General features: G+C 46.2%; 2 protein-coding genes across 4 annotated transcripts; both read left to right on the top strand.

Annotated features, from left to right (window-relative positions):
* Positions 1–7392: 7392 nt before the first annotated feature.
* Positions 7393–17521, top strand: NMS (neuromedin S). Its single transcript, XM_024743661.1, has 8 exons — positions 7393–7468; positions 10790–10845; positions 11140–11178; positions 12771–12794; positions 12893–12946; positions 14696–14770; positions 16441–16518; positions 17483–17521. Exons 1-8 carry the CDS (start codon positions 7393–7395, stop codon positions 17519–17521), a joined length of 441 nt encoding a protein of 146 aa, XP_024599429.1.
* Positions 17522–32079: 14558 nt separating this feature from the next.
* On the top strand, positions 32080–58370 carry PDCL3 (phosducin like 3). 3 transcript variants are annotated; one of them, XM_024743775.1, is made up of 7 exons: positions 32080–32180; positions 34713–34842; positions 37271–37361; positions 37571–37714; positions 38686–38894; positions 40973–41128; positions 58006–58370. In XM_024743775.1, exons 1-6 carry the CDS (start codon positions 32175–32177, stop codon positions 41113–41115), a joined length of 723 nt encoding a protein of 240 aa, XP_024599543.1. In that variant the 5' UTR covers positions 32080–32174; the 3' UTR covers positions 41116–41128; positions 58006–58370. The 3 variants fall into 3 exon arrangements, with proteins under 3 accessions (XP_024599543.1, XP_024599542.1, XP_024599541.1); XM_024743774.1 differs by lacking the exon at positions 58006–58370 and adding an exon at positions 50424–50770; XM_024743773.1 differs by lacking the exon at positions 58006–58370 and having other exon boundaries at positions 40973–41340.
* The last annotated feature ends 12746 nt before the right edge of the window (positions 58371–71116 follow it).

The following is a 71116-nucleotide window of genomic DNA, read 5'->3' on the forward strand; positions in this document are numbered from 1 at the left end:
TTAACCCGGGGCCCCTGAATCCATAGGTAGAGCTTCTCAAACTCAGAAGGCAGTGGAGCCCTCTGTGAAGTGTGTTTTCAGTGCATAGTCTCGTGTGCCACACCCAGCAATCCTGATTCTGGGAGTCTAGAAGGGGACCCATGAACCTGTATTTTTCATGCACACCCCAGGTGTTTCTCAAGCACATGGTCTGGGGGCTACATTCAGAGGAACCCTCTCCTGAGGGTGGGTGGTTTTTTGCGGTAGGGGTTCAAGAAAAAGGACTGTGGAAGACAGAGAAAACAAATTTATAATTACCAAAGGGAGAAGGTGGGGAGGGATAACTTGGGAACTGGGGATTAACAGATACAAAGTACTACATATAAAATAGGTAGACAAGGACCTACTGTATAGCACAGGGAACTATAATCAATACCTTGTAATAGGCTATAGTGGAAAAGAATCTGAAAAAGAATATATGTACATATATACACGTACAACTGAATCACTTTGCTGTACACCTGAAACATTGTAAATCAACTGTACTTCAATTAAAAATAATAATAAAATAGACACACACACACACACACACACGGTAAATGGATAAACAAACCGTGCTAGATCCACACAAAAGAATACTGTTCAGGAATAAAAAGGAATGAACCACTGGTACGTGCAACATGGATAATGCATAACAGAAAAAGCCAGACACAATAGCACCTAATGTACGATTCCATTTATATGAAATTCTAGATTAGGCAAAACTAACTACAGTGACTGACAGATCAGTGCTTGCCTAGGGCTGGGACTCAGTGTGGGAACCAACTGCAAAGTCACAAGAGGAGACTTTTGGGGGTGATGAAAATGTTCCAGAGTTTGATTTTTTTTTAACTTTTTTTTTTTTTTGGCCGTGCTGCGCAACATGTGGAATCTTAGTTCCGCGACCAGGGATCAAACCCGTGCCCCCTGCAGTGGAAATTTGGAGTCTTAACCACTGGACTGCCAGGGAAGTCCCCCAGATTTTGATTTTGACAGTGGCTATTTGGGTGTATATATTTATCAAAATTCCTTCAAGGATATACTGAATATGGGTGTATTTTATTATATGTAAATTATACTTTGACAACAATAGAAAAACAGGACTGTGGAAAGAACGATGTGCCTGAACTCCTGACATGGTATGAAAATTGGGCATCCAGATGTGCCCGTGAATTTTTCAGAGATGAGGATGTATGGTTTCCCTCACATACCCGGAGAGACCCATGTGCCCTCAGAAGTTACAAACCATGATAGCACTTAGTCCCCATGGAGCTAATGATCACATCTGGTTCCAAGGAGGGTGTTCAACTTCTCTCAACTATGGGAAAGTGACTCAAAAGGGACAACTTATCGAGGTGGATAGGCAGCTGGTCTCTGCAAGCAAAGGTGGCAGCAGTGCAGTCTGTGCACCAGGCAGCCTTGCTAAAGGCTCCCAAAGACAGTCAGGGGGGCAGGAATCTCCCCTGGTGTTGGTGTCCAGGAAATGGCTCTTGGAGGTGGCCTGACTCTCCAGCAAAGGTCTGAGGTCCTTCAGTTCCAGAGCCCCCTCATCTCCGTGAGTTTCCAGAACCTTCCTCTCCTGCTCCTTGGCCTGTGCAGAACCATGAAGAACAGCCCACAATCATGAAGACTGTCCACAATGACCATTCGAACCTTCCCTCTGACCATAGCCATTTTTGTTTCATTTCCTACCTGGCTTCTCAAGCATCTATTACCATTAACTTACATGAGTTATTCTTTCAAATTCTTTGTTTACGATAACAAAAAAAATCACAGGGTTTGGTTCATTGTTATTATTTTCCCTTCACGCAGATGGAAGATGAGCAAAGTGCCCCTGGCCCTCTTTTGACTTAAAGACTCACAAATATATATGCCTTTCAGAAAACAGATCTCAAATGGGGTGAAACAGAGCAACACATTTTTAAACAAGACCAATTAGGATCACCGCCTTCACAGAAGCTACAGTGCTTTGCGGAAGCCATAGCAACAATCTCCGGAGTTCCGATGTTTTATGATGCTTGTGTTAGAAACAACATGGACAAGCATGATTACATGATGTAGAAGAACATTTCTCTGAGTTTTTTCATCTTGTTTAGTTTGTTTCCGTTAGAGAGGGATACACTTTCTTCTTTAGCTGAGATTTCTCTTACGAGCAATTAGAAGGATCTATTACGTCAGGGCTTGGATTCCATTACTTAGCACTGTGAAGAATAAAGCAGGCCTGCCTTATGAAAATATTTAAAAATTTAAAATATAGAGCAGGAAAAAGTGGAAAGAGAATTTAACAAAGGGAATATGGACTGTGTGAGGTTTTGCCTCGAAATTGCCCGAACTTCCTTCTTCTTCCCACCAGCCTCCAGCTAGGTACCTTAGCCTCTTCTTTACATAACCTGGCTCAAATTCCTTCTCCAGCTCTGTGTGTGCCTTTATCTCCTTCCCTCCTGTTTCAGAGGCGAGAGACTGATCCCTCCTCCTGGCTTGTGACTCTGTCCCCTTGGACAACTCCATGACTTTGGCTTCTCAATTTCCTTTCATCTCCCTGTCTCTACCAATTCCTCTGCTCTGCCGACCTGCGTGTCCCCATCTCCTTCACCCTTCATTTATTACGGAGCTTCCCTTGTGCGCAGCCCTCTCACCTTCTGTGCTTGGAAGGCTGGTCTGCACGTGCTTCTCTGTGGTCTCTGCGTTTGCGCATGCTCACGGCCAGCCCCTGTCGGCACTGCTCACCCACGGCATCCTAGATGCTAAATCCACCGTCCCTCTCTCCCTGGCAGTTCCCTCTGGATCCCCTTTTGGCTTCTGTTCCGCCCCTGCCCTTGAGCCCTGATGTTCCCGATGTCTCGCCGCTGCTCTCAGGTTCCTTTACTCCATTCGTTCTCCGAAAGCGACGTCTTTTCTAGTGATTGCAGCCGCTACACCTGTGCTCCCGATGAGTAAATCCACACAGTTCAGTCTCTTTCTAAAGCACAAGGCACTCGTTTCCAGCTACATCCTGGACCCCTCTGTTTGTATCCTCTGCAGGCACGTAACCAACACAGCAACCCACCGCCCTCCCTCCAAGCCTGCATTTCCAAGCCTCAGTCAAGGTTGCCGCTCTGCTCTGCGTTGAACAGCTCACCCCTTGGAGGCCTCTCCAGCTCCTTCTTTTCCTTCAGCCTCCAATCATCCCCAACTCCTGCCAATTCTCCAGTTCAAACGTCTGAATCCACCCCCTCTTCTCTGTTCTCGCTAAGACTCTGGGGTCTGGCCCTCACTATTCTTCACCTGAGGATGCCTGCATCTTCAGATCCCACCATCCCTGCTTTCAAACCTTGAGGACGTCCTGATTCTGACACAATACATCCAACTCCTGATCGGCACAGCAGGCTCTTCAAGGGCAGCTTTCCGCGCCAGCCCAGCCGCTAACCAATGTGTTCCTCTCCCTTCTCACTTCCCTTCCCGCAGGAGGAGGCCAAGTTCTAACATCAGAGGATTGCCGTCTGTTGGTGGGCAGCTGCGTTTGCAGATGGGGAGAGTAAGCAGATAAAAATGACTCATTGACTACTCTCACTACAAGTCTGCAGACTGACAACCTGCTTCCATCGAGCCCTTCATTCTGCTTCCCCATCATCTTTGTGGTAGTCCCAGCAACCTCCCCAAAGATGCCACACCTATCTCTCCTCCCATTCCAGCTATCAGCCACACTTCTGTCCCCAATCTCTGGAAGCACCAAACTTCACTTTTCTCTGATACTTTCTCACCTTTGTACCTTTCATACTGCCCTTACCTACCTGCTCTGCTCCACAAACTCCACTTGTCTTTTAAATCCCAGACAAATTCAGCTCCACTGTACAGCCTCCCCTATTCTGGGTTTTGCTCAAGAGCAATTTCCAATCAATTATTTACTCTCTTTTTTTCCCTAATATAGCATTTTATATAAGTGTGTGTGCCTGTGCCTGTGTCTGTGTGTGTCTGTGTGTGTGTGTGTGCGTTAGATTTAATTCATTAATCCTCTGGAATTTATTTTAACGTATAGTGTGAAATAGGGAATTTTTTCCCAGATGGATAGCCAATTGTCCTAACCACCATTTATTGAGTAGTTCATTATTTTTGTACCGATTTGAAATACCACCTTGACTCTGTATTAAACTGGTCTGCTTCAAGACTCTATTCCTTTCCATTGACCTATTTGCCTGTTGGTGGATCAATAACAAAATGACTACTGCAACATAATTACTATTGCTTTATAGTACATTTTTACATTAACAAAGTATCATTCTTTTTTAAAGAAATTTCTTGTGTATTCTAGAATATTTTCTCTCCCAAATTAATTTCAGAATCAGTCTTAAAATTCTATGAGAAGTCATTTTGGAAGTTTAGTAAGGATTATTCTGACTTTATAGGTGAGTTTGCCATTAGTTGAAACTTTAACAACAGCGAATGTTGTCTAGATTCATGATGTACCTTTTCATTTATTCACATATTCTTTTATGTCCTTCGGTAAAGTTCTGTACTTTTATTTTTTAATATAGTCCATATTTATCGTTTGGTTTAGTTCTCAATATTTCATAGTTTTTTAAGCTATTTACATTTTCTAATAAACATTTTTCAATTTGTTTTTGCTCGTGTCTAAGAAAATTATTCCTGAAAATAGTTTTCTTTAAAGCCGGCTGTTGTGTAACTCTTATTCATTCTGATAATTTGTCAGTTGATTCCTTTGGATTTTGGGGGGGAGATAATTGTATCTTTTTTTTTTTTTTTTGCGGTATGCGGGCCTCTCACTGTTGTGGCCTCTCCCGCTGCAGAGCACAGGCTCCGGACGCGCAGGCTCAGCGGCCATGGCTCATGGGCCTAGCCGCTCCGCGGCATGTGGGATCTTCCCGGACCGGGGCATGAACCCGTGTCCCCTGCATCGGCAGAAGGACTCTCAACCACTGCGCCAGCAGAGAAGCCCGATAATTGTATCATTTTAAACAATGAGAGTTTCCACCTTTTACTTTGTATTTCTTTTTTTTTTTTGTATTGAACTAGCTAAGAATCCCTGTGTTTGTGTTAGTCTGGTTGGGCTGTCATAACAAAAGACCACAGGCTGGGTGGCTTGAACAACAGAAATTTCTCTTCTCCTAGTTTGGATTCTGGAAGTCTGAGACCAAGGTCCCAGTAAGATTGTTTCTGGTGAGACCTCTCCCCTCTGTTTGCAGACAGTACCTTCTTGCTGTGTCCTCTTCTGGTCTTTTCTCTGTGCGTGCATGGGGTGGGGGAGTGGGGAAGAACTGGTATCTCTACCTCTTCTTATAAAGACACCAGTCCTGTTGGCTTAGGGCCCCATCCTTATGCCATTTAACCTGAATAACCAGCTTAAAAGCTCTATTTCTGGGCTTCCCTGGTGGCACAGTGGTTGAGAGTCCACCTGCCGATGCAGGGGACATGGGTTCGTGGCCCGGTCCGGGAAGATCCCACATGCCACGGAGCGGCTGGGCCTGTGAGCCATGGCCGCTGAGCCTGCGCATCCGGAACCTGTGCTCCACAATGGGAGAGGCCATAACAGTGAGAGGCCCGTGTACTGCAAAAAAAAAAAAAAGCTCTATTTCCAAATACAGTCACATTGGGGGTCAGGGTTTCAGCACAATTCAGTCTACACCAATGTTGTTGAATAGTATCAATGCAGATTTTTTTTCTTGGATTTTCCTTTTCCCATTTCTGAATTATTATTAAAATTAATTAATATTTTTATCCTGAATATCTGAGAAATAATGAGCACAAAATATGCAAAGGAAACAAAATAAATTTGATACAAGTCAGTTATCCTATAGGTTTATTTGAAAAATGTATGTTTATGTATAGAGCACTAGTTCACTGGTAGACACAGACCAGATGTTCAAAAAGTACTTGTTGATTGACATTTTGTAGAACTGCCACAAATCTTTGCTATTATGTGTGTGTTTTGTGTCTAGAATGTCCATTTGTGTCCATAATGTCCATTCAATAAGACATAGATAAAACGTTTATGTTCAAAAAGCAATCATTCACTTTTTTTCTTTCATTCAGTAGAGACTTGCTGTTAGGCAGTGGGTGTATTTTAATACAAAAGACATCATCTCTCTGTGGTGTTTAAAGGCCTTGGTTATTCTCCTTGAACCAAAGTGGTAAATACTGTTATAAATAGAAATCTCTATTTCTTGCTGGCTCAAAGAAGTAGGCTAAAATTATGGCTATAGTTTATAATTCCTGCTCTGTTATGAATTAGAAATTTTTTGGCAAAATACCACATTTTAAGTCATAAATAAATAGCCCATTCTGAGCAACTTCCACCAAAAATTATTCTCCTAATCCTTAAAGGCAAAAATTAAAGATATGCATGGTGGAAAAAATCCTAAAGCTATTTTGCATATGCTGTATATGTTACACTTTTTGCAAGACAGCTCACTTCATTCTTTTTCCTTCTTCTTTCTATCTCATATCCAATCTTAAGGAGGCTCTTTTTAGAAAAAATTAACATATCAACTAAAATCCCACACTCCTACTGATGTGACCTTGGGTCCAAATCCCTTCTCTGCATCCTTGATGGCTTGGTGGCTTTGGCAAGTTCCTTAATCTCTCCCAGCCTCAATTTCTCCATTCATGGAATTAGGAAAGAAATACATTTCTTATAAGTTTTCTGCAAAATTACATGAAATAACCTATGTGAAATCCTAAATAGGACCTCAGTAGATGGAGTAATTTTGTTATTACTATTAAACACTGTCATATTTTCTTGAATACTGATTAAATTTGAAATATTTAACTTGTTCATAGAAATGAATCTGGAGAAACCATAAGAAGTATAATTCCTAACCATAATTAATTTTTTAAAAACCTTAACTGAACTTCTGAATTTCTTCTAATGTTATATTCAGGATTCCAAATTTCATTCTCAGATGCACCAAAGACTATAAAACATCCTTTGTTAATGGTGGAGAATAAACAGCTTATAAAACAAGACTTCATCATCCAAGAGTTTACAGATTTATATCCAGTGATTTGATTTAAAAAAGAAAAAAAGCCTTTTTTTGAGTCAAAAAATGCTTCTCAAACCACTATAGAATAACAATTATGACTCTCCAGTTTTTATTTTTATTGCTGGGTTGAAAAAGGTGACTCTACAATGCCTACACCAGAGGGATATAATTCTACAAATAAGGGCCCAGCACGACATTTACGAGAAAAGCCGAGTCCTCCTGCGCAAAGCTGGTTGGTGCTCAGCCAATGGGCTTCAGGGAGTTGCAAATAAAGGCACCTTCTCCACTGGGCTGGCCAGACGCAGTGTTGTCTCTGCCTGTGGAACTTCGGGAAATGCTCAACTCCTATCGCAGCAGAACACATCTGTGGTCAGCAAAGAGAAACCGCACTTTGAAGATGAAGCATCTTCTTGCCCAATTCCCATACATCTTGGCCATTTATTGCTTCTGCCTACTACAGATTCCCTCCTCAGGTAAGGTGACCCCTTCAACAGACCCCAGCTGGCCTGAGCTCTAAGGAAGACTGGGACAGACCTTGACCTTTCAGGGCACTTCTGGAGGGAGTCTAGCTTGGTTCCCTCACCTACTCTCATTTCTACCCTTTGGAAATGGCTTCCATCAGAGAGGATGGACAGAGCTAGATGCCACAGCCTTTTACCAAAGGAGGTTACTTTCCCCTGTGGAACTGCCTTTAAACAGCTCCTGTCCCAGGGCTGGCCCCGCTGAAATTGTGAGGAATATGAGTCGGGGGACGACTCCAACGTGTTAGCCATTTGTGCTCTTGGAATTCTGAAGAGATGAGAGCAGAGACGAGCTTAAAGTCCCAAAGAATGAGGATTGAGGAACAGTTGGAGAAGGGCGGTGTGGGAGCGAGCATAGGGAAAGGGAATCTTCTCCTAGCTTCTCCTGTGGGCCTGGCGGGGAAGGTGAGGGGGTTGGGCGGGGTGGGGGGGGGGCAGAGGCCCAGGGAGCGCAGCTGAGGCCCCATGTCTTCCAAGGCTTGGGCGCTGTCCGAGGTGCTGACCGGACGCGGGTGTCTCTTCACCAAATTCTGAGTACCAGTGCTTTTGTAGGGAACAGGGGTTCCCTGTAGGGAACAGGGGTTGGGTATGGGGTCCCTAGTCGAAATTTGTTACCCATCTCCAGGTAACTTGCTATATGATGCAGGATGTGGTGGAAGCTCCAGTTGGAAACACAGATTATTTCAAAATTTTAGAATTTTCCATTAGAATTTTGGTTTCAGGGAGTAGAAAATCTTTGAAAATATATTCAAACAGAAAATATATTTGAAATAGCATGCTTGTTTTGCCATGTCCTGTAGTGTAATCACAAAGCCTAGGCATTGCAAGGAACCATGGAGGTCATCTAGTTTAAACTCTCAGGAGAGCAGGGATCGCCTCTGTGATTTCCCTAGTTGATTACTTTCAGTGACACCCAACTCACAACCAGCCAAAGTCAGCCAGTAGCTGCCTCCCCTGGTTTCCAATAGAAACTTGTTTTGGAAATTTCTTACTACCTTTTATTTATCTGTCTATATATTTATATACACCTCCCTCTTTTTCTGATTTAATTTTCTGTTCCCTGAGGATAAGGTCCCTATGGTATTTATCATTATAGTGTTAGCACAGAACCTCTTAATAATTCCTTATAAGATTGGTTTGAATTTCTTTTCATTTTTGAATAGCTCCAATCATCACAAACTTCTTTACACTGAGCTGAAATCTGATCACATGCAACTTCTAACCACTAGCCCTAGTTCTGCTCTTTGGGGATATACAGAATAAGATTAATATTTCTTTTTTTTTTTTTTTTCCGGTACACGGGCCTCTCACCGTTGTGGCCTCTCCCGTTGTGGAGCACAGGCTCCGGACGCGCAGGCTCAGTGGCCATGGCTCACGGGCCCAGCCGCTCCGCAGCATGTGGGATCCTCCCGGACCGGGGCACGAACCCGTGTCCCCTGCATCGGCAGGCGGACTCTCAACCACTGCGCCACCAGGGAAGCCCAAGACTAATATTTCTTATGACAGTTCTCAAACCAGTTGATGGCAGTTAACACACACTTCCTAATTTTTCCCTTTGCCAAAGAAAACTGTGCTCAGTTCCTTTAACTCACAACAAATCCTATCATTTCAAGTAGGATTATTACCTTTCAAGGCTGGGACACTATCTTTTGGATCCAGCACAAGATTGCCTCAGCTTTTTCTTGGCTTATAGTGAGATGGCAGGGAGCAATATATCACTCGGTATTTTTTTTAAAAAAATACTACTCTTGAGCCAGATATTCCCTGTCTCAGATTTTTAAAACCTAAATTCAGGGTCTTATATTTATCCCATTTAATTTCCTCTTCTTAGTTTTGACATATCCCGTTGATTCTTTCAGTTGCAGCATTAGCTTTTCCTCCAAGTGTCGTGTTACATGCAAATGAGATGAAGACTTCATCTAGGTCAGATAGGGTTCAGCTGCAGTGCTTACTCAGCTCATTACCAGCAGCAACCTTCCCCATGTCCCTATTCCTGAAGCGTCTGATGAAGCAGAGAGACAGGTATCCGTATTTCTTAAAAGTTCCAAGAGTGACTCTGATGCACAAGCTTACTGACACCATCTCTTGACATCCTGTCCTTATATATTCCATCAAAATATTACCAAAAGTGGGGTCCAGCTGCTTGCCACTCAAAAGCCAATAAAGAGGCAAGGTTGGTGGAAAGGAAAGCTTCCTTTATGTCAGGTGCTGGCAATAAAGCGGGGTGGACAAAGGCCTGTCCAAAGGCCGACTCCCCAGCCACGACCCCCCCCCCAAAAATCAGTGGGCAAGAGCTTTTATAGATGGAGGGAGGGGGCTACTTGCAGAAACAGCACAGTCAGCTCTGACGGTAATCTTGAAATTGGCCATGTGGTGGTCTGACCAGCCTCATCTTGATTGTTTTAAGTATAGTTAATCTTCAGTTCTCGGGTTGGGTTGTTCCCATTTCCTTGAGGCCAGTTCTCAGAATTGTGGCAGCTTCTGTCATGGCTACAGCCTGGTCAGCGTGTAGTTAACTTCTTCCACCTGATGGAGGTTTTAGTATCTACAAGACCGCTCACAGGATATGGCTCAGAATATTATCTATAGCCCTTGAGAAGGAACTAAAGGTCCTTGACTTTGCTTACTGACTAAACTATTTTTATTTAGTCTTTTGGGAATGTTTTCTTTTGTTTCTGCATTTTCTCACTTCTTGGATTAAACTTATCTTTTGGCTAAAGTTTTTCTACAGACAAAAGGCAGGAGGAGGACATGAGGGGGCAAGGACCATAGGGCACTGCTCCATTTCAAAAATACAAATTAAGTTGTTAACTAGGTAATTTTTTCCCTCTCTCCTAACTTGCTAACTCTTGTGCTGCTAACTCCTGGTAAATAAAAAACCATGCAATTTTTAATTAACTTTGGTACAAATCTCAGATTTGCTAGTGGTAGGTAGAAGTGTGTTTTCTTTAACAATCCTTTTAACAAGATGGTATTAATAGAATCGCTGTGTGCTCTTCATGGTAAAGATTTAAAAGTTAATGCTGGACTTTCCTGGTGGTCCAGTGGTTAAGAATCCATCTTGCAATGCAGGGGACACCGGTTTGATCCCTGGTCGGGGAACTAAGATCCCACCTGCTGCAGGGCAACTAAGCCCACGCACCACAACTAGAGAGGAGCCCATGTGCTGCAACTAAGACCCGATACAGCCAATAAATAAATAAATATTTTTTAAAAAGTTAATGCTACAACCTCTTTTCTCCTAATAGAGATTTTTATGATTTCTCACAATAGGATTTCCTCGACCTTTAGCTGATCCTCCAGATGGCTTGGATATTGTGAAGCTTGAGGTACACCCCTGTTCAGTAATGTGAGATTTTTATTTAGCCTTGGCCTTGAAACTATCAAGTGGATAATGTTCACTTGAAACTATTTTAAGATCAGATTCTTGGCTGCAGCAGAAACTCACTGTTTTCATTTTCATGGCTTCATTTAAGTCATCTTGGGAGTTGTGTTGAAATTTATGGCCACTGTGTGAGAAGATAATTCAACGTTCATAAATGAGGCAACTTTCGAATTTAATTTTTAATTCTATTGATTAAGGAATTTGTACTTATCTTTGATTCATTTTCCCCATTTTTTAGCGGCTGGCATATTGGGCAACTCTTTCTAGACAACCTAAGGTAAAACAATTAATATACATATGGTAATTCTTTTATTTATAGCAGTGCACCTGCTTATACCATAATTGATATCTGTAAATAAGCACACTCTTTTGTTACCTATAGGAGAATTCTGCGTGTACGTGTAAGTGTGCGTGTAAGAATACAGTTTTAGGAAATAACGAGTGAATCTCCTAAATATAAATGACCATCATCTGCATTCTTATAAGGATCATAATCACATATACATGTCATATACATAATCACGTATATACATAAAATTACACGTCAGGCGGGGATACAGTATTGATCCAAACAGACCAAATTACCTGCTCTCATGGAACTTATATTCTAGTTGGGGAAGTAGTCTCCAAGATAGATAGACAAAATTTTAAAAATATTTTTTTCTCTAAAAAGAAAAAAAAAAATAAAGCAAGGAAGGTGCATACGAAATCTTGAGAGTTGGTGTTCATCACCTGGAAAATCATCTTCAAATTCCTTGGTTATTTTGTGGGGGGGCTTGAAAAGTAATGGTATAAAGTTGATGAACATGATAACAAAAATATATTGCCTACTGGGCAAAAATATTTGCCCAATAGGTGTCCAGAACACACACACAAACACACACACACACACACATACACACACACTTCTGTGAACAGATGCTGACAAAGAGACCGGAAGTTGTAAAAATAGTAAATACTTTCTGCTGATTTAGAAATGGTGATCATAAAGAAACAAAGTTAATGTCCACTGAGCCTCTGCTATGAGTAATTTCGGTTCATTATTTTGTGTGTGTGTGTGTGTGTGTGTGTGTGTGCCCATATTCATGTGGGTACATGTACACGCATAACAAAGAGAGAATATGTAAGTATTGGTTACTGCAGAAACCCTCCACAAAGTCTGTAGGAAGTTGTACTCACAGCAACAAAATTAGACATGTTACTAACAACTTTCATTTCTGTCTTGATTGGAGTTTGAGCTGATTCAACAATGTTTAGATGTAAATGAGATGAGATCAATAGTAACGAGATATTTACAACATCATTCACAGTACCTCTCTGAGTAGGATACGCTGCCAGTACAACTTTTCCTGGGCTGTCATCCATGCAGACAGAACAGGGTGGTGCTCTAACAAGGATTTAGAAATGAAAAGCTGGACTTTCTGCAAGAACAGTGAAGATTCATGTAGAAAGCTTTTAGGGAAAAAAATTTGGTCGATATGAACCAACCCTAAGAAAACTGAATTATAGGGCATGCCCAGCAGCAAATTAAAAGTTGCAATCGTTATTTTATCCCACCTCTTAGTTAGACGGCTATCTGGGAACTGATTAGGGTATTGCTTCAATGCATCATAGAGTATGTTTTTCCCCTGAAGACTGAAAAGGTAAAATAAGATTAAGTTTTAAAATAATGGTATCGCTGGCAACTTTCCTTTTGGCAAGGTTCTGCATCAACTATAGTCTTATTAAGTTTGTATAATGGATTTCTTTTTAGAATGCCAATTTATTTCATAATATTCAGGTAAATCAGGAAGGTCCCCGGTGTAACTTCTCCTGGAAACCTGCCCCAGTAAAATTCCATGTGACTTACCCTCATCATTTTCTTTCCAGGATAATCAAGACATATACAAAAGGGTGAGTACCACCAGCCTAGTAACAAGAGCATGCAACTACCACATTTACAGCAAGTGACGCTTAGAATTAAAATAAACCTTTTTTCCCCTCTTATTTAGTTTTTATTTCATTACTCCAGAACTCAGAAGCCGACGCATCCAGTTAAAGCCGGGGTCAGTATTTTATCGTAATCATCTCTCTGTAAAAGTCATTCTCCTCTGCACGCCTTTGTCCTTTCCCGTTTAATATATGCAGATAAGTAGAAAAACAGGGGCCTTCCAGAAACTCTGGGTAATAGCTTTCTAGGTGCTTTTGCCTGGGGCTGCAGGGATTCTCTCTCTCCCTCTCTGGGGAAGGGGTTGGGGGAGGTTGACAGAACTGAAAAGCTAGAGAATAATTACAGAAAAGGAAAAATTAGTAAGAAATAACTTTTTATTATGCACTTAAACAGATGTGCAAGAAGCCTGGTAAAGACTGAGCTCTATTTACACTGCTCCATGTTACCTTCTGTGTTTTAAATTCCGAAAAGCGCTTTGTGAAGTGTGAAGTACCACATTCTCAATAGTGACCTGTGGGTGTGCATCTTTCGTCACTGTCACAGTGTGTATGGGCTGTGGGAATAAAAAGCATCGCCTCTAACTCTCTTATTATAAATTGGAGTTACCCTCAGGAACAGATTGTTGAAGTGAATTTCTGCAGGGTATGATTTGGAGAATATTGGGAAGGTCATAGAGTCAATCCAGTCAGAGTGATTGAAATTCTACTATTAGAAAGTCACTTGTTTATATAGTCAAGGCTTTCCAAGTCTTCAGAAAGATCCTTAAAATAAACAAGTACCAAGCGAAATGTTTTTCCCTTTGAGGCAAAGACACAAGAGTAGTATAGATTTAGTACTGGGGATCAGGTAAGGATGGGAATAGTATCAGGACAGGCCATGGGCACTGCAAGTTGAGAAGGGTCAAAAATGGAAGGGAAAAGAGAAAGACAAATACCATATGATATCACTTATATGTGGAGTCTAAAATATGGCACAAATGAACCCATCTACAAAACAGAAGCTGACTCACAGACATAGAGAACAGACTTGTGGTTGCCAAGGGGTGTGGGGAGTGGGGAAGAATGGAGTGGGAGCTTGGGGTTGGTAGATGCAAACTATTACATTTAATAGAATGGATAAACAATAAGGTCCTACTGTAGAGCACAGGGAGCTATTTTCAACATCCTGTGATAAACCACAGTGGAAAAGAATATGAAAAAAAGAATATATATATATGTGTATAATTGTCACTTTGCTGTACAGCAGAAATTAACACAACATTGTAAATCAAATATAGTTCAATAAAAAAAGATTCTTTCTAGCCTAAAAAAGAAAAAAAAAAAGAAAATGGAAGGGAAAAGATAAACTCCGTGTCTGTGACACGAATTAACTTTTACTCTGAGCTGAAATACTCAGGGAGGATTCACAGGACTAGATAAGACAGGGTATGTATGTCTGAGTGTGTGTGGGCAGTCACAGATGAGACATACAGGAGAATAAAATGAATGGAGGCGGTGGTTATGCATGCTGCCCTTCCACCTCGTCCCTTAGATAAGGAGAGCACACCTGGGGAGCCAGAGAGGATCTTCATGGAGATGCTTATCTGGGACGATGCACTCCACACTAGAAGGACAGAATGTTTGGGACTAATGCAGATACAAGTCTGTTTTACCCTAAGGGAATATTTTTGAGTGATGTGTTGGAATGAAATGTGCTAGCAAGGCAAGCGGTTCTTTATTGAAATCATAAAATTTCAGGCTTAGGCTTGGAAATGGATTTTACTCTGAAAATTAAACCCATTTGTAAGGGAGTGAGCAGACAGGAATGCACATAGCCCTGGGCCTGGGCCCGGTGCTGTCTGACCCTCACCGTCTCTTTGCCGCAGTTTCCTCCTGTGCATTCTCTAATGCATCTGGCTGCTAAGCTCGCCAACCAAAGGATGAAAAGATTTCGGCAGCGCGTACGTACTTTTTCCTTCCACCATATTTTTATGCCACTAAAAGTTCACTTACCCGTGGTGAATGCCTGTTGTCCCCTTTGGGCTCACTGGTGTTTTCTCCTTGTACAAGCTCCACACGGTGGCTGCAGGGCAGGGAATGGGGGAGAGGGGCTGTGGTCCAGCTCCGTGACCATGGGCTCCTCCTCTGCGCTCTTCATCTTTTCCCATTTTAGTTTTCGTGTTGTTTTTTCACTTTCCCTGCCCCTTCCTCTTCCTCCGCATGACATGGACACTTGCCTTGATCATATACTCTGCTTCCCATTGTCCCACCTGCCCTTTTACTCTTATGGCAGAGCTTCGTTTCTTAAAAAAAAAAACAAAGCTCTGAAACTAACACAACATTGTAAATCAACTATACTCTAATATAAAATTAAATTAAAAAAACAAAAAAAAATTTAATTAAAAAAATTTAAGTTTAGAAATGACTAGTTTCAATAATAGCTGAACCTGTTCAAAATGTCCATCAAGGTTTTGTTGCGTGGTAGCAGAACAAAGAAACAAACACAAATTTTTGGACACTGTGAGTCCAAGTAGGGTGAACGACTCATTCCAGTTTGCCCAGGACGTTCCTGTTCCTGGGTTTAGCTCTGAAAATGCCAAGACCCCAGAAAATCGCTCACTTCCTGAGAAACCCATTGGTCCTTCTACGCACAGGCCACAGTTTGCTTGGATACTGGCGTCAGACTTCCAGGTTGAGTCTGCCTCCACCATTGGGCCAGACCCACAAGGAAAGATGAGCTGAAGAAGCTGAAATGGCATATCCTTGAAAATCTGCCTAAACCAGGAGTCAATTTCAAGTCGAGGCTATTGGGAAGAAGAAGCAAGTTTAACATTGTCCTGGACCCTAAGGGTAACCCGACCAAGAAAACACACTTGCCTTCCTGAACAGAAAATTGTGATTGGCTCCACGGTTAGCTGTTTTCTTGAAAGGCATTTTGCATCTGACTTCCGGCTACCTTAGAATGGAATCGGGGAGGGGCAGGATCACAGTACACTACAAGCCTCGGGGATGAGTTTCCTATTAAGTGAACCTGGGCCTCATTCCTTCCTTGGTAAGCTGCTGCAGAGCATCTTACCAGGAAGGTATGTAAGCCCTGAGCAAGCACCGCCCCCAAAAAGATCTGCTTCTCAAAGACAGAAGGACGGGGGAGTGCTTGAAGCCAGGCCACCTTGCAGCCCCTTTAGATCACTTCTGGAAAGAACTGGGCTCACACTATACCCTAAAATTCTCTGAGGCTGAGCATCTAATTTTGGGTTTTCCTGGGCTTGTCCTGGAGCAGAAAGGAATCATGGAGCGATGCCCTTGGACGGCACTATTTCGTCTCTGTTCTTCCAGATGCGTCACCTGGGGCCATCTGCCCCTGGAGATTTGCTTTCTGGCTCAGGGGCCCACAGGCCAGTTGTGCAAACTTGGGGAGGGGTGCAGCATCTGTGCTTCTCCAAGTTGACCGTGCACCATAAACACCTGGGACCTTGTTAAAATTCAGATGGCTGGACCCCAACCCGAGATTCAGTGGGCACCTGAGACTTTGCATTTCTAACAAGTCCCCAGGTGTTGTTGATGTTTTGGGTCTGGGGACCATACGTTGAAAACCACTAACATAGACATCTTTGAAAGACCTTCGGCACAGCGTGGTTGCATAACGGTTTGTGTTTTTATGTTGCAGGATCACACTGCCACCTTGGAAAGACCATTTTTCCTTTTCAGGGTAAAGCATATTTCCTCTTCTCTGTTTTTCACCCCAATTCTCTCCTACCGCCCCAATTATGGAGTTACTGCAGAATGAGCCCAGACAGGCCCCCATGGCGAACTGGTGAATCATTAGGGGAACTTTCTCACCCTTCCTTAGGGGATGACTCGATGCTTGGAAAGGAAAGGGTCCAGCGGACACGGGCTGCGCGCACCAGGGCTCTGGGAGGAGCTCTGGGGCGGGAGGCGGGAGTTCTGCTGATGGACAGACGCACGGGCCAACCAAAGTCGGAGTCCGTGTTCCAGAGCCTGAAAGTCCGGGACGCACGGCCCCGATCACAGTGGAAATAGGAGTCTAGGCGTCCTTTTCCCCAGGGAACTTGGAGCTTCTTGCAAAGGTCACAGAGTCACAGATGGTTCCATCTGCATTCTGTGGTCATTGGTGCTAAGAGATGCTCTGCAAAGATCAAATACGATCGAAAACACTGTACCTGACACTCTCCGAGGTTTACAGAGAATACCATGTCCTGCAGGAAGCAACCTGTTTAACTTGGCTCAGTCATACTTTCCCCAAACCCCCATGACATCCCAAGTACACATTTTAAATCTGCATGCCCTACTAGTGGTTGTTTTCTGGAAAGTACTTGCAGAAACAGTGGGTCTCCATGATGTCTTTAGGATGAGAAGTCCTGTGATGCGTTGTTTAGGGATCGTCCTGCCACATAAACAGAGGCTAAGGGGTGGAGTGGTGGGGTGAGAGACAGTGTCAGGGCCATAGGAGCAGCAAGGGTCCCGGAGCACTGCCCCAGAGGATCCACAGAGTAGCAGTGACTGGGGATCCCCAGGTGAGCCCCCAGGGAAGCTGCTAATGCCTCAGTTAGGAGAACAGAGCCTTAGGGCGTAGAGAAAGGATCTGGAACCAAGAAAGAGATTCCAGGCAGTATGGTCCCAGTACTGTAAGCTGCTCCTTTTTTTTTTTTCAGCCAAGGAATGGAAGAAACCTTGACCTTAGCACCTGGTAGGATCGTCCAAGGTCAGCCTCATTGCAGCTCTTCTCCTCCAAACAAATGTTATCTGTCTGACATGGGGCAGTGAGAGGCAACCAGAGGGGTGATAGTTCCAAGAAAGGGAACTACCCTTTCACTATGTGAAACCCCTAAGGGGCTCCTCTGCCCCCTCCCTTTCCTGCTCTCAGCATCACAGAGACCCCACTGCAGCCTGGCACTGTCCCAGACAATGCAGCCTTTGCTTCATGCCAGCTCTTTGCAGGTGTGTTGTCTCCAGCAGTGGCTGTGAGAGGACAGAAGCTCCACAGCTTTTGTGACTTCTCACCTGGCCCTTGTGATGAGGCAAAATCCACCCTGGCGTGCTTGGTGGGGAGAAGTTCTCTATAGCGGGAACATTTCCGATTAGAACCAGGCCAGGCTGTTCCCTCCATTCAGTGATGCCCTGAGACCTGGAGGTGAAATCTGGTGAGATTTCTTGGCTTCTGGCCTGTGGCAGTTCGAGTCCCTGCTCATGAACAGCTCTGGGCCACCACTGTCTCTCATGTTGATGTGGTCCCAGGGACATGAGGCCACTGTCTTTCAGAGGCATCCTAGCCTCCCTCCTGGAGCCCCTGGACCAACTGACAGCGACTGGGGCCCCGGCAGCCCAAGGTGCCTGAGAGAGCTGTCCAGATGCTGGGGAGCATAGCCGCCCTGGCCAAACTGGGAAGGATGTTCCCTGAGGCCACAGCTCTCACACTGACCTAATGGCCTGATCAGTTACAGCAACAAACCTTATGAGTACCAATTATGGGCATTTATGACGTGCCAAATTGAGGTATTTTAAAATATGTTATATAATAACGTGACCCTGGGCCTCATCTCCATCCGGATAATGATTCAACCTGACCTGTACGTTTTTCTCTTTTCTTTTCAGAATTCAGCGGCAAAGGGAGTCTGGATCAGATGAGGCAACTGAGCATTTGTTTTGAACAAACATCAAATTTCTTTCTGTGAACAGTATTTAAGGAGAATTCTCTTACTCTCTCTTCACTAGAATATTCAGTTGTGTAAAAAATAAAGTAGCATTGACGCAACATTTTCATTTCTTATTTCTTATCGGGTATATTTTTTAAGTAATAGGGTATGTATGATTAAAATGTGCTGGTTTTGGTGTTGTTTTATCGTGTTCCGACAATCTCGTTATTGTCGAGCGTTGAGAGCACAAGCCCGGGAGAGCCTGGCTGGCTTCAGATACTGACTCCGCTTTTTAGCTGGGGGACGGTGGGCTGGTCACTTCCATGATAAAAATAACAGCACCTTCACATCATTTTAGAGATGACTGAGGAGATGGTCCACATATGGGGCTTAGCATGATGGTACCTAGTGAGCACTCAGGGAGTGTTGGCTCTAATTACATTTCAAAGATGAGTTTTGTTACACAAATGGTACCAAAGGGACTTGCCCTATGGGAGCTGCTTCTATATTGCTGACCAAGGGCTCGAAGTTACAGCATTAAGTTAACATATACCAACTCCAATATGATCCAGCAATCCCACTCCTGGGCATATATCCAGACAAAACTATAATCTGAAAAGATACACACACCCCTATGTTCATGGCAGCACTATTTACAATAGCCAAGACATGGAAACAACCTAAATGTCCACCAACAGATGAGTGGATAAAGAAGATGTGGTATATATATATATATATATATATATATATATACAATGGAATATTACTCAGCCAAAAAAAAGACAGAAATAATGCCATTTGCAGCAGCATGGATGGACCTAGAGATTATCATACTAAGCTAAGTAAGTCAGAAAGAGAAAGACAAATACCATGTGATATCACATATGTGTGGAATCTAAAATAGGACACAAATGAATATATCTATGAAACAGAAACAGGGTCACAGACATAGAGAAAAGACTTGTGGTTGCCAAGGGGGAGAGGGGGTGGGGGAGGGATAGACTGGGAGTTTGGGATTAGCAGATACAAACTAGTATATATAGGATGGATAAACAACAAGGTCCTACTGTATAGCACAGGGAATCTATTCAATAACCTGTGATATTCCATGATGGAAAAGAATATGAAAAAGCATGTATATATATATATATGTATATATACCCACATATACGTATAACTGAATCACTTTGCTGTATGGCAGAAGTTAACATAACATTGTAAATCAACTATACTTCAATAAAATTAAAAAACTAACAAACAAAAAAATTCCACATACCAACTCCAGACTCCTCAAGAAACTGTGAGGCTCAGGCCTTTACCTTCTCAGGTGCTTCCTCTATAAATGATATTTGAGGGGCGTGGATATATGGAGGGGCCCCGACGATACATGCCATGAACTTACACTTCTTCCTTTGAAGGCTCTCAAGCTTCTCATCAAATTTAAGAGTCCTCCTTTTAAAATGTCATTTAGACATCACACTTCTAGGATTCGGTTTTTATTTTCACCTTTATAAGCCTTTGCAATAAGTCTCAAGCCTATTTTCTGAAATAGAATATTTTAAGACCCCTCTGTAGACCCTGTCACAAAAGATGAGATGAGCCAGCCCACTTCCATGAGACAGTGGGCTGCGCACAGATCCGGTGGGTGAGATAGAGGTGCTGGCCCATAGGTCTTTCACTAAGCCGGAGTCAGAATTCAAACCCCGGTTTAAATGGCTCCAACGTCTACAGTTCTTCACCACAATGGGCTGTCTCCCAGGGACACGGAATCAGCCCTTGGCTGAGGTCAAGAGTGAGATTGTTTTCCTCACTTTACATTTTAAAGGCATTGGGTCTTCACAGTATGAGTTGCCCAACCACATGTGAAATTGTTTACATCAGGCCTTTAGTTTGAAACTTTGGGCCTTTAGGAGAATATGGTTAAAATAAGAAGAAAGAAAACAACTTCAAGTCAATGATGAAAGACAAACAGTGAATGTACTAAATAAGTTAGACACCAAAGTAGAGTCATTTTTAGATCTATTATGAAGAGTATCGTAGCTGCCTTTAAAATGTCCTGAGTAGGATTTATTTTTATAATTAAAATATCACACTTTAACATACATTTGAAGTGATTAGAAGCATCAGATCATAATGCAATATCAAGGCATTATTTATACATGATTTAATTAATAAAATATTTCCCTTTAGACCTTATTACATGCCTTCCATACATTGATGGTGCCATTTATGATTTGATCACACCTTCTACCCAGGGTCCCTCCATCTAGACTATCTTGTCATCATTATGTTTTCCTCTAGTGCTGGGACAGTTAATGTTTTTGAATGTTGTTAAAAGACTGAAAGTTTTAAATTAAAGTTAGACTGAACTGGAAAAAAAAAAGAGTGAGATGGGATGAGTGTACAAGGTTGAGCTGCACATGAAGTTACAAAGCTACAACTGCTACCCTCTCAGCCCTTGACTTATTAGGTAGAGATGGTATACCTAGTGCAAGGTCAGAGTGGAGCAGGAGTTCATCATGGCCAAGGAACGCCAGAGCTATTCCTGATTTGGGGCCAAGGAGGGATCTGGATGAATTGGGGGAGGCTAAGCAGGGACCCTACCCAACCTCTGCTTGGAGTTTCAGATTCTTTTCCAATTCAACACGTTTAGGGAATTCCCTGGTGGTCCAGTGGTTAGCGTTCTGCACTTTCACTGCAGGGAACTATGATTCTGCGTGCCACGCAACATGGCCAAAAAAACAAAAGAAAAACAAACAAAAAAAACCCAACCATGTTTAGACTGTCTGGCTTTCTTAGTCTTTATAAAGGTATTTATCTTGTCTACCTCAATACCTGAAAGAAACAAATTTTCCTCGCCCAAACAAACCCCATCCAAAGAGCTGGAAAAATACGCCTTTTGGAAAGGTTTATTTTTTTTTGCTCAATTCTCTGATCTCTTTGTTGACTCTTGGTATTTCAGTTTAATATTAAAACCATCAATTTGCCTCAAGAGATTAAGTCACAACCAATAGAAACCCTGAAGAAGAGGCAGTAGGACCTATTTTATTTATAGCCTTAGTCTTTGCCTTCCAGACATTGGTGAAACGGAACTTAGAGGGTTGCTGTAATAAAGCAGAGCCCAGAAGAAGAGGCTTCACTGCACAGCAGCTGCAGAGATGCTAGGGCTCTGGGCAGCCGGCTGGTAGACCATATGTCTGCAGGCTCGGAGGAGGGGTGGTTGAGGGAAGAGCTACCATTTGTCATCTTCCCAGGGGAAACTCACCTTGACCTGAAGCAGGTGAAGAAGAGTGAGGAGTGTTTGTGGGAAGGAAAGCCACAGGGGAGTAATTTTTTTTTTTTTTTGATGTGGACCATTTTTAAAGTCTGTATTGAATTTGTTACATTATTGCTTCTGTTTTATGTTTTGTGTTTTTGGCCGTGAGGCATGTGGGATCTTAGCTCCCTGACCAAAGATTGAACCCACACCCCCTGCATTGGAAGGTGAAGTCTTAACCACCGGACCACCAGGGAAGTCCCCACAGGGCAGTAATTTTATGCTCAATTGGCACTTAAAGAGATGGACAACATTATAAAATGTATCTTCTTACAGGGGGAGGGTCCTTCCCACTCAACTACCAGACAAAGAGACATTTTGGTAATGAAACTTGTATTACTTACAGTAAGAGACCAAACAATACCGTGGTTTGAAGAATAAATAACGTTTTTCTCCCTAGCTTACAGTTCTGACATGGATGACCCAGATCAGTGGAGCGGCTCTGTTCTTTGAGCTGTTGACAGGCACACGATGGTGAAAATCATTGCCCCTCCCCCAGACCCTGCACCGTCAAAGCACGGTTGCCAGGAGTCTGTGCTCCAGCTTGGTGGGTGCACGTGCATTGTTTTAAGGTCCAGGCCTGGAAACGGCGAACATCGCTCCCCTCTCTTGGAGAGAAATCAGCAACAGGCCCACACTCAGGGAATGTGGCCTCGGGGGCCACGTTGCACTAAAACCCTGCTGCTTTAGATTTAGAAGAAGAGAAGAAGGATTCTTGGTGGGTAACCAGCTAACACAGAACTCAACTTTGAGGAAGCAGAAAGGATTCTTCTAGCAAGGTACTAATGCTGTGATATGCCAGGGGGAGAAGGATGTTGGCTGTGCAAAAGCCTGCCAGGGGCTGGTTGATGCGCTACCAGCAGGATCCAATATACCCCCTTCCCCATTTCATCTGAGTGGAACATGATAAACTGAATGGCTGAAACTGGAGGTTACGGAAAAGAGGCGGAATCCCATGCACCAGATTACCCAGAAGAGGAAAGGGAGAGGGTCTAAAGAGGAGGGGTTAGGGTTAGGGACTGCAGGAAGGGGTGGATGTGTGGAGCTGCCCCGGAGAGCTGAAATGAAGGTCCATATTGGGTGAGAAGATGAGGTAAATGGTAAAGAGACTCCATTCCTCAACATGCCTGTGAATATTCTGTGAAAGGATGAGAAGGTGTGGCTGGAACCCAAAGTAAAGCACTGCTTTGAAATTCTTCTGAATCCTGAGCGTGCGATCGACTTATCTAAGGATGAGCGGGTCCACCTTCCTCCACCATGGGGGCTGGGGGAAGCGGCCTGGGGGCTGCTGTGGGGCTACCCTTCTCTAATCCAGTCTAGTGAGGAGCTTCTCCCCAGGGGCTCTGTTGACCCACACAGGCAGATTTCCCTTGACCTTCTCCCCCGGTAACCTGTACTTGACCCTCGTACCCCTCGTTATTCTTTTAACTCCCGATTCGTCGTCTGTCTTCTCTTGCAGACATTAAAGCACCATGAGGGCATGAGGGCATGGATCCCAACTGTCTAGGACAGTGCTATGCCTACAATTCTTTTTTTTTTTTTTCGCGGTACGCGGGCCTCTCACTGTTGTGGCCTCTCCCTTTGCAGGGTACAGGCTCCGGACACGCAGGCTCAGCGGCCATGGCTCACGGGCCCAGCCGCTCCGCAGCATGTGGGATCTTCCCGGACCAGGGCACGAACCCGTGTCCCCTGCATCGGCAGGCGGACTCTCAACCACTGCGCCACCAGGGAAGCCCTACCTACAATTCTTAATGCATGCTCAACACACAGTAGGTGCTCAATTAATAACTGTAAATTGAATTCCTGGGAGGCCCTAGGCTTGTGGAGATGCTGAGTCGAGATCCCTACCAGGGCGGCCAGAACACTCCTGGGGGTTCAGAGCCACCTCTGGCCTCTGTCTGCATCAACCTCAGGACTTTACACAGGGCGCCTGATCTACCGAGGCCGTGGGTACCTCCCACCCTGGCCTATCACTCTTAGCCGCTGAACGCTGAGCAGCCTCCCTGCCCCTTCCCCCAACCCCTTCCCAGCTTCTCGGGGAAGACGAGGGAAGAGGGGGTACAGCGTTCAGGGAAGAGATTGTGGATAAAGAGGGGTTTTTATCCTGATCCAAAGGTCCAGCGAGCCAAAAGGCAGGGGTGCGTCAGAGGAGCGGGGAGGCTATGGCAGGAGGCTAGACAGGTAGGGTTCCAGGGCAGGACGTGCTTGTTGCCTCTTCAGCGGAGACTGTGGCAGCTGGCAGCGTGTGCAGCGTGTTCGGAGGCCAAGTCCAGATGGTCTTTGATGGACAATCCCTTCCCAGCAGCCTCCTCCAGAGGAACACATGGCTAACCACCACCATTACCCCGGTTTGAATAAGCAGAACGAGTAACCATGACTTAATAGGACATGACATCCTTATATCCTTGGTCTTGCAGGCACGCAGTGATCTTCCTGCTTTTTTTATTAGCTCACAGGATGTGCCTAATAAGTAACCACTTAGGTTCAATCTAAACATACCTGTAACTAAAATACGTTCTAAAATGCAGTGACGCTCATTTGCAACACAGCATATCCCCTACATTGAGACAGAGGCTGTATGACACCGAACATGGCCAAGAGTGTGATCACCCCCGAATCAGAACTCCTAGGTCCGGACCTTTGATTTCTCCACCAGGTTGTGGGGAATGAGCTGCGGAAGGAGGACACCATCCTGGTGATGGACATGAAGGCCCACATCCTGCTAAGCTCCTTCTTGCTGTGCGCAGCCCGCTGGAAGGGATTGGACTTGATCTTGGGCACCGGTCGCCCTGCTCTTCTTGGCTTGCAGAGCCCTGTTGCTGGCCAGCTCCGGCATGAGGGCTGAGGGGTAGGGCAGTTTGGTGGCCACGTAGCCAGGTGCCACCACGTCCATTCTGAGTATCCTGCCCCTCTCCAGGTGGCCATGGATGCGGCCGTGGGAAATACCGACCTGCTTGGGAGGCTTGGTTCCTCTGGGCTCCTGGCTCCTTCTGGACACAAAGGGACATGACTTGTAGAAAGGGACTAGAGGAAAGAAATCAACTAAGTCAGGCAAGAGTCCTTCAAAAACATTTAAGCTGACAGGGAACAAAATGATAAACAATCCTGTCATCAGGGAGCTACCAGCCTAAGGAGATATGCTCAGGGAGATACCATAACATGACATGGGCTTCACTGCTTCTCCCTGAGGGGAGTGATTCAGGTCACTGCCGACGGCAGGGCTTTCGGGAGTACTGTGGCGCCAGTAGTTTGTAGAAACCGGGTCTCCTGGGACTTCCCCGGTGGTCCAGTGGTTTACACTCCGTGTTTCCAAAGTCAGGGAACTAAGGTCCCACATGCCACGCAGTGTGGCCAAAAAAAAAAAAAAAAAAAAAATCCAGACCTCCAGCTTGGCCAGTTTCTTCCTCTGTCTTCCAGGGAATGGATAACAAACACTGGTAGCCCTCCCCAGCAACTGGACACATCTGAATTCCCTCCCTTCTGCTGCCTCCACCAATGAAGCAAACTAGAGAGATGCTCTGGGGCCCATTGGGACCCTCACTTGCCTCTGAGATGCTGCCTGACACAGCATTTTGCTGTCACCACTTCCCCTCCATCAGGCTCTCAACAGACTTCGGATCTCTGGTCTCCTTATTCCAGGGTGAGCCACAAGCATGCAGCCTTGTTAGAAACATGGAGCAGACTCTGGTCTCTTCTGTCAGGAGTGTTTTCACATCCTCTGGAGCTGAGGGGTTGCAGAGCATAGAGCTGGTTCCAGAGACAGGGCCACCCTGTCAGTCTCGGGGGGCAGGGCCCTGGGGGGTTGGCAGGTGGGATGGCTGTACCCGCAGGCAGAGGCGAAGGTGAGGGTTTTAGAAAATACTCCATCTTTTAAAGGAAGTGCAGTGGAGGGTGCCTGGGGCAGTATTTGCCCACTTTGATTCCAGTTCTTGGCAAAATCCAGTCACCACTCACAGCCTTGGGAGTTGATTTAGCTGAAAAAGACTTATTAATGAAACAGGGTTCTCAAGTGTGTCGCCTTGATGCTTCTAGAAGAACTGTGGGCGAACACTATGAGAATACCTTAGGGAAGATGACCTCCAGGTGCTGAGTCCACAGATGGAGACGCTTCTTGGGCTTGATGGTCCCTGACGGTCCACCAGTAATGTACCTCCTACTGGCATCTTCAACTTGTCATATGTCACTTCTCACTATGAGAACAGTATGTGTTCATTACATGAAACTTGCAAAGTACAGAAACGTAAATAGTTTCCTGTTTACCTACCACCCAAGGAAACTGTTAATATTGTCATGCATTGCTTTGAAATCTTCTATTTTTAATTTTCAAATTAATGTTTGTACCAACTAAAAGCGTATCTGTTACCAGAACTAAGGAAGCCACAGACTTGGTTCCCAAAGGAAAACATTTCAACCAGGACACAATTTCATCACCCGGAGCCTCCTGCTTGAACTGACTGAGTGAAAAGCAGACAACCTTTGTGCACTGAAACCCAGTAGGGCTGCTCCAGGCAAAGATTCTCATTTAATTATTTACTTTGGCCACGTCGAGCAGCAGGCAGGATCTTAGTTCCCTGACAGGGATCGAACCTGTGCCCCCTGCAGTGGAAGTCTTAACCACTGGGCCGCCAGGGAAGTCCCAAAGATTCTTATTTCTAACCCCTGGGATCATTGCCTCTGTTAGCACCTCTGCCGGGATGCTTCAAGAGGCTAAGGTGACACACCTGGGCATCAGTTAGCATCCTCTTGAACCCACACTTCACATTCAATCGTCATCTCACGTGGGTGATGCCAGGATCCTGGGACCTTGGTCATGAATGGGACAGGTGAGACAGTGGGGAAGAATCCTCTCCAGACCATAATCATTGATGGTGACACCACAAAAGGGTGTAGCAACCTTCCTAGCGAGAAGAGGATTGCAGCAAGATTTGAATCACAATTCAATCATTTTTCAAAGAACAAAAAAGCTGTGCATCAAGACCCTTGGCTTCAGTCACTTGCTAACTGTGTAACTGGATTAGGTTACTTAAACTCTGGGAATCTCAGTTTTTCATTTGGAGAACTGGAGCTAATAATATCTGTTCTACAGAGTTGCTATGAAGATCAAACAAGAAATGAAGTGAAAATGCCTGCTGTATAGTAACCACTCAAATGCTAGTTTTGTTTTTTCTAAGTGTTGTCACACAGCCAGGCTGAGATCAGGAAAAGACAGCCATATACGTAGAGAGATTTTAGCAGGCAAAGAAGTGCCCCTCCCCCAATCACCTCCCCACCATTGACTGACACGTGGAATGTCTTGGTCAGAAATTCATTCCAGTGATTTCTGTCATTGTTCTCCCTTCAAATCAGAGCTATATTTAAATCTGTGTCTCTGAAAATTTCTCAGACATCAAAACCGTGTTCAATACCCTTAAACTGGCAGGTCAAAATATTCAGTAATTTTGAAAGCACAATGAAATCAATTTTATTATGTCAAGGATGTGTACATGTTGTGGAGAATTTCTAATTCAATTTTATAAATTAAAAAAAAAATAGAGGCCAAGTAGGGTGGAGGTTAAGCATATGGGCTGTGGAGCCAGACTGGTGGGGTTCTAATCCCAGCTAGGCTACTTAATAGCTGTGTGACCTTCAGCAAGTTACTAAATAGCTCTGTGCCTCAGTTTTCTCATCTGTAGAATGGGCTAATAGAACCTTTGTAGATTGTTGTGAGGATGAAAGAAATTAGCACACAGAAAGCACTCCTGGTGCCTTGAACTCAACAAGCATTAGCTACTGTTATCAAAGGCAGATACTTCTGGAGGAAGGATTGATTAATCAGTTTCCACTTGAGAGAAAGTTCATGAGATCTTTTCCTGAATGTAGGCTTGAAGGCAGTGAAAGTAGAGACTCTGAGCATATGATGTGTCTAAAGCAGTGGTTCTCACCCTGGTGTGCGTCAGAATCCTCTGGTGGGCTTGTTAAAATAATTTCTGATTCGGTGGGCGTGGAATTTGCATTTCGAACAAGTTCCCAGATGGCACTGATGCTGCTGGTTGGGGACCGCTCTTTGAAAGCCTGCAGCCATATATATCCCTACAGGATTTGGAAGCTGCTGCAGTGGACTTTACCAGCAAGGTTATGTAAGTTCTGAGGCAAACACCCCCCTGCCCCAAAGAAAGATCTAAAAGGGAAGGGCAGGGAAGTGCTTGGAGCCAGGCCACCCTGCAGCCCTTTAGATCACCTCTGGAAAGAACTGGTCTCTCAGCATGACCCTGAAAAATCTTCTCTGAGGCTGAACATTCAATTTCGGTTTTCCCTGGACTTGTCCTGGGGAAGAAAAGAATCACAGGCGCTGCCTCTGGCCATTACTATTTCATCTCCTGTCTCATAAATGAGCTTTCTGGGGCCATCTGCTGCCGGAGATTTACTTTCTGGCTTCTGGCTCACAGGTCAGTTGTGCAAATTTGGGGAGAAGGATCACGGGTGGCACAAACCCTATATACCAGCGCTTCTCCAAGTTGACCGTGTACCAAAAACACCTGGGGACCTTGTTAAAATCCAGATTACTGAGCCCCACCCCAGAAAGTTTGATTCAGCAGGTCTGGAGCAGGGGCCAAGAATTTGCATTTCTGGGCTTCCCTGGTGGCGCAGTGGTTGAGAGTCCGCCTGCCGATGCAGGGGACGCGGGTTCATGCCCCGGTTCGGGAAGATCCCACATGCCGCGAAGCGGCTGGGCCCGTGAGCCATGGCCGCTGAGCCTGCGCGTCCGGAGCCTGTGCTCCGCAACGGGAGAGGCCACAACGGTGAGAGGCCCGCGTACCGCAAAAAAAAAAAAAAAGGACATACATCACTGTATAAGTTTATGTTGTACAGCCCGATGGTTTGATTTGCATGTATTGTGAAATGATCACCACAATAGGTCCAGCTAACATCCGTCATCTTGTATAGATTCCAAAAAAAGAAAAGAGAGAAGAAAAAAGGGAAAAAGAAAATTTCTCCCTGTGATGAGAACTCTAGGATTTACTTCCTTAAAGACTTTCCCATAGGTTATACAGCAACGTCAGCTGTAGTCCTCCTTGTTGTACATTACATCCCTGCTACTTATTTATCTGATAACTAGAAGTCTGTATCTTTTGATCACCTTCATCCATTCTCTTCTCCCTCTACCCTCCGCCTCTGATACCCACAAGTCTTGTCTCTTTTTCTGTCAGTTTTATTGTTTGCTTTTTTAGATTCCACATATAAGTGCCTTAAAGAGAGACTCCAAGATCAAATGTGTTTCAGGCCTCACAAAACTTATCTGCCCCTAAATAAAAGTTTATCAGAGGATTCTCACTGCCAACTTTCTGTTGCTACCACTTGATCTCCATACCCCCTTATCCTACAACAAGTTAACCACTTCATGAATTTCTGATTTCTTCTTTCTGTGAGTATTTTTGCAAAGTTAAGCATATTTGAATATACATACACGTATTCTTTTTTTTTTATACACGTATTCTTATTTAACCTTTTATTTTACACCAAAGGTGGCATGTATGTATTCACTATTTTTATGCAAATTTTTAAAATTTAATTTTTATTTTATATTATAGTTGATTTACAATGTTGTATTAGTTTCAGGTGTACAGCACAGTGATTCAGTTATACATATACATATATCCATTCTTTTTCAGATTCCTTTCCCATATAGGTTACTATAGATTATGGAGTAGAGTTCCCTGTGCTATGCAGTAGGTCCTTGTTAATTATCTATGTTATATATAGTAGTGTGTATATGTTAATCCCAAACTCCTTATTTATCCCTCCCCCCACCTTTCCTCTTTGGTAATCATAAGTTTGTTTGCAAAGTCTGTGAGTCTGTTTCTGTTTTGTAAATAAGTTCATTTGTGTCATTTTCTTTATATTCCACATATAAGTGATATAATATGATATTTGTCTTCCTCTGTTTGACTTGCTTCACTTAGTATAATGATCTCTAGGTCCATCCATATTGCTGCAAATGGCATTATTTCATTCATTTTTATGGCTGAGTAGTATTCCATTGTATATATGTACCACATCTCCTTTATCCATTCCTCTGTCAATGGACATTTAGGTTGCTTCCACGTCTTGACTAATGTAAATAGTGCTGTCAAATCTATCATTTTCTAAAATTTGATTTTCTGGATTTTAAGTAATAGTTATCAAAGCCTCTTTCCATTTTTAGGTTATAAAGAAATCATCCCATGTTTTAATCTAGTACTCTTAGCTTTTAATTTTTAACCTAATATACACTGGGAAGTACACATCCAATTTTATCTATTTTCAAATGGCTATCCAATTGCCCCAACACCATTTATTAAAGAGCCCATCCCTTACCCCAACAGACTGAGATGCCACCTAAAGCAAACAGTAATGTTTGTATGCACTTGGCTCTATTTTCAGACTTGTTCTGAACTTCCTGCTCCATTGATCTATTTGTCTATTCCTGCATCAATACCACACTGTTTTAATATCTAGTTGGGCTAGTTGTCCCCTCAGTCTCCCATTCTTATTGTTTATTTTATCATAAAATCTTTAGAATCTACCCTCAGAAAGTAATTTGTTAGGTTTTTAAAGTGAGATTGTGTTAAATTTTACACTTTGACTTGGAGAAAATTGACATCTCTGTGATGTTGAGTCATTCCACCCCAAAATGAGGGATTTCTTTCCATTCATTCAAGTCTACTTTCGTTATCTTCAGGAATGTTTTATAATTTTCTCACATAGGTTTTGTGTACTTCTTGAGTTTATTCCTAGGTGCTTATTTTTCTTTTCTGGTGTTACTGTAATTAGGGTCCATTTTATCTTCTAGTTTGTTATTATAAATACAGACTAAGGTGATTTTTGTATGTTAATTTACTATCCTGCTCCTATACCGAATTCTCAGATTGTTAGTATGAATTTAAGGCTTGATACTCCCAGGGTTTTCCAAGTATACTATCATATCATATCACCCACAGATAGAAATCTTTCTTTCCAATTCTTTTCTTTTTCCATTCTTACAGTTCCAATTTTTTCTCCTGAGCCTTAATTATTTTCTTCAGAGCTAAGAGTGATGGAATGATGGACAGAAGTTTCTGGGGAGGTGGGAGGGACGGCAGTCTGGAGCACGGGAGGATAGAGTCTTTGACCAAAGTGGGAGAGGCACCTTTCTCTGAGAGAGGAGAAGGCAGTAGAGTTTGAGACTTTGGCTTGTTAATCTCCTCTGGAGAGAGGGATCACGGGGTGGGGGTGGAGGTGAGTGTCGGCCACCGGAAGTAACACGGCTTGGAAAGTGAAAAGGGTAAAACAGCGCCCCCTCTAGTGCTATGGAGGACACTAAGCTTAGCACTGGGCCAAACCCACTCTAAACTAGCCTGGGTCCTGACTTTTCTGGCGAAACCAGGAAAATTCATTCACAGTTTGCTGCCAAATAAATGAATAACCAAATGTTTTAAGTGACCTATAATTCTGTGGGAAGGAGTTAGCTAATCTTAAGAATCCTTATAAATGATTAAATCAAAGCTCCTTGCCTTCAAGGAGTCATTTCATTCACTTTATATCAATGGTTGTGTATATTAGCAACACCTGAGAATCTTTAAGAAAATAATCAGTTCCAGGTCCCATTGCTAGAGATTTAATTTGGGGATGGAGCCCCAGGGTAGCTGCAGTTTTGGAAGGCTTCCAGGTGGTTCTAATGTAGCCAAAGTTGAGAGTCCTAGCCTACCCTACAGATGTATGGGTCTGTGTTACCTGTGTCTGCTTAAGCTGCCAGGAGGCGGCCACCTAGCTCAGATGTGCAGGGAGGAGTATTGCTTTCTTAACTCAAATTCCAAGTGCTGCATACACAGAAGCCTGGGGCCCAGCCCCTGTATCTTACAATTCAGTTTGCTGAGTTCTACTCGGTACCTCCAGTGTGCCCCCCAAAGGGCTAAGCACTTCTGCAAATATAAAACGCCTGAGGCTCAACCAGGTGAAGAGACTTTCACCTTTCTGTTTTAGGTAACTCTGCATCATTTATAGTTGTAACACTGAATCACTGAGACACGTTTCTATTTCTAACTTCTTGGGCAGAGACCTCAGACACCTTCGGCCCGCGGCGGAAGGCCCCGCGGTCTCAGGGCTCGGAGGCCGAAGACCTGCCCTAATAAGGTAGCACCCGGGGATTGGCTCAGAGTCGCACTTGTAGGCGCGTCCTGCCTCGCGCACGCGCACAGCTTCCGCGCCAGTCTCTTGAGAAGCGGGCGCAGGCTCAGAGGAGAGAGTTCGCTTCCCGCTGGCTCCGCCCAGCTCGCTCCCGGGGGGCGGGGCGAGGGCCGGGCTGGGAGAAGAAGGGGGGCGGCGGCTGCGCGCGTGCGCGGAAGAGAGCTGAGGGGCGATTAGGCCGTCGCCGGCCGGGCTCGAGGGAATTGTGAGACAATGCAGGTGAGCAAGCCGAGGGGCGCGACGTCTGGAGGCTGCGGCCGTTCGTTTGTCCCGCTGGGTCCGCGCCGGCGGCGGGCTGTCCTTTCCAGACCTGTGGGAAGCGCCAGGCCCCGCAGGCACGGGGAGGCCACGCGAGGCTAGGCCGGCGCAGGCGCGGTGCGCACGGGCGGGCGTGGTCCCGCGGGTCCGCGGGCTGGGCGTCCCCGCGACGTGTGTCCCACTCTGGAATCTCAGCCCTGGGGGGGTTGCTTCTCCTTGAGCTCGTCTCCCGTGCGGCCTGCGAAGGCCTCTCCGGGTCTTAACTGAGAGTTACTTCCTACTTGTTAACTCTCTTAGCGAGCACCTGAGCAGGTGCGTTGTGGACCCCTTCGCGGATGGAAGCTGAGGCTTGCACGAGTGGAGGGTCCCGCCTGGGGGGCGGGGTGTCCCATAACATAACCCGTGTTCTGACTCCACGTAGAGCAGGGTGAGGGGTTATTACACCCTCCCCGCAACGTTGGTGTTCAGGTTGAGAGGTGCGCCCCCTCTGGACTCCCTCAGCTTCCAGAGCTCAGCCCGAGGGTCCCGCAGCCCAGTTACTTTCCTTCTTAAAATGGATAAAACCACATCCCCCAGTTTTGTTCTTTCATTGTATCAGGAATTTGCTAATGGAATTTGACTAAAACCCACGGAAAAGTGGGAAAAAATGACACCGTGGAAATGGATGCTTTTATGAGAAAATCTCTGACAACTCAGTTTGGTCACTGTTGAAGGACCCTTCTCCAGAGGTCATTCTGCTGCCTCCCGGATCTCGCTGTGGTCAGGAATCCTGAGAGACTCATCTCTGACTCAGCGGCAAAAGGGAGATGGAGTTAGTATGGGTTTGGTTGGGGGCTGGAGAGGACGATCATCTCCAAATCCAGCGCGTCTGGTGAGGAGGAAACTCAGGGCTGCCCTGGCCTCCTTTGCATCCTCTGTCCTTCATGTCCCGGCTTAAAAACATCGCCTCTTTCCTGACCACCCCGTGGAAAGGATTCTGTTAGTATTTCTTTTTTTTTCGCCGTACGCGGGCCTCTCACTGCTGTGGTCTCTCCCATTGCGGAGCACAGGCTCCGGACGCGCAGGCTCAGCGGCCATGGCTCACGGGCCCAGCCGCTCCGCGGCATGTGGGATCTTCCCGGACCGGGGCACGAACCCGTGTCCCCTGCATCGGCAGACGGACTCTCAACCACTGCGCCACCAGGGAAGCCCCTAGTTTTTCTTTTGACATATTTCAGCAAGACTGGGACAAGGAGCTGAGGCTGAGGCCTGGTTATCCCTGTGCCCTTTTCACAGCTCCTCGGTTTCATATTCCAGACCGGGTCCGTTAGCAGTGTTCCCGCCAAGCAGTGCCAAACCAGGGTTTGGGCAGCTAGGTTCTGGAGCTAAGAGCCCACTTCGACATTTATCCTTCTGACATTTGATCCTGGTGAATTTGACTTGTTCCAGCCTGGCGCTGTGGCTGTCCCAGGCTTGTGAGGATTAACTAGGTAGATAGAGGTAAAGGGCTTCGTAGGGTCCCAGCATCTAGGACTCGATAAGTGTCAGCCACTGTGAGCTCTTCCACGGGGTCGCAGCTCCTCCTCTCAGGTTTGGCCGTTCGAGAGTCAATCAGGCTCTTTTCCCTCTGATTTTCCTGCAGCCACTCAGGGCATTAGGATGCTTGATCTCCGCACTCAGACCCTTTGCACAGGCTGGTCCCTCTGCCTGGAAAGTAATTTCCTAAGTTTTCACTCCTCTTTGTGGTTTCGTCTCACCCTCCAGTCATGGTTACACGTCACCTCTTCTGAAAGAACGTCCTTGGCCATCCTGTGGAACGCAGGCCCCCTGGAACTCTCTAGCTCAGCAGCCTGTTGGTCATTGCATTTGCCATAATTTGTAATATATCTCTTTGTATATTTAATTATTCATTGCCTATCTCTTCCTCTCACCTGTAAAATAGATGACTTTGGCGTTCACCGTGCTTCCCTACCATCTAGTACAATAATTTACGTGTAGTAGGTATTTAAATATCTGCCGAGTGAATCACTCCAAGTCATTAATGAAAACACCAGAAGCCAGGTCAGAGAATTGCTGTTAGCACTGATGCCGATCTGCACATCATAGCCCGATTTTTACCCCAAGACAGGAAGGTTGGAACAGGGGTTGTGGGTCTTTTGACACTTTCTCAGAAATAGGCCTCAGAATAGTTTGGTGTGAATTCCCCTTCCCACCACTTTCCCTTTTTTTTTTTTTTTGCGGTACACGGGCCTCTCACTGCTGTGGCCTCTGCCGTTGAGGAGCACAGGCTCTGGACACACAGGCTCAGCGGCCATGGCTCACGGGCCCAGCCACTCCGCGGCACGTGGGATCTTCCCGGACCGGGGCACGAACCCGTGTCCCCTGCATCGGCAGGCGGACTCTCAACCACTGCGCCACCAGGGAAGCCCCACTTTCCCATTTGACCCCTCCTTACCCATGGCACCCTCCACAGTGGACTTGGCACTCATGGTATCCTTGGTCCACCTGCTCTAGGACCCCAATGCAGACACCGAGTGGAATGACATCTTACGCAAAAAGGGCATCTTGCCCTCAAAGGAGAGTTTGAAAGATCTGGAGAAGCAGGCAGAAGAGGAAGAGCAGCGGGTCCTTCAGCAGTCCATTGGTGAGCGTGCCGCTACTCGTTATTGCGTGTCTGCCTGCTTGGGAGACAACTTGCCAGGCCTCTCACTGCTTTGGTAGAAGGATCCTCTGAGCAGGAGTTGGGAGCCAGGGATTGGAGTGCTGAGCTGGATGCTGCCTCTGGGATCTCAGGCGGGTCACAGGGCATCGCTGGCTTCAGCTTGCTGGGCCACAGAATTAGGGGGACTTCAGAGGCCCCCTCTGTTTCCACAGTTCCTCGTCTGTGTCGGATGAGCACGTGATGACCCCGAGGAAAGTATTTCCAAGTCTTGACTTTCCTGGTCTGTGATTCACTTTGGATAATGTCATGGAAATCTGCTCAAAAGTTTTTAGTGTTCGTATTCTCGTGAGGGCATACTTTATCTTTGTGGTTTGATTACGAATATTAAAATAGCTTGATTTGGGGAAGCATAAGATGTTTGCAGTGTACAGGGTCTAGGAGAGGGGCTTTCTCACATGTAGCTGTATCACCCGAATCGGAATCCCTTGGGGTGCTTGTCCCAAAAACAAACAAACAAACAAACGCACACAACAACACAGAGAACCTACTGAAACAGAATCTCTGGGGTTAAGGCCCAGGACTCTGCATATTAAACCAGTGCTTCAAAGAGTTTCTGATTTACACCAAAGTTTGAGAACCATTGACCACAGGGGCTAGGCCTTTTGTCCCCTGTTGACATGTTAGAGCTAATTTAGAGAAGGATTTATTGCAAAGCGTTTATCCTGCAAATGTTTACTGAAGGATTGCTGTGTGCTGGGTGTTGTTCCTAGGCAGTGGGGCTTTAGCTGTGCACGGGTCGGACAAAACCCCCTGTCCTCTTGGAGCTTACATTCTAGCGGGAGAGACAGACAGTAAGTGATACGTGAGTGAAATGTAGGAAGAAAAGGCAGGAAGGGGCCGGAGGAGGGGTGGGTATAATTGCAGAAGGGGTCAGAGAGGGCCCCCTGGCAGTTGAGTAGACCTGAGGGAGGTGAGTGAGAAGTGGAAAGCATGTTGGAGAATCCGCCAGGAAGCCAGCAGGACTGGGAGACAGTAGTAGGAGCTTCAAAGAGGCAACTAGGGCTCGGACCATTTAGGACCTTGTAGCTTCTAGTATGGACCTTGGCTTTGCTGCCAAATGAGGTGGATGTCACTGGAGGTTTGAACAAAGGAGTGACGTGTCCTCTGTGTTGACAGCACCATCCTGTTGTTGCCTTACTGAGTGCAGACTGTGGGGAGGTAAGGCAGGAAGTGGGGAGACCAGTCTGGAAAAGGCTGCAGCGGTACCTTTGGCAAGTGGTACCATTGACTTGGAGCAGCGCAGTGGGTGGAAGTGGCCAGATCTGGATGTATTGTGGAGGTAGGACTGACAGGAGTTGCTTATGGATCCTATGATGGTGTGAGGGAAGGTAAGTCAAGGATGACTGCAGGGCTCTGGACTCAAGCGGCCAGAAGGATGGAGTTACCACCAGCTGAGATGCGGAAGGCTTGGGGAGGAATAGGATTGGAGGTAAGATCAGGAACTCTGTTTGGGACATGGTCACTTTGAGATTTTTGTTAGACGAATAGAGATGGTAAGGGAGCAGTTGGGGATGCTGTCCCAAGCCAGAGAAATACGGGCTGGAGGCATAACTTGGGGAGTTGTCAGCATGTTGCTAGTATTTAAAGCTGTGAGATGCGGTCAACCAAGGGAGTGGGTATCGATAAGGAAGAAAAGGAGTCCAGTCAGCAAAGGGCCTGAGGGAGGAGGAGAGGGGGCCAGAGGAAGATGGGCTTTTGGGGAGGAGGTGGTGATGGGTTGGGTCAGATGTGCTCATCCGTTGAGAAAACAGGGGTCATTATTGACCTTGATAAGAGCAGTTTCGGGTAGTGACGGGGTGGGGGTCTGGTGACAAAGGCCTGATGTGATGTCAAGAAGCAAGGGTGTTTATGGCAATAAAGCAAAATACAGATTTTATAGCAGTTGATTAAAAGAAAAGGTAGAGCTGCCTAGCACTCACAAGAGAAGGCCAGGGGATAGCCCTTTCACTCTAGGAGGGTGTGCTGGGGAGGACCTCAGTGGGTATCCTCCATCTCCTCAGAGGCATGAGAACTGTTACGCACCTGTCCGTGAATGTCTGTGCTTGAAGATCCGGCCAGGTTAGCTCAGGCAAATACAACTCTCCTCTTTTATAAACTTGGGAAACTTCCCGTTTGTATCCTTATTGTGTGGAGGTAAGAGAGCCAGGCCGGCAGCTGTTTTTTAAATACACCCTCCTCTTCTTATTTACTAGTGTAACACCTTAAGTACTTTTTATTTGGGTTTTGGTGGGCTGGGGATCTTTTGGTGTTGCATGCACTCCTTTAGGAAAAGAGTGAAGGGAAGAAAACCAAAATGTGTGTTTGTTCATCTTTTACATTTATGGTTTCTTGCCAACTGGATGACATTCAGTGAAAACTTACGAAGACATGACTTTGGAAGAACTGGAGGATAATGAAGACGAATTTAATGAGGAAGACGAACGTGCAGTTGCAATGTACAGGTTAGTGCCACCCAGAGGGACTGCTTGGCCTTTTGTGTGGCGCTAAAATGTGTGTCCTTTGAATCATTAATAAATCTGGCAAATCAATAAAAAAACCTGGACCTTTACAAAGGTTGCTGTGTGAAAGGGGTGGTGTGTGTGTGTGTGTGTGTGTGTGTGTGTGTGTGTGTGTGTGTGTTTGTAAGATGTCTGTCTCTTCTGTTGTGCAGGCAGCAAAGACTGGCGGAGTGGAAAGCAACCCAACTGAAGAATAAATTCGGAGAAGTTTTGGAAATCTCAGGAAAGGATTATGTTCAAGAAGTTACCAAAGCCGGTGAGGGCTTGTGGGTCATCTTGCACCTTTACAGACAAGGGTGAGCTGATCTCATGACTGTATTTAAATGTTAATTTGAATTTATATCTTGAACATCTCAGGCTTAATCCACCCAGGAGGTTTTTTTGTTTTTTGTGTTTTTTTGCAGTACGCGGACCTCTCACTGTTGTGGCCTCTCCCGTTGCGGAGCACAGGCTCCAGATGCGCAGGCTCAGCAGCCATGGCTCATGGGCCCAGCCGCTCTGCGGCATGTGGGATCTTCCTGGACCGGGACACGAACCCGTGTCCCCTCCATTGGCAGGCGGATTCTCAACCACTGAGCCACCAGGGAAGCCCTGTTTTTTGTTTTTTTAACTAGTGTTTTTGTTGCTGATTTGCCCAAACCTTATAGCCTAATTTTTGTCTTAAGACTTTCAAATTAATATGTGACTAATAGGAATGCTTTTGTTACAGTGTAGCAGAGGAGACTCTTTTTTTTTTTTTTTTTAATTGTAAATGAATTCCTCAGTCACTTGTCCCTCTGGAGAAGCTCAGGCATTTCACAATTCCATGTAATGAATCACTCTCATCGATGGTGAGGGCAACCTTTGTGAGAATTGTCCATGGCGTGTGAGGCAGTGGACCCCCGGCGCTTCTCACCTCCAATTTTATTCCCATCCTGTGGAGTCTAATGCTTGTGTTGGGAGTTTCTTTGAAGCAGGAAATGCTTTCTGAATCACACATTTTAAGCCTTGAATGCTCTTGCCTATAGAAGAGCAAGACAGTTACCTTTTACATTGGAGCTGTGTTTCTAACTTATTCTTCAGTCAAATTAAGTTGGGCTTTGGATTTTGAATTCCTCCCTTTGCCTAAACATGTTAGAAAGTTTTTTCTAAATGTGAGTTCATCTTGGCTGGAGTAGCAGAATCACTTGTGAAGTCATTATGAGGTTTTATGTAGGGCAGAAGGGTAGTTGAGATTTATTATGTACAAATGCAGAATCACAGTTGGCTTCTGTTTCTCTTTTTATAGGATTCCCCTGTGTGCCCTGATAAATCAGCACTTTATTGGACTTGCCAGGAAGTTTCCTGATGTCAAATTTATCAAAGCCATATCAACCACCTGCATACCCAACTATCCGGATAGGAATCTGCCCACAATATTTGTGTACCTTGAAGGTGATATCAAGGCTCAGTTTATTGGACCTCTGGTGTTTGGTGGCATGAACCTGACAATGGATGGTAAGGGCCTCTGAGGTGCGCGTGGGAGATGGGGAGGAGGTGCTTCTGTTGACGAGGGTGCCTGTTTCCTAGACACACATTAGGATGACTTGTCAGACTCACCTTTGCCCCCACGCGAGTGATTGTAAAAAGGGAAGAAACACGTTGAATCTGTCATCTTAGACAAGTCATTGGGGGCAGTTACAACTGGGCTCTAGTAATTCTCAGTTAAAAGAGGGCACAGTGGACTTTAAAATATTTAATATTAATGTGTGATGTGTTTTATTTGTCCCTACAGTTGAGTGTGCTCGTTTTTACTGGTAGCTCAAGATCACATCATTCATTTCTTGTTTAATTCACGTGAATGTTACTAGTGACACATGCTTATATGCATCTACATGTGTACAAATGTAGAAATCTATAGGCATTTTTTCTCAGTTGAATAGTAGCTTTTAAATTAAAAGTTTAGGGCTTCCCTGGTGGCACAGTGGTTGAGAGTCTGCCTGCCGATGCAGGGGACACGGGTTCGTGCCCCGGTCCGGGAAGATCCCACATGCTGCAGAGCAGCTAGGCCCGTGAGCCATGGCCACTGACCTTGCGCGTCCGGAGCCTGTGCTCCGCAATGGGAGAGGCCGCAATGGTGAGAGGCCCGCGTACCGCAAAAAAAAAAAAAAAAGTTTATTTTCCCTCTTAACTCCTGAAGGATATGTTTTTTTTTTCTGCCTGTTACACAGGAGGTGTTAAAATACATATGCACACATAACATGAGAGAGAGAAGCTGAGGCCTGCAGGTTTCTTGATAAGTCGAATTCTTTATCTGTTTAGTGAAATGGTATGTCCAACTGTGCTTTAGTTAGTAGTCTTTAGAAATGTGTGTTAAAATATGACTTGATATTCTACTTTATGTAACTCTTTATGTAAAATATTCAACTGGGAAAAGTATAAACATATACATACATACATAGACACACATATGTTACATCAGTTATGCATTATTCCAGTGTTCAGAGGCATATGGAGTTTCAAACTAAATACGGGTTTGCTTCTTATTTTGGTCTTTTTGCACATACCATGAGGGAAGAGAGAGAGGTATACAATAATAATTATAGTTTGTATTTCTAGGAAAAGTTTCATTTGAGGATTAGTGAACATATAAGATAACGATTACTGCATATAAATGAACAGTAACATTAAATACATTCATTTATACATATGTGTGAATTTAAATATATTCTTAAGAATCAGAAATCTTTAAAAAAATCATTTTTAAGAAATTTGTTGAATTTTTATCACACTGAACCACGGTACCTAGAGCTGAAAATACTGGTGGAGCACTTTGAATGAACACGACTCAGTAAAATTGGTGTTCAGATTTTAACAGAAGTTTCCAATTGGTAGAGCGTCACTTTAACCAGGCTATTTGTAGTAGAATCTCTCAACTGTCCCTCAGTCCTGCCTGGGATCTTTTCTGCAGTGGGAAAGTACATCACTTGATTGTGCTTCACAAGGTCTCACACCCATGTGGAGTTTCACTGATTACAAGAGCATAAAATACAGGAGCTGAGCCTTTAGTCACTGATTCTTTATTTTCTGGTACTTTTAAAAATTATTATTACTTGGAACAAATGTATCAGACTAGGATGTCATCATACATGGAGCCTTTGACTCTAATAGGTTGAGATATTGGACATGAGGTTTAAGAATTTCCTTTTGTTAACTAAATTTAGATTTAATGATTAGAGTGCCAGCAGGACTGTGAAAGTATTTCCTTTACATGTTTCATGCAGGTTGCTTTCCTGGGAAATTGTGCAAGCCGAGAAACTAGCTGTTAGAAGATAGATTTAGTCTCTGTTTTTTATTTTAGTTATCATAGAGGTTCAAATGTATGTAATATCCCATTTGACCTCATCTTCTGGAAGAGTGTTTGCAGGTATTTTTTTCCTTCTTAAGGGTCTGATTTTTCCCTTTCTTCCAGGCACCTTATAAATTAAATTGTCATCAAATGTTGATGATCGTAGTTTCTGCTTAGAAAAGCACTGTGGCTTGAGGGCCCCATGCAGACTGTGTCTTAGGCGATTTGCCTTTTCTTTATCATGTAGAGTTGGAGTGGAAATTGTCTGAGTCTGGAGCAGTCAAGACAAGCCTGGAGGAAAACCCTAGGAAACCCATCGAAGATGTGCTGCTTTCGTCCGTGCTGTGCTCCGACCCCGCCAGGAGGGCCAGTGATTCCGAGGATGACTAAGGCTGCGGCCCGGGTAACCTGATGAGCTTGCTTGATGTGACACATCATCTGAATTTTTTTTAAAAGGAACAAGTAGGAACGTATAGTTTGGTTTTAGCCTTTTATAACTATGTTTCAAATCTCATAGATCTCAGAAGTAATCATTGCTGGGAATCCTTTTAAATTTCTTGGAACTCTCTTTTTAAATTATTTCCTTAAGGAAAAAATAAAAGCCAGATATTAGTATGGCAGGTGTCTATGTTTTCCTCACTTGTATTTTAGGTAAGCTGTAAAGCTGTTCACTATTTGTTCACATAAAACTATAAAAGAAGAAGTATGGAGGGTGTTTTTTTTTTTTTTAGTAATGTGAGTAAATTATACAGTGGAAAATGGCAAGGTAAGCTTTGCATTTATATTATTATTTGTTTTTATTCTTCTATAGAGGTAGCAACAGGATTATTAAATAAAATAAAGGTGTAATTGGTAGGAAGAAGTCTTAGTATTTATCCTATTTAGAAGAAATAGACAATAATTTTTGGGAAACAAATACTGCCTTATCAAAGCAGTAACTAAAAGATTCCAATTTACCGCCATTTGGGGTAAAATATTATTTCTGGTTAAAGTAATTTTTTGTCTCAGGCTGTTGAGATGTCAGTCTCAGTTACTGTAAAAGATCACCTTAAATTCTTTTTTGGAAATAGATATAAGCACACACATTAATAGATAACATGTATCTCAATCAGTCAGTAAAATATATAGCAAGATGTTTTCTGAACCAGAATCCTCTTAGCATTTACTGCTTCTTGTCAAATTGACATTAACAGAATAATCAGGGGAACCGTTATTCCCTAATGCTTGTGTTGAGTGATGTAGTACTCAGTGCTGGTTTGACTCTTAAAAGTATGAATCAGAGAGGGCACAAAGTTCCTTCAGATTATTGTCCTTTATTTTTGCCGTAATTTGGAAAATAACAAGCAGCTGTGACCCATTTGATCTGTCCGAATGATCTGTGTTAGTGACTTTGTTTCTCTACACGTGAGCCAGCACTGCTGATGAAAACATACTCTGTGTCATAGTCTTCCTTGAAGGGTTTCTCATGAAATTTTAGTTGCAGGGTTGAAGTAAGCTTGGTCAGTTCTGTCACTCGTCTACTGGTCCCATGGGTTAGTTTTTCTGTTGTCAGCTGCCATCAGAGTGAAGTGCGGTGGTGCAAGTGTGGCTGCTGCATTGGCCTGAGAGCTGCGGTGCACACAACTCCCGGGGGAGAGAGCTGTGCCTGAGTGTGGTCGGGGGCTGCGTCCACCGTGACAGGGCAGCAGACTTCATTCCACTGCGGAGCCCGTACAGGGTGTGATTCTCAACATATGCTGTGCCACTTTGATCTGTGTTCCTGTGAAATCTTGCCTCCATGCAGACTCGGGCACTTGGTTTGCGCTCAGAAGCTCAGGTGTCCATGGACTTGGTTGATGAGCCCTGTCTGACCACATGGCTCCCAGGCCCCAGGAAGCTGTTCAGTTGTTCTGACTGAACTTGATTTAAAAAGGGGGAGAGAGCAGCATGTCTGTCCTAGAATGAGTATCGTGATTTCGAACCTGTTGTGCAGACTTCTGCAGGTTAGTTAATTCTGGGAGACTTCGCTGTGTTACTACTATTAACTTCTTTCTGTTTCATTTGGAGCATTTGTGATGTGCTAGAGGTGATACAGCTTGGCTCTTAAGCACCGAGTTTGTCTCATTCCACAGCAGAAACACACAGCGACCAGGGAACACCGGCAAGAAAGATCCTGAGATTCTGTCTCCTGGTGTTGGCAGGAAAGGTGTATGGGGAAGGCTGTGGAACAGGTGCTAGGAAACCCTTTCTAGTGTTGGTGAGAAGTGGTCCCAGAAGTTGTGATAGTAAATAATTGGGAGAAGTGAGATGGAATAAGACCCTTGCCCCTCAGCATCGGTGGGTGTTGGTTCCAGGAGCCCCGTGGGGTATCCTCGGATGCTCAGGCCCCTCGCAGCTCGCTCTCCAGTCCTCAGAGTGTTTTCAGTCCGTGGTTGGTTGAATCCGTAGATGCGCAACCTGCAGATACAGAGGGCTGATTATAATAAATACAGTTGATTCTTCTTTATTTTCCTTATTTTGTGGAGGAGAAAAAGGATACGGTTAGGTTGTATACACCCACCTCATTGCAGACCTGAATTTACACCCTCTTGGGCTGAGGTTGCAGACAGAACGGCTTCCTGGGGCATCTTCTTCCCGAAGTGCCTCAGAGAAGTCATCCTGGATGCAAAAGACACTTTATGAGAGATGCGAAAGGGCTGCTTAGAAGGGGGTCCTCTGTCACTAATGCCTCTGTTTCTCATCATTTATTACTTCCAGCTTTAAATTCTGTTTTCTTATATAACAAGCCCAGATTTTGCCAAAGTGCTTTTCAAGTGTGACAGGCCAAATGTGTTTTGACTGTGCCGCCTACTTTTTTTTGTTCAATTCCTTATTTATTTATTTTTGGCCTTCTTGGGTCTTCGTTGCTGCGCATGGCCTTTCTCTAGTTGGCAGCGAGTGAGGGCTACTTTTCATTGTGGTGCGTGGGCTTCCCATTGCGGTGGCTTCTCTCGTTGCAGAGCACGGGCTCTAGGCGCGCAGGCTTCAGTAGTGCGGCGCGTGAGCTCTAGAGCGCGGGCTCAGTAGTTGTGGCGCATGGGCTTAGTTGCTCCGCGGCATGTGGGATCTTCCTGGACCAGGGCTCGAACCCATGTCCCTTGTGTTGGCAGGCGGATTCTTAACCACTGCACCACCAGGGAAGTCCCCTGTGTCACCTACTTTAGAAGCGTGTTCCTATGGAAGTGGTTTTGTCCTGTTTATGGAAACCAGTTGTTCCTCATAAATAAACACAGCCTTTTCGACAGGTGTTCTTGATGTTTACGTTCACACAGCCAATGGTCCGGGCTTTCCGCACTCTGCAGACTGCCCCCGCTCGGTGACTCCACAGGGGAACTGTCACTCATGTGTGCTACCAGGAGTTCCCTGGGGCCAGTCTCACCACGCATCCCTGCAGTAGCCTCGTCTTCTCTGTGTTCAGTGTCCAGTCAAGATGGGTCTGCTCTCCACGGCTAAGCCGTACCTTTATACTTTTGACCCCATTCTCCTCCACATTCTTTAGGACTTTGTTCTAGTAAGTCATCGTCTATCTCAGCCTCTCCCTTGATGTGGGGCCTCAGGCAGTCAGTGTTTGGGTCCAGTGTCAGGGACTGCTAGTTGCCTAACAAGGGCCAGGATTCCCCAGCTCTGCTCGAGCAGCAGTGGGATCAGCTAAGGATTAAACTCCCAGCCTCCCTTGGAGCTACGGGTTGCCAGAGGGAGGTGGGCAGAAGTTGGCTGGGAGTTCTGGGCAAGCTTCTTAAGAAGGACAGACATTGTAGATGTGATTGCAGCCTCCTTGGGCGGCGGGGTGTGCTTACAGAGCCAGAGCAGAGAGGGTGATGTTTTTGATGCCACTGTGACCCAGCTCTTGACTGCCCTCTCTGGACTTCTCTTATTGGGAAAGAAGTAACCTCCATCTTGGCTCTCTTAGAAGCAGTTTATGCATCTCCCGTTAAAGGCCCCTGCCCTTCAACAGTCAAAACCACAACCGATCTAAGCTTTCTACTCCCTGCTTTCAAACTACTTGGTGAAGCAGAGCAGTGCCTGTTCCCTACCTCTGCTTCCTCATCATTGCCCTTCAGTAACTTTGTGAACCAGACCAGGGCTTCCATTTCCATCTGTGAAAGACCAGATACTCTGAACAGCCCACCTGATGGTAACTCAAAATGTTGGATGGAACTTTTTAAAAATGTTCTTAAATGTGCCACTGAGCTGTCAAGAAAGGAATTCATCCTCTGAGGCCAGAAACAAAGTGAAAGCAGAACTGCGGAAAGATGGGCGAGCCTGTTTACCTTCCAGGGGCACGTACTCTTGGTGATGCCGAGCTCCTGTGAGATGGATTGTGGGGGGACAGGTGGCAGGAGATGAGCCTTCCGGGAGATTCCCTTGCGAACAGCTGGACCCCCAAAGGACTGCCTTCAGTCTTGGGGGGAGCCAGCACTGGTTGGAAAGGAGAGCACAAGCGTCCCTAAGAATTCAGTTACAAGCCTTCCCTCATGTGGGTGTGAATTCTCATGGTACGTGTGATCTAAACACTTTCCCTGTGACGTTCTTAAGGAGGTCTTAAGTTGCAATGCCCCTGGGCTCTGGACCAAAGCAACTGCATATCCACACGAGAAGAGCTCAGCTTTAATTTAGCCTTCAAACACTTTCCACAGGGACATGAGCTCAGAGTCATAAATCACAAACCCCCAAATCACAGGATGCCTTGACTTCCGAATGAAAGCCAGCAGAAGAAGAGTGCATATAGATGGCAAAGATTGAGGGTGGTGGAATTTTCAAGACCAAAAATAAGAGCACATTTAACATGTTTAAATAAATAAAAGGGTAAAGAACAAGAGTTGCTTATATAAGTCCCTTATAAAAATAAGCATTGGGGGACTTCACTGGTGGTCCATTGGTTAAGACTTTGCCTTGCAATGCAGGGGGTGTGGGTTCGATCCCTGGTCTGGGAGCTAAGGTCCCACATGACTCGGGACCAGAAACCAAAACAAAATAGAAGCAGTATTGTAACAGATTCAATAAAGACTTAAAAAATGGTCCATATAAAAAAAATCTTTAAAAAAAATTAAATCTTAAAAATAAAAGTAAGCATTGGAAGAATGAATTGGTAAATTGGAGAGTGGAGGCAAATAATTACCCCGTAGGTAGCACACAGGGACAAGTAGGTGGAAATATAAGAGTTAGGTGAAGAGATGTGGAGGAGAGGCTGAGAAGGTCTAACGTGTATCTCTTAATATCTTAAAAGGAGAGTATTGGAAATAGGTAATATTTGGAAAGATGAAGGTAGATTTTCCAGAACTGATGAAAGACATCAACCCTCAGAAAGGTATACAAATTTCAAGTGAGTTAAATGAAGTAAATCCACACCTTCATGTATACAGCGAAACTGCGGAATATCAGAGAAGTTTGTAAGTGCAGTCAGGAAAGTCAGATTACCTACGACACGGTAACAGTACAGCACACTGCCTTCTCAGCAGTGGCAGTGAAAGCCAGGAGACTGTAATAGTATCTATGGGCTAAGAAGATGCATCAACAAAACGGAAGCTATCAACCAGGACTTAATACCCAGTGAAGCTCTGTTTTAGGAATGGGGGTGAAATGGACATTTCAGATGTAGAATAAGTACGTTTATCATCAAAAGACTCTCCCTAAGGAAATTTAGAGGATTTACTTTGTGCGGAAGGACAAGGACGAAAGCTCTGAGATTCAAGAGAGCATAGCGACCAAAAGATTTATGGGTAAATCTGAACATTGACTTTACAAAACAATACAAATAATGTCTTATTTATGACATTAAGATGAAATAGAACTGTGAAAAATAAGGCAAAGTAGCACACAAACTGAAGGGGACTTAATTGGAGTTTAAATGTTCTTAGACCCTTAAAAAGTATTCAAGAGGTTGGCAAAAATATGGTTTAAAAAATTCAAGTAACAGCAAAATAAAAGCATGTAACTTTTAAAATAGTGTGTGTGAGGGTGCTCAGTTAATTCAGTAAAAGACTAGATTGAAGAATAAAAAGAAACAGAAGAGGCAGAACCATAGAAAATAAGATGCTAGGAATAAATCTAAACAGCGAGCACAGTAAATGGAAAATACTCTTAATACTTTTCACCGTATGATTCTGCAGTCACGCTCCTAGGTCCTGGCAACTAATGTCCGCACAAAATGTTTATAGCAGCTTTGTTCATAATGACCAAAACCCAAACAACCAAAATGTCTGTCAGTAGATAAATGTATAAACAAATTGTAATTTCATACAATGGAATGTAATTCAGCGATCAAAAGAAATGAGCTACCAAGCCACAAAAAGCATGGGTGCCGAGTAAAATAAGCCAGTCTGAAAAGACGGTCTACTATATATATGATTCTAATTACAGGACATCCTGGAGAAGGCAAAACTGTGGAGATGTTCAAAAGATCAGTGGTTTCCAGGGGTTCAAGGGGGAGGGTGGGAGGGTTGAAGAGGTAAAGCACATAGGATTTTTAGAACAATGAAACTATTCGGAATGATACAATGAAAGTGGAGGTATGACAGTATGCATTTGTCAAAACCCATAGAACTTTACAGCACAAAAATGGAATCTTAATGTATGCACATTTAAAAAAAATCACTTAGAGAATTGGGATACATGGATGGAACACAGACCGACAAAACAATTAACTGTATTATAAATGTATGAAACAACCTCGCAGAAGGGGTTGGGGGGGATGGTGCTGACCTAAGTAACCTTGGAAATGAGTGGAGTCTGTAAGATGAAGCACCAAAGAAACTGCATAAGGACTATACTGCAGCTCATAAAGTAATTTCTTACATTGGTATGCGTTAGCAATTCTGATACTGCCGTAATATTCTAGATTTAAACAAGTAAGTGGCTGGCGGATGGTGGGAGCCAGGTTTCTCACCGTTAGAATGTAAGGTTATATACAGATAAGCTGGGGGAAGAGCCTAGAGTGATCCACGAGTAATGGATTAGAGTTGGAGCCATCAGTATGAACTCATGCAGACCCCGGTGGTTACAAATTTAGATAGTGTAACATACACAGGTTAGTAAACACATTTCTTTGCTCTGTCAGTCGAAGGGGCTTAAAAGCAGCGACACCCCCGTTGCAAAGACTGCACCTACCATCCAGATATTGGTTTCTAATAACCATTCCCTAAAAAAGGAACCAGAGCTTTTTAGAAAAGTAGCTGATTATAAAACCGGAGCAGGAAATAGACGAGATTCGCCTGGATCATCTTGTGGTGCCAGAAAGTAAAGACGTTCTCAAAAGAAAGCCAAAAATCACAGTGATGGCAGTGAGCCACAGGGATGCAGTAAAGACGCGCTCAAAAGAAAACCAAAAATCACAGTGATGGCAGTGAGCCACAGGGATGCAGTAAAGACGCGCTCAAAAGAAAACCGAAAATCACAGTGATGGCCATGAGCCACAGGGATGCAGTAAAGACGTGCTCAAAAGAAAACCAAAAATCACAGTGATGGCAGTGAGCCACAGGGATGCAGTAAAGACGCGCTCAAAAGAAAACCGAAAATCACAGTGATGGCCATGAGCCACAGGGATGCAGTAAAGACGTGCTCAAAAGAAAACCAAAAATCACAGTGATGGCAGTGAGCCACAGGGATGCAGTAAAGATGCGCTCAAAAGAAAACCGAAAATCACAGTGATGGCCATGAGCCACAGGGATGCAGTAAAGACGTGCTCAAAAGAAAACCAAAAATCACAGTGATGGCAGTGAGCCACAGGGATGCAGTAAAGATGCGCTCAAAAGAAAACCAAAAATCACAGTGATGGCCGTGAGCCACAGGGATGCAGTAAAGGCGCGCTCAAAAGAAAACCGAAAATCACAGTGATGGCCGTGAGCCACAGGGATGCAGTAAAGGCGCGCTCAAAAGAAAACCGAAGATCACAGTGATGGCCGTGAGCCACAGGGATGCAGGAAAGACGCGCTCAAAAGAACACCAAAAATCACAGTGATGGTAGTGAGCCACAGGGATGCAGGAAAGACGCGCTCAAAAGAAAACCAAAAATCACAGTGATGGCAGTGAGCCACAGGGGTGCAGTAAAGACGTTCTCAAAAGAAAACCAAAAATCACAGTGATGGCAGTGAGCCACAGGGATGCAGTAAAGACGCGCTCAAAAGAAAACCAAAAATCACAGTGATGGCAGTGAGCCACAGGGATGCAGTAAAGACGCACTCAAAAGAAAACCAAAAATCACAGTGATGGCAGTGAGCCACAGGGATGCAGGTGTTTTCTAATGGCTGGACGGTTTGAGCAACAAGGTAAATACTGGATAACAACCGAAGTGTAAAGTAAGTATCCGTGAGTCCATACAGACAAGTGATGAGATTAGATAACCAGGTGGGGAGAAGAGACCATCTCTGGCACAGAATTCGGAATAATTTATGTGGATGCTTCACACTTCAGATGCATAGGCTGCACATGATGACCTCCTTCCAAAGTGACCAGTGTGGAAAGAGGAGTCGCTTTACAGCGCAGAAAGCTGGCAGGCTCTGTCAGCCAGGTGGCCAAGGTCAAAGTCACCGGCGATAAGGCATGTTGCGAGTTTGGCCCCTGGATGTGATGGGATGAAAATGATACAAGGTAAACTCTTTGGTCTTCCTCCCCCAAGCCCATAGTCGCGCACAAACATCTGACAAATCCCAGTTGAGGAACATTCTACAAAACAGCTGATCACAGCTCCTCAAAACTGTCAAGTTTACCAAAAACAAGGGAAATCTGAGAAAACTGAACCCCCCCGCCAAGAGGTGCCTAAGGAGATGGGACTACCTCATGTAATGAGGTGTCCTGATGGGATTCTGGAAGAGAAGAATGAAAGAATTATGAAGTATGGACGTTATTAGCCAATAGCCATGTATCAATATTGATTCATTAACTGTAACACATGTGCCATATTAATGTAAGATGTAAGAATAGAGGAATTGGGTGCAGGATGTATGAATACTCTACTATCTTGTTAATTTTTCTGGAAGTTGAACACCATGCTACAAAACAAAGTTGATTTTTTAAAAATATGGTGGATCATGAGTCACATCAAATCGGAAGCTGTAACTAGTGTAAAAAGGTGGTGCTTGGTTCTTGACTTTCTTCTGTGATAAAGTGCCAGGATTAAAGGGCACAGGTCTTAGTTTTGCATCTGCCCCAGTGTAGAGCCTAAGCCGAGGGCTTGGGTGCAGAGTGAGAGGGGGTCCAGGAGGCAGGAGTGAGGGAGCTGAGAGGGAGGCTGGAAGGGGGAGAGGCCAGCATAAGGGTGAGAATCTGTGGTCACTGCTGCGGGCAGTGGGAAGTCCATTGCTTAGGGCCGTCTGGGAAGTGTGCAGCGTTGCCCACCCACAGAGGGGAGGCTGGGTCACGTACCCCTCAGTCCTGACCCCCACTGCCTGAAGCCTTCTCCCAGGGGGGTAAACTCTCATGCACTTCTGGGTTGTGCCTACACAAGGGCCGGGCAGGTGTCGACCTGGGAGAAGGACCTGGACAGACAGACATGGGGTGGGATGCTGGTGTTGCAAAGCCAGTCTGAGCTTGCCCGGAAGTTCTTTCTACTTTATATTTTTAAAGAGCTTGCTTAGACGTATTCTAACATAGATTTTTGTCACGTATCACTCTTGTGCATACATAAAACGGCAAGCAGAAGCAAAATAAATCTGTTAATTAATCTTAAAATGTCCTTCCATTAGGAGTCCAGCTCTGATGCCCTGTGCTACTAGATTTGATGCTGGCACTTCCTCGCTTCTACCAGAAGGTGGCGAGCAAAGCCAACTTGATCCCTGCAGCTGCCTGGCCAACAGACCCTGTAGGATGCACCCGGACCTTGGAAACGTCAAAAATGAGGGGGAACGGTGCTTAGAATTGATGAAATGAGTTAGTTATATCCTATAGTGGATGAAGAAGCCTATTTTAACTTGACCATTCTAGCTTTTAATTTTGAAAGCAGATCATAAACTCTGAAGCCGTTCACTGACATTTAAAATGTTGAAAATACCAGCTTCCTGATAGGAAAAATGCTGCTGTTATCCTTTGTATACCTGTTAAAGCAGATACCATATTTTTTAAAAAAATTAAAGACCAGTACTTCTTTTTTTGTAGTAACTTTCTCTGAGATGGTGATTTTAAAAAAACTTCGAGTAATTACAAAACATATACGTATAGTTCATAAAAAGTTGTAGTTAGTAAAAAGTTGACTCACAAGTCATCCTTTGCCTTTCTGCAAATGTTACAGAAAACAGTAAAAAAAAACCTTGCAACTGTTTGTTCTATCCCTTGGATTTGAGAAGATCCCCAAATAAAATAGTGTAATGAACACACGCACACACACACACACACACACACACACACACACACGCAGGCATGCAAACTGGACTGGACTGGGCTATAGTACTGTAACCACGGTTACTAGATCAAAGTTGGGACAGATCTGTCAGCCCCTTGTTACCAGCCCTTACTGACTTTGAGTCCCAAAGGTTTTCTCATTCTGTTTTGGTTTCCCAATGCTACTGGGAAGAAAAATCGGTGAAGTCCAGTACACTTGGCAGTTGTATTTCTTACTGTGAATTAATGCAGTTCCCAAACTGTGTGCCGTGGCACCCCAGATTCCTGCAGCAGGTTAATGGGGGTGGGGTATCCTAAGTTGTCAAGGGAGGCACAGCAATATTGCTCATTTAACAAACATGACAGCACCTGTTACCTGCAGGGAGTTCACAGCTTTGACACAAGCTTGCACTTGCCCTCTTTTGACGATGTCATATCTTTCCTAAGCAGGGTTTTTGGCAGTTGCTTTGCTAAAAGCAGATACAGCTCAAAATTCAACCTGAAGCAGGAAGTGAAGGTGACAGTGTCAGATTCCAAGGTGGGGAAAGTGTGTAGCGCCCGACAGGCACTCACGTCCGGTTAATAAATAATAAACTTATTTTTTCTTTCAATTTCCTCATATATATATTTTTGCAAACAGCTAAAAGTTTTTAGGACCTGAGTGCTTCTTAAGTTGTTTGGCCCTAACTACTTAATAAAAGAAACTGGTACGTGGTTTTTTTTGGCTTAGGGGCACAGTGAGAAATTTACTGAGCTGTGAACTAGTGGATGTTTGGGAACCTCTCGTAAATGGGTATTCTGGTTTATAATTAAAGCTGGATTATAGTGGTTTGTACAAATCCATCCCTGAGACTTGATTAGCTCTAACTTAAAGGATAATCTTGAATATGTCAGGCTGAGGACTACACCCTGAAGCCTGGTGTGACTCCAGATTATCCAAGGGACCAACCTTCGTGGAGCAAATAGCTTCATCTTTATCACTACCTGCAGCACCTACGGTGGCTTCTCATGGTGCCATTAAAACGTGTTTAACCTCCCTGTGCCTCAGTTTTCTCATCTGTAAAAAGGATCCGGCCCAGGTGGTTACTGTGAGGACTAAATGAACTGAGATTTGTAAAGTGTTTAGAACACTTTGCTGACGTCTCATTGTTGTCGAGGCTGTAATAATAGTAGTCGCCATTGCCAGCAGCAGCAACCTGCTGTTTGAAAGCACAGAGCCTTTGGCATCATGGTGGATTCGCTCATTTGAAATGAACTGCTTGGTCCTAGTACTTGTGATTATAAACTGGGCCTCACATGACCCAGAAACTCATACAGTAAGTTTGTCAGTACAATTTGGGAAGAATCTTAAATTCTTATTTGGGGAACTTCATGTAGTTTTCTTTCCTTTTTTATTTCTACCATTACACAGTCCTTCTGTGTAATCTATTTATTCCTCTGGTCTTTTAAATTTTGCTTAGAATGTTAGGAAATAACATCTCTTTCTAGATTACCCCTTACTTTCTTGGTGTCCTAGTGAGTAAAATTCTCAGTCAAAAGCATATGAGGCTTTCATGTTCTCACACTGTTTCATTTATCACTTTCCAGGGCATCTCTCCTCCACATGGATTAAATGCTGGAGGTTTTTTGCCTTGATTTTTCTCTATTTGAGGTCTCTACTGCAGAACAGTTGATTGATCTCAGACTATTCATCAGCCCTCTTAATGGATGCGCCCTCTCAATTACAGGAATGGCATCATCGTGGAAAGAGGGCCCCGTGCTGGGCTGTGTAGCATCCGGGCCATTCCTGTCCTCTTCCGGGATCCTACATGTGAATTCTTTGGGAATAATGTACAGCTCATAGAGGGCAGTGACCACATTCACAGACAGTAGGATGAAAGTCACTGGGCTTCAAGGCACGTTTTTCATTTTCCATTGTGTTAGAATGAGTCTGAGAGAGAGAAATGGCATCCGCCAGCAGGACAGGAAGCAGAATGAAAGTTCCCCGGACTTGAGAATTCCCTCCGAGGCTTTTTGTTCAATCTCCCCTCACTGTTCCTCGGCAGATCCTACGACTGATATTCAGCCAGACATGTCCTTGGCAGTGAGAGGTCTTGGGAGAGTGAACTTTCAGTGTTACTGGATACACTTTTATGCTTCAATCAGTGAACAGTGGATTGGGGTTGGCGGGTGGCGAATCTCTTCAAAATGAATTCGGAGTCATATTTGATCTGCTCTTCTAGCGATTTTGTAACACGTTATGACATATCAGAGAGATACAATTCTTCCCACACTCTCCCAGCGTCCACTTGTGTTTGTGACCTCTCGTGGTTCTCACCCTAAACCCAGTAAGCGCATCATTTAAAGAAAGAAAAAAGGAAGGGGGGAGGGAGAGAGGGAAAGAAAGTTGGAAAGGGGGTGGGAGGGAAGAATCAATGTTATTTGGAGGCCCTGTGTTGGCAACTATTTTTAAGTTAGTGAGTTTATCCTTCTCTTTGCAAATAGAGCATTAGGTGGGTCAGAAGCTTTGCCGTTTTTGTTCAGGACTTTTAATTGTTTGGAAAGGACCATAGGGAAGGTTTTGTTAATTTTCAATTGGTACCTAGAGTCGACGAGACTTCTGCAGCAGATTTTTGCACGATCTAATGGCAGTACTATCAGGGTTTGATTCCATGGTTCTAGGAAAAACTTTTAAAAAGCAGAAGTGGAGTTTAAGAAAGAAAGTTTTTGCTAAAAGTCCACAGAGCGTTATCCTTTATTGACCAGGGTTTGCTCGTGGGTGTGTATAAATGTTTGCAGAAGCAAAGAAATTCAACACCTAAGAGCTCCCGAAGGCCTTCCAAGGCCACTACCATTCAGTGTCCTCTTTTGGAGACAGCAGGCCTGCTGAGTTAGCACACAAGAACCCAGGGAACTCAACGTGTACCCAAATAAAATGACTGTTAAGCAGGGTCTTGCAGCTCAAGAAGCAATCTCTGGTTGCACGTGTGGCTGCAACAAAGTGAATTAGCCCCTGCCTGGGCTTGCGGAAGAATCAGGTCAGGGCCAGGAGTCATTGTGAGGCTGGTCTGAATGGTACCTAATGAACTTGCCCATTCCTAGGGAGAAAGTGTCTTTCTATTAGATTTTTCTTGAGGTGTGCAGAACAGGTGAGTTTCCCTGGAGCATCTGATCACAGTTTAGCAAGGCCAGGCAGAAAGAAGCAAAGGATGCTGGGGCCTGTTGGTGGAGTGGATACATGAAGTTTAGGCTACAGAGATTTGGGCAGAACCAGCGTACCTACCAAGTGGTTGAGGAGTGTGTGTTCCAGAGTTAAATCAACCCCCGTCTGGAAGCTACCTTTCCTGCTTGATAGCTGTGTGACTTTGGGCAAGTTACTTAACTTTTCTGAGCTTCAGTTTCCTCAACTGTAAAATATAGATGGAAATGATACGGACCTCACAGTGCTGTTACAAAGGTCAATATTATAATCATAATACAAATTAATGTCTGTATCTTGCTTAGTAGAGGGCCTTGCTCTGGTAAGTACCAGGTGAGCGTTTATTACGTGAATTCATTCATCAGACCTGGAGTTCCAGCTGTGATTACCGCCCCACAGCCCACCACAAACCTAGTGGCATGAACAACCACCTTTGTGTTACACTCACGAATTCTGTGAATCAAGACCCAGTGGGCACGGTTTTCCTTTGCTCCACGATGTTGCGAGTAAGACTCACGCCAGGAATAACTCAGGTGGCCAGGGCTGTGTCACCCCGAGGCTCCTTCACTCACGTGTGGGGCTGGGTCATGCTGGCTCGAGGGCTGGGCTCACTGGGACCATTGGCCAGAGCCCACTCATGCCTTGGTCACGGCCCTGGCTTTGCGCATCCTGGAAGCTGGGTTCCGAGAGGGAGTGTCCCAAGGGCATGTGAAGAGAGCCAGCAGGAAGCTGGTGGCCTGTTGTGACTGAGCCCCAGACATCGCAGGGAGTCACTCCCGCTACATTCTGCTGGGTGAAGGTGTCCCCCGCAGGCTGAGATACAAGGGGAGGGGACATGCCCTCCACGTCTCCATGGAATTTGATCTGACAGGAGAGCCTCACCAGCCCCATCGTCTGTGGAGGTCCCACGTGCATTGCTTGAGTGGGCAGAACTGATGCCCCGGCTTCTTCCAGAGGAGCAAAAGCCTCTGGTTGACGTTGGTTCACCCTGCTGGGTGGGCCTGACTGAGAGGAACCTCAGGATCAGTGTCCCTTTTCGTAGGGACTGAGTGCAGGACCTCGGAGTGGCTTCCAAGGCCACAAAGCCAGGGTCAGACCCTTGTTCCCCACTTCCTGCTTCTGGCACAGTGGCTGATGGACCCCATTACCTGAACTCAGTGCTGGATCGCTATCCTTATTCCATGAGGTTGCCTCTGCTCCGTTGTTTTAATTACAGGCTGTTACTTCATTTAAAAAATCAGCACTAGGATTAAGGGAACTGTCATTTAAAAAGCCAGACTCCTGGCCTAAAAACTCATCAGTGAATCAGAGGACAAATGTTCCCATTGTGCTGGTTAAAAATAGGAGCTATGGAAAAAGTGACAGAATGAGATGAATGCCATTAAAGTGTAATTACATTTACTGTAAATGTGAGCCTTGGGAAGAGTATTCTAGGCAGAGAAGCTCTACCAGAGCCTGTGACACGGAAAACCCAAAGTCTCAGCTGAATGCCGCCTTTATGTTTTGAATCATAATCAATATTGTAGTGTATTATTGTGGATTGCTCTTAGCGTCTGTTAGCCTTATTGGGGGTATTTGAAAGAACGGTGTTACTCCGGAGGGAAGTAAGAGCTGTGCAGTTCACCTTGAACCTCAGAATGTAGCTTTTCTGTTCTCTCAAGGCAATGTTTCTAAGCATCTGTATTCTTTGTATCTATAATCTGTATATCTATATGTTTCCATCTATCTCGGTGTCTCCTACCTCAGTGCTTAAGTGTGGTCACTGGATTGGACGTATTTGAAAAGCAGGGCTTGTGTGTATGTTTGGGTGTTTTTTTTTTCATGAAAATAGCTTGTATTTTTCTGATTTTAAAACAATACCTTCTTGCCATATAAGAATCTTTTTATTTTTATTTATTTATTTATTTTTGCGGTACGCAGGCCTCTCACTGTTGTGGCCCCTCCCGTTGCGGAGCACAGGCTCCGGACGCGCAGGCTCAGCGGCCATGGCTCACGGGCCCAGTCGCTCCGCGGCATGTGGGATCTTCCCGGACTGGGGCACGAACCCGTGTCCCCTAGCATCGGCAGGCGGACTCTCAACCACTGCGCCACCAGGGAAGCCCTAAGAATCTTTTTAAATGTTCGAAGAAAGTAAACTATCCTGAATCCAGCCACACACAGATAAAGCACTGTTAACATCTTGATGAACATCCTTTCAACTCACAATCTTTTTATGGATTGAGAGATAGTTCTCACTTTTCTGTTGCTGTTGTTAAAGCTCAGAAATATATTCTGGTCCTATTTTATGATAATATAGAGTTACATTATCCTGTCTAGTGGCTAATAGGATAGGATGATATAGGGTTGGTATACCATAATTTGTTTAATGAAGACACTATAATGTCATAATGAGCCAATTAAAACTTTGGCTCACAGCTAAAAATTATTCTTTTCCATTATCGAAAGACAAACGATTTCAAGTTTATACCACGTATATACCATGGTTCAATGGACATGTTGCTTATGCAGTTGGCCAATTATTTTCTTGTTTTCCTAGGAGTGAGATTGCTGGGTAAAAGACATATACATTTACCATTTTGTTTACTCTATTCCAGAGATTTCCCTCTGGAAACATGCCAAATTTATACTCCCATAAACACCTTTGTCAGCATTAGGTATTATAAATCCTACCAATCAAGAAAACAATTTCATTTTCATATTTATATAATTGGACATTTGTATGTCTTTGAAAAATTACCAGTTCTCTACCCATTTTTATTGAGGTATTCCTTTTTTATTGATATGTGACTGCTCTTTGCATATTAAGGATACTAGCACTTTGTCATGTGTTTCTTGTTTTTTCTCAGTTTATCTTTGTTTTTAACCTGTTTATTTTTGTTTTGTTTTAGTCCATTTTTGCCATATAGAAGTGTTACCATGTTCAACATTTCATTGTTTACAACTTCTGGTAGCACACAGACCTGCCCTAGGCCCAGGTGAAAAACATCACTTATGCTTGTTTCTGGTATTTTAATGTTTTCATTTTGTTTGATATAATTTTAGTATAAGAAACCCACTTCTATTTTTGCTTCCCAAATGGTTATCCAATTAGGATTTCTTTAAAAGCTTGTTTGGAGAGGTAGAAGCCAAAGAGAGCATAGAAAATAGAGGCTAAAAAGCAGGACTGGGTTTTCTCTCTGACCTCTTGTCTTCAGCATCCTTTCCCTGCATAGTAGGACTAAGGGAAGCCAGTGTGGCTTTAGGCGTTGACTTTCCAGGAATGTTGGCTGAAGCCAGGAATAAAATTGGGACAATACCCCGAAACTTGGAATGCAAGTTAGCTTTAAAGGGAGTAATAGACAGGATGATGATAAGAGGTGGTTTGTGGGATGGAGTTTCCAGTTCCCTGAGAGGCTGCCTTCTCCACGCTGAGTCCATGACCATCAGAGACCAAGTGTCCTTCCCCTTTCCTTGCAGTGGTGTGATGTTAACAGCAGTGCTGACGCTCTGGTGAGCGGCAGTTGGTGCCTCTGGCCCAAAACCCCTTGAGGATAGGTGCTGACACCCACCCGTGTGTCCCCTGCACCTACGTGGTCCCTGGCGCACAGCTGGCGCTTTGAGGGCCTTTACTGGAACGAAAGGAAAGGCACTATGGTAGTTTCCCAAAATTTGTTGGGTCCACAGTGGAGATGAGTCATCACCCGGAGTCATGATGAGTCGAGCAGCGTTTGGGTTCAGAGCTAAAGGTTATGCTCTTACTGAATTCATTTTCATGCCTGCATTCACTTTTCCAGCAGGCATGGGCTGAGTGTCTGCTACATGCCGGGCCTGTGCTGGGTACTGGGAACCTGCCTTCGCTGAGCTCCCTGATGCAATGAGGAGAGAACCACAGTGGGTGTGGAGACCAGAGGCAGACCCCAGAGAAGTCAGGAGCGGCTTCCGAGGGAGGTGGCTTCTAGAACGAGCCTTGAAGGATAAGGGCAGGTAAGAAATTCCCTTCGTTATAAACACTTTCTCCCAGGAAGCACAGGAAGGAAGGGCAGCCTGTAAAGCTGGTCCAGGTTTTGTTCTTGTGGAGGATGAGCTTCTAAACCTGCCAGGAAGCTTTGGCAGAGGTTGGCTTCTAGTTCCTTTACCGCCTGGACATGTGTTGCAGTTCATACGTTTTCATACTGTCCATCAGACTACCTTGACGGTTCCCTCGTGGGCTCTGACCACTGTCAGGGAGCAGGGGCAGGAGGTGGGGCTGGAGGCAGCTGCGTAGTCCACCTGGCTCAGGCTGGGGCCTGGGGGACAGCGCTGGGCTGGGCCAGAATCCTGGTGATCTGACCCCCACAGAGTGATGGAGAGCAGGCTCCTTTGTCCTGGACAACTTGGCTTATGGTTCCGCGAAGTTTACAGTTTTGCCAGCAGTCTGGCACGTTCATAGAGAGCTGTATCAGTTCAGATGTGCAGTCTTTTTAAACAGGAGCTGCTGTTAGAGCAGAAACCCCCTAAGTCACTTACACAGTTTGATTCCTTTATGTTATTAAGTAGCATTTGACACAGACGCAGGTACCTATGTAACAGATGTTACATTCGTGTAAATTATGAGGCATAGTAATCAAACCAATGCTCATGAACTTGCCGTGAACACCAGAACTCGAATATTCTCAGTGTATCTGAAACTACCCTGTGCCCACCACCCCATCCCATCCCCATCTCACCCCCAGAGGTCACCACTCTCCTGGATGTTATTTTCTCATTATTTTGCTCATCTGGAAGTAGCTTCACCATCCATGTATGTACGGGTAAACAATACACCATGTCTTTTTGCTTGATTGTAAGCTTTATAAGTATTTTGTCTTCTGCGACTTCTTTTCCCGCTCAACTTATGTTTCTAAGACTCAACCATGTGGCTGACGCCCAGAAACACTCATTTTCACCGCAGCGTACTGTTCCTTAGGTGTTTCTGCCACACTTTATTTATCCTTTTGTTTATTATTAATTTTTATTGGAGTACAGTTGCTTTACAATGTTGTGTTAGTTTCTGCTACAGCAAAGCGAATCAGCTGTACGTATCCATATATCCCCTCTTTTTTGGGTTTCCTTCCCATGTAGGTCAGCGCAGAGCACTGAGTGCAGTTCCCTGTGCTCTACAGCAGGTTCTCATTAGTTGTCTGTTTTATACATAGTAGTGTATATATGTCCATCCCACTCTCCCAATTCATCCCACCCCAACCTTCCCCCACTGGTATGCATACATCTGTTTTCTATGTCTGTGTCTCTATTTCTGCTTTGCATATAAGTTCATCTGTATCATTTTTCTAGATTCCACGTATAAGCAATATTACGTAATATTTGTTTTTCTGTTTCTGACTTACTTCACTCTGTATGACAGTCTCTAGGTCCATCCACTCTCTGCAAATTGCACAATTTTGTTCCTTTTTATGGCTGAGTAGTATTCCATTGTATATATGTACCACATCTTCTTTATCCTTCTTTATAGATGAGCATTTGGGGCTAGGTATCCGTGTACTGTTTTTCTACTGCAGACCCAGGCTTCTCTGCCCTGCTTTGTAATATTGGAGTTGGAACCTGTAAACATTCTTCTTTTGCTAGAGTTGTCACTGGAAGGTTCTGGATGGACGTTGCAGAAGCAATGTTCTGGGTGCTCTCCCCCCTTCTGGCTTGGGTGATGTGCCTGCGGGTAGTGTGTGTGACACCAGGGACTCTCACCCTCTAACAAGCTTCATGTCACCCTGGGCTTCCTGCTCGCCACCCTCCGCATTGGCTGCGGACCAGAGGGGGCCCAGAAAACCCTGTGAACACCCTCTCCGTGAGGTCCGAGTCCCAGCCAAGCCTGCTCCCTCCTCGGACCGCTCCCTCAGCTCTCGGGCATTCTTCAGAGCTTGTATCCCTTCTCCGTAGAGAAGCCCCTGGTACTAGTTAATACGTCTCTATGTTCACGTTACATTTTCCCTGTTCAAATTGCTGGTGTGGTTTTCGTTTCCCATCTGCACCCCAGGTGACGTAATCGTACGCAGGTCCTTTGGTGCCCTGTTGGTCAGGCAGGGCCGAGGCAGGTGGCGGGTACAGTGGCCCCAGCGCACATGGTGTTAGGTCTCCCCGACTCTGGGCCGTTAGAGCCGGCGGCTGGCACCCTCAGGCTGACTCTGAGCTCCAGACTCTCAAGAGGTACATGTTTACTGTTGCCCTTTAACCTCAGTCATCACTGCAAAAACTAAATCATTCTTGTGATCATTTTCGAATTTCAAATTCCCAGTTTTAAAAAATAACTTCCTTTGTAATAGCTAATACCTGAGACTCACAGCTCACTGGGTTTTGGTCAGTTGGCAGTGGTATGATTTACCATGTAAGGTTGAATTCTGGAATCATCAGCAAGGGGGGGTGGGGCAGCCATGCTCAGGTCCCATCATCTTCTGGAAGATGTTGTACTCCTTCCCACTTCCTGCCGGGCGGGGAGAGGAGAGGATTCCCAAACAAACTCTTCTCTCAGGAGGGCCAGGGAGATGCTCTTCTGGGCAGAAATCTCCTCTTGCTTTGCTTGTAAGAGTGGAGTTCTGGGGTCACCAGCTGCCCTTGAAATCTTTCATCCAGAGTTTTTGTTCCTTGTCGGCTTAAGCACCTGGATGTCTTATGTGTAGCCCAGCATCCTTTTAGAAATAACCTGTGGTACCCAGGCTCTGCTGTCTGACAGACATTTACACCTGAACAAGTCGAGTTGGTGTCTGAGCCCCTGTTTCCCCAGAGCAGAGACCATAATGGGATGAGCCTTCTTGGTAACTGAGCACATGACACAGTGGAGAGTGTAAAGGGCTTGGGGAGCCTGGTGCCTGACTCAGCACTGGCTTGATTACGGGGGCAGGTGAATGTGCCCAGTGGCCAGCATCAAGGGACAGAATTCAACCAGTTGGGAAATTCTGCCTGCAGGTACCACTCCATTAATGAATTCATTTTACATGAAAATTTTCATTGAAAAAAGAGAAAGGAAGAAAGAAGGAAGGAAAGAAAGGAAGGAAGGGAGATAGATGTGTACCAAAATGCCATTTTTTATCATTATTCTAGGAATCTATCCTTCTGCATATAGGTTTGGGGAGCCTCTGGAATAACATTCACAAAAAATTATTTTTAAGTTATTTCTAGGTGGTGGGCTGTAGGGTAATTTTAACTTTTCTATTTTGTATTTTTCCATTTTTTGAATAGTTTTACAGAAATAAAGTTAAATTCAGTAACCAGAGAGAGAAATAAAAAAGCCTTTTCCTCCTGGAGGCCAAGCTAGCTGGGGCGCCAGAGTTTGCCGGGTAGCGGGGGCCAAGGGCCAGCGGGAGGAGGGGCATGGGGAGCTTCAGGACGGCGCGAGATGCACGCTGGCTCCCGGGAGCCTCAGATCGCTCACCCGGTGGACCTGGGGCTGCATCCGCTGCACTAACTCCCCGGCACTAGCCCCCCACCCGCGGGCGCAGGTGTCATGCGGGAAGCGGCCACGCGAGGGCGCGATCCCCCAGGGAACCGCGCCGGCCCTTAGTGCCACGTTTCCTCTGCTCACCGGCTGAAGAAGGGCTGTGGGGAGCTTGGGGAAGCTTGTGACACACGCGGAGCGGGGGCAGCCTCATTTTCAGGCATCCTCTCTATGCGGTTCTTGATACCCTGGGTGTGTTTCACACAGATTGCTCGTAACTGATAGTGACCCATAAACTTAACCTCACAATGACACCCTGCACTCAGGTGGTGCCCTGACCCCTGAACGTGCCCTCGTGGCTGTACCACGTTTATCACAGGTCCCTCTGGCCCTGCGAGTAAACCCCATTTTGCAAGGGGGGAATTATTTTTTTTTTTTTTTTTTTTTTTTTTTGGTACACGGGCCTCTCACTGCTGTGCTCTCTTCCGTTAAATTATTGATACATTTCAGGGATAAAGCATGTTGTGGAGTCTTAGAGCAGAAGCATCTGGAGCATAAATTACCTGATGGCTCAAGCAAACAACAAAATGTGTTTCATGACGAGTTTTGTTCTTTAAATCTTTTCTTTGCTCGGTTCTCTCTGCTCAGCGCACCCCCCTCTCATTCCTGCTCTCAATTCTGTCTGTTCAGAGCCCACCTCTATAGGCCAGTCTCTCATGTCCCGTCCCTCTTGGGTTCAGTACTGTGATGACGCGCTTTGTGAATCTGGGCTCTGCCCCTCTACTGTATGTGATCCGTAACTGCTCTGAGCTTCCCATTTCCCCTCCAAGTCCTTATGACTGAACTTGGAACCGAGGCCACAGTGAAACCTGTTTGGGAGTGAAAGGGCCGTTCTTTCCTCCCACGCGCTGCTGGAGCAGAACGCGGTGGGGTGTGCCCGGAGCCCCCGCCAGCATTAGCAGTGCATCCGTCTAAATGCTGGTGGTTCTTCCAGCACAGCCTGCTCTCCCGATTCCCCTTTACCATGGCAACGTCTCTGCGGCCATCACCGGCGTGGGAGGGCTCCGTTTGTCCTGATAGTCAGGGTGGACTCTGAGCCTTGCTACCTTGGCAAGCGGAGGGAAGCAGGCGCCCACCCTGACTGTGGCACCCGTGCGCCCAGAGGAGGACCCGGCTGAGGCCCACAGCACCAAGGCCTGGGGTCTTGCCTAGAAAGTAATACTGGCTCATGAGCTCTGGACAGAGGGTCTGGGGAGGCTCATCTCCATTCCACAGAGGCTCCTGGGAGCCAGAATCACTTGATGGGCAAGGAAAGGTGGCAGAGGGGTGGATTCTGCCCCCTCTCCAGGCATCTGGAGGCACTGGGCTCCCCGGGGCCGCCTGCTCCTCTGAGCCTGCAGGGGCTCTCCAGGGATGGAGCGCTGGGTGGGAGCACGGCTGCCCCGCCTGCAGAGGGAGCGTCTGGCTGAAGCCGAGACCACTTGAGACTGTTTTCTGCTCGGGGCGAGCCGCTCAGGAGAGTGCGAGGTGCGTTAGGGAAACGTTCACCCCACAGCTGGAAGCTAGGGTCACGCCGTGCCAGGGAGCCCATACGAGGGGACACAGACATGTGCGAGAGCCGGGGATTGCCCACGGACCCCTCTTATGAGTTCCTGGACTCGTAGTGTAATGAGAAGATCAGCAGGACAGTCTTCCCTCTGGCGTTTGAGGACAGAGTCTCAGAAAGGTGCAGTGACTTGCCCAAGGCCACTCAGACTTAGCCAGAGATCAGGTCTCCTGATGTCCCACCCACTCGCCTTTCTGCACAGCTCTCTGCCCGCTCACCCCACCCTGCTTCCTCCCCGCCCTCGTCCTCCACTCCCTCTACGGTACCAAGGCTCAGCGCTTTTCGGCCTGGAAGCAGGTGGCCACTGGGAGCAGTGTGGGGCTGAGGCCTGGGCAGCTGGTGCCAGGCAGCAGCCAGGTGGGCAGTGGCACCGCTGTCCCAAGGCCAGCAGCCTGTTGCTGTCCCCCAGTGATCCTTAGAATCTCAGACTCCCTGTGGAGGGGCCCAGGAAGGCTTTCTGTGCAAACTCCCTCTCAAGATGCGGGGAAGGCCGTCAGCTCCCAGAGCTCAGAGCATCCCTCTGGTTGCCTTCAGCAAGAACAGGAACAGGTAGGCTCATCAGACCAGAGGCTTTCCTCGAGGAAACTGCTCCCCTCTGGCCTGGTCCGTCTGCCAGGTGTCCAAGCGCCCTGAAGACCAGATGCTTCTCAGCGCCCACACACCACCCCTCCCCCTCCTCCCTGCTGATGTCACATCCTCCCAATGGCCTGGGGCCTGAGCTCCCTACCACCCGGGGAGCTCTCACGGCTTCACCGTTTCTGACTCTCTGATGTCTGCTTGACTGCTCTCCACCCCCCCAGGCCTCCAGATGACTCAGACCCACATCCTTCTTCCCTGCCTTACCACTGCTTCCTTAATTGCTTTTCTGCTACTCGTTTTGTCCCCTTGCAGTTGCTTCTCCGCAGGCCACAGAGTGAGTGTCTAACATACGCTAAAATCCACCTTTCACCAGGGGCCCCAGGGGCTCCTCTCTGGAAACCGGTCCTACCTCCGTCTCCCTGCTGCTCACCGTCACCAAGTGTCACTGCTTTGTCATTGCCTGTTTGCCTCTCTGTCTCCCCAGCAGGGAGGGCCTGGGGGGCAGAGGTGGCCTGTCTCATCCCCATGCATGGTACAGTGTCCCTGCTCAAGGGTGTCACCCAGAGGCGTGACGGGGCAAGCGTGGGTTCAGGAGTGAGTCCAGCTGTCGGGGCCTGGCCTGGTCCTGGGGGCTCCCGTGGCGCCCCCAGGCCTCTCTGGTATTTGGTGTGAGGCCTGTGCATCTCCCTCAACACCCTCCTGACGGAGCAGGCTGTCCGGCCACTGTTTCAAGTTTGAGCACATTTAAGGAAGGAAAGAAAGAAGGAGAGAGGGAGAGAGAAGGAAGGGAAAGCAAAGGTGGAAGGATTGAAAGAAGGAAGGAAATGCGTTGACTTCTAAGCTCTGGCTCTCCCGCTTGCCAGGGTTTCCCGTAGTCAGAAGATTCCAGGTCACGAGGTCCCACACGGCTTTCATAGGCCCCGGGCACTTTTGTCTTTGCGGGCTCCTTCCCCCATAAAAAAGTATTAAAAATTATATTTCATGACTACGTTGGTATAAAGGTGAATATAATCTAGGCTGGAGTTACTATTTTATAGTCATTATTGTTATACTCATTTTTCCCTCTGATCTTAAAATAAATTAAAGCATGTTGTGACCCCTCTCAGTGTTGTGGGCCCAGGCACTGTGCTTCCCACACCCGTGGAGGTCTCCGGGTGGGGAGGGTCTGAGTGCCTCTTCATCTAGGGGTTTGCTTTCCCTGGAGAAGGAGAAGCTCCCCACCCACCCCCACCTCTGAATGGGGTCAGAGAACGAAAAGGCAGGCCGTGCCGGCGCGTGTGTGTAAATGCTATAAATCTAGAAACACAGAGACTGGCACCGTGAGACCTGCCAGAAGCTGGTCCACACCGTGTCCTGGCTCCTGGCCTCTGCTGGGAGGGCGGTCACCCACGTCTCTAACTGTACCCCAGGCGGGTCACCCACACCCCTGACTGCCAGTACTGCAGCAACCTCTCCCGCTGAGGCTCCCAGAAGCAGTCGTGGCAAGTCATGGATCCCTGCCGAGCCCAAACCATGTGGATCTGATTGCACATGTGGGAAGGAACCAATGGTGGGAGCTGCTTTGAAGACCCTTGGGAATAAAGAGTGCCTGGGCTGGAGGGGGTGCTGTAGAAGGGGCAGGAATGAAGGGTGTGCAGGCACAGGAAGTCATTAATTCTTATGATTCCATGAGTGAAATTATACCTTCAAATCAGTAAATTCTGGTAGTGTCTTCTGAGCTGGGCACTGGACTTGTAAAAAGGCTTCATAGAGAAGTAATTTCCTCTTCAGATGGATGTTTTGGATGAAAGGAGAGAGGATGTAAACTCCTGTGCTCTGGAGCTGTACCCAAAGCCGTGTGGTGTTCAGATTTTTCTGTTGAGGGAGGGGACACTCCTGTCATCATCCACCCGCTCGAAAATCCACTGAGCACGTGTAGTAGGGGAGCAGGGGGTGGGGCTGTGTCCCTGGTGTGTCGGGGGGCCTGAGAGTCAGAATTCCAGTGAGTTCCAGTCCCTCGCTGTGTCAGTAGTTAAGCTCTATGCCTCTGGCACCCTCGTTCCCCATTTCCGATTCAGAGATGACTAACATTAGTACAAAAACACAAATTACCAGAGTGATAAAAGAAGAAAACAGTTTCACTGGGCAAATCTCCACTTGCATCATCTTTAGGTTTCAGTGAATAACTGCAGGTGCCCAACTGGCAACCTTTTTACCTAGAAACCGAGTTTGGCAAAAATCCAAACAACTGGCTCTCCAGCAAGAAGGATGGGGCCTAACTCTACTTCCCTGAGACACTTCCGAGGAACGAGGATGATATTTGTCAGGTCTTCCACTGTCTGAAGCCCCCTAGGATGGAGTCCTCTCCACGGAGGCCCCACGCTGGGGTGACTGCTCGAGGCCGACTCCTCGGGACCCTCTCCCTCTTGCCCCACCCAGAGCCCGACACTGCTGAGCCCAGAGGGTGCAGGGCGCCCGGAGCAGATCCCAACTGCCAGCCCCGACTCAGGTAACCCTCTTGTTGAAACCGGAGACTGTTTCAGAAGATGATCCCATTGGCCCTTCACTCAGCCTAGTGAAGCAGCTACTCAAATCCCACGTGCCCTGGAACAGAAGTAACTCCTGATGGACCCAGCTGAGGGTCTGATACTCCTGGGCCTGGTGCCCAGCTCAGCAGCCAGCAGCGGCCCACCTTGGCGAGTTCTCATAGGCAAATGTAGATGATGACACCACCTCCCACTTGTTGATCAGAGCCTTCCAGACCATGGAACCAGCAGAGACTACGTCCAGTTGAGAGGGAATTGTACCGAACTATTGGCATTGCCCCAACAGGAAGCTTAGGACCTGCCCCCAAATGAAGAGATTCATAGGCGAGGAAATTGTGGACTTTCCAAGAACCTCATTCCAAAGTCAGCAAGTTGACCGAGCTATAGGTGAGGCTGCTTTTCTTTGTGTGGCATTAATACATGTGTGTGAAGAATGAGATCTCAAGGTGCATTACCAATTCCACCCTGATTCCTGCACAAACTTTGAAACACACCTCGTTGTAGCTGAGCTGGGTCTAACCATGAGGTCAGGGAATGCTCCTTCCCGCTGAAGTTTTATCGACATGAGATGGACTCTCACTTGTTTGTACCTATTCATCTGTGAAAATGTTCTCTGGTGTCTGAGGATGAGGCAACCTGAATCCACCGCCATAATCATCTAACATTTTCGAGGAGAGAGGCCAGGGCCATTGAAGGCAGTTTAATATGAATATCGCCATCTGGACTTACTTGGATAAAATCGTTTTCTAACCCAGGAGTCCTTTGTCTCCAGAAATGGAAATCGTGGTAAGTCATTCACTTGATTTTGTGGTTTTCCAGGTTGGGTCACACGCCCACCGGAGCCTGGGATAGTCAGGTTCACCCAAATCAGATGAATTGGATCCAGAGCGGGAAAGAGATGCAGCATCACTGGGGAATCAGGGCGCTGCTGCCTGAAGAAGGTGGGGAGAGGGGGTTGCTGTTGAGGCAGAGTGAGATCCACCCCGTGCCCTCCGCCCGACCCCATCCTCCAAACCCCGCGGGAAGATGCTGTCATGACTGCCACGCCCGATCCGAAGGCATGAGCTTTGTTCCCTCGTTCATTTATTCGGCAGCCATTCACTGGGAACTCACCCTGGACCAGGACCTGGGCTAAATACTGCTGAGGATGTAGAGTAAGTCAGATGGGGTCCTGGTTCTTAAGGATCTGAAGTTTCTGCACGGCTCCTACTCCTATTCCTGTCATGAGCCATGAGCCGGGGGTGACATGATGCCTGCCTTCTTGATGGAATCACCTGATTTCCTCTTTCTGGCAAAGAGGGATGAAGAAACCTGTCCATCATGGAGAAGGCATTTGATGTTCACTGAGGTAACAAATTGTCCTTACGACTCGTGGGGAAAGGCAGTTTCAGTGATAGTGCACTCGGTGATCGCCGTCGGGGGGCCGGGGCCGAGGGTGGCGGCACAGAGAACAAGCTGGCTCATGCGGTGTCCTGGTCTGTGTATCCAGGGCCACACCTGCCCCGCCGTACCCGGGGACCTGCCACGGCCGTGGGCGGGGCCCGCAGTGGGTGAGTGTCTGCTGGGCCACAGCCGGGGTTTTCCCTGACTCCTTCAGTTTTTACTTCCCTTCATGCCAAGCACGTTTGATTTTTAAAAAATCAACTTTTTTCTTCCAATGAACTTATTCATGCGCTTTGAACCTCAAGATGGAAAGATCAAAGTCAGAATCCATAAGTTTCCCAGGAGCTCCTGACCTGCTTTGGGGGAAGCCAATTCTTGTCAGAAGTACAAACAAGGGAACTGTTTCCAAAGGTTCTGCACATGAGTTGTCCGAAGCATCCTGGAGGGTGGTACCTGGGGCCCCTCTGAAAGCCAGTGCTCAGGCAGTCCTGTCCAGCCTCACTCTCAGCTGGGTCTTACCTGCACGGTGTCCAGAGCAACACTGAGGTCTCAGGCGGGACCTGCCAGGTCACTCTCCTCCTGCCCTGTTCCCATGTCTCTCCGTGCCTCCAGCATAGCCCTTGGCTCTCACCGGCCTGAGTCAGGGGACCCTGAGAGAGCTCCTCATATGGAAACAGGGACTTGATGTCCATGCATCTTGGACCTCAGGCCTAGCAACTGGTTACCTTGCTGCCAACCAGGTAGCTGGGTCTTTGTGCGCGAACCCTGCCTGGTAGTCTCCCGTTGCCCCAGATTCCCAGCCCTGCCCTGCCCTCACCTCCTGCCACAGCCCGCGTGCTGGAGCCGGCTGTGGCACCTCTGCAGTTGGGGCCTTGCCCTCCACACACAAGCTCTGACTTGGCTTGTTCTTGGATGCCTGTCGGGGCACATCCTTCTTCTCCCAGCGCCTTCCTGCGTTCCACGGCCAAGGCCAGCAAACTGACCAGCTTCCTGCATATTATACTGTTAATGCACTTTGTAATCTTTGATGCTTCTCTCCTGGAGAGAAAAATTAATTTTCACATTTTGTGATTTCCTTTGATAGACTTGACTGTTCATGTCACACACACACACACACACACACACACACACACCCACACACACACACACACCCACACACACACACACACCCACACACACACACACACCCACACACACACACACACCCACACACACACACACACCCACACACACACACACACCCACACACACACACACACCCACACACACACACACACCCACACACACACACACACCCACACACACACACACACACACACACACACACACTCCCCGCCCCCCTGCCCCTCACAGTTCAAGATGGAGGCAGGAAACAAACTGGCCAGAAAGGTTCGTGCTTGCTCAGGACCCACAGCTCCAAAAGCCACCCTGCCACCGCCATCCGTAGATGGAAATGTGCCCCACTTCATGCTCAGAGGGGGTTAAATTGTTGCTTTGAGTTAGAGCACATTCTGCCTTCCCGAAACTTCTGGGCACTGAGTTTCTGCATATGAGATGGAGCTGGCCCGGACTCTGATGTGGGGATCGTGCGTGCTCTCAGATATACCTACTCCGTGGGGTTCCCGTGAGGATTAGAAGGAACTGGAGTGATGGGGCTGGACCTGGAGCTTGATGCCTAGTGTGTGCTCAGCGATGCTGAGATTTGCTGTTATCCTCCCTGAGGTGGGCGTCCACCAGCCGGAGGGGACTCGGGGAGGCTCACACCTAGGCTCCCGCAGAGCTGGCTCTCCACGTGTCCTGCGTCTCTTTGTGGATTACGCCCTGCGGGCCAGGCTTCCCTCAGGGGAGCTTTCTTGGTCTTTCATACCTGACTCTCTGCCTTATTCCAGGGGTGGGGGGCTGTCAAGGGGCAGCAGTCCCAGTCTGGGCTGCAAGCAGCCTTCCATTTCGACACGACCCTCTCCGGGTCTGGAGAGCTGCCCCAGAGCTGGAAAGACCCAGTTCAAACCCCAGCCCCGCCCCGTCCAGCTGGGAGGCCATGAGAATGCCTTCATTTTCCCCATCTCATCTCCCCGTCTCTGAAATGGTGATAACAGCACTGGCCTGACTGGTTCGCCGAGGTGAAGGACTGTCCGGCGTCATGCAGCACTGAGTTCTGGCTCAACCCATGACAGCCGCTGTGTTCGGGTTACTAAGTGGCTTTGCCCTACATGCGCCTGTCGTTGTCATCATCTGTGACATCTCTGTGAAACCCCTTGCTGAGGAGCAAACTAAGGAAGGTCCTTGAGAGAAACCGATATTAGGAAGAAAGTCACAGGTCCATCCTTGGAGGGTCTGCAGAAGCCCAGCCCCAGCCCTTGCCCGAGCCTTCTGGGTTTGTATGAACAAGCTCGCTGGCTTCCGCACCCCGGGGCCCTGCGCCGTGCTGCTGTCCATCCTGACCACATCACCCTCAGCTGCCTTATTTACTCCCTCCAGTCCTTCTCCTGTAGGACTCTAGGCTCCTTGAGGACAGAACCCCTTTCGAACAAAGCATCCTGTATGTAGTCTCAGTGATTCGATCTGCTCTATGTGCAGTGACCTGCACCACTGCTCTGCTGTGCCTGCTGTAGCTGAGTGGTGCTGAGGCCGAAGGGGCCTTGATGACTGGCTCAAGCTCGCACGCAGGACCCCCTCCAGGTCCCTGCTAGCCCCCTGCCCCTGTCAGCTGTCATGACGATGTCATGTCATCGTCACCACCACCATCATCGTCTGTTGATAGGGCAACCATGTCATTTGTCCCTCAGACTGGCACACCTGTGAATGTGAAAGCAGGAGCTGTTGGTAATCCCTCCAGGATCACAGGTGGGACCACTGGGGACAGTCCCCCCGTTTATGGAACAAACACTGTGTAAGACTCCCTGCTAAGCGTTCTGCCTACTTTCTCTCTAATCTGTCAAAGGCTCCGTTAGGTCAGTCTGTCTCCACCTACCGTATTGATCAGAATACTGAGGCCCCAGAGAGGAAAGGGCCCAGACCGAGGCCGTATCTCCTGTGAGGGGCAGAACCGGGCTGTCTGCGCCCAGAGCCTGGGCCTGTGACCACCTGCTGGCCTGCCTGCTGCTCACCTAATTGGGTGCCTCAAACGCACGTGGAGGAGCCACGTTACATGGGCACGTGGTGAGGCCGGGGGTGCTGCAAGGGTAACGCAGAATCCTGGGGCCCCGGCCACGCTGGGAGTCGGACAGCTGTCAGGGCCCTTTGTTTATCTGGCTCTGCATGGACATCTTGGGCTAATTCACCAATCCCGGTGTGATGCGCGGAGCGCCCTGGACTTGGGCTTTTGCAGGGGATGGTGGCCTGGTAGCCTTCCTGCCCCTCGGGTTAGTCCAGGAGCAGTTGTCTCCCGCTCAGCTCCACGGCTGGGGAGT

Source organism: Neophocaena asiaeorientalis, unplaced genomic scaffold (genome assembly GCF_003031525.2).
Source record: "Neophocaena asiaeorientalis asiaeorientalis breed wild unplaced genomic scaffold, Neophocaena_asiaeorientalis_V1.1 scaffold114, whole genome shotgun sequence".
Lineage (NCBI taxonomy): Eukaryota > Metazoa > Chordata > Mammalia > Artiodactyla > Phocoenidae > Neophocaena > Neophocaena asiaeorientalis.

What these genes read in the sequence shown, in the direction of transcription:
- PDCL3 (XM_024743775.1), top strand. An exon ending in CGTGCAGTTGCAATGTACAG is followed by an intron (nt 37,362 to 37,570) that starts GTTAGTGCCACC and finishes TCTGTTGTGCAG; the next exon opens with GCAGCAAAGACTGGCGGAGT. An exon ending in TTGCACCTTTACAGACAAGG is followed by an intron (nt 37,715 to 38,685) that starts GTGAGCTGATCT and finishes CTCTTTTTATAG; the next exon opens with GATTCCCCTGTGTGCCCTGA.
- NMS (XM_024743661.1), top strand. Translation starts at nt 7,393, where the DNA reads ATGAAGCATCTTCTTGCCCAATTCCCATACATCTTGGCCATTTATTGC. An exon ending in CGCATCCAGTTAAAGCCGGG is followed by an intron (nt 12,947 to 14,695) that starts GTCAGTATTTTA and finishes TCTTTGCCGCAG; the next exon opens with TTTCCTCCTGTGCATTCTCT. An exon ending in TGAAAAGATTTCGGCAGCGC is followed by an intron (nt 14,771 to 16,440) that starts GTACGTACTTTT and finishes CCTTCGGCACAG; the next exon opens with CGTGGTTGCATAACGGTTTG.